The 71,427-nt window shown below is 39.7% G+C and overlaps 4 protein-coding genes and 2 long non-coding RNA genes across 18 annotated transcripts; 3 read left to right on the forward strand and 3 right to left on the reverse strand.

Annotated features, from left to right (window-relative positions):
* Nucleotides 1-7,664: 7,664 nt before the first annotated feature.
* Nucleotides 7,665-8,919, reverse strand: LOC147481752 (zinc finger BED domain-containing protein RICESLEEPER 1-like). The gene is made up of 2 exons (XM_086579029.1): nucleotides 8,226-8,919; nucleotides 7,665-7,753 (listed from the first exon to the last, which is right to left on the reverse strand). The coding sequence occupies exons 1-2, from the start codon at nucleotides 8,917-8,919 to the stop codon at nucleotides 7,665-7,667; spliced, it is 783 nt and encodes a 260-aa protein (XP_086435155.1).
* LOC147481753 (Pentatricopeptide repeat (PPR) superfamily protein) lies at nucleotides 7,800-22,102 on the reverse strand. Of its 10 annotated transcripts, none has more exons than XM_086577426.1 (9): nucleotides 18,815-22,102; nucleotides 18,218-18,672; nucleotides 16,533-16,765; nucleotides 16,239-16,443; nucleotides 16,072-16,163; nucleotides 15,878-15,982; nucleotides 15,383-15,780; nucleotides 13,008-13,077; nucleotides 7,800-10,251 (listed from the first exon to the last, which is right to left on the reverse strand). In XM_086577426.1, exon 1 carries the CDS (start codon nucleotides 21,701-21,703, stop codon nucleotides 19,694-19,696), a length of 2,010 nt encoding a protein of 669 aa, XP_086433552.1. In that variant the 5' UTR covers nucleotides 21,704-22,102; the 3' UTR covers nucleotides 7,800-10,251; nucleotides 13,008-13,077; nucleotides 15,383-15,780; nucleotides 15,878-15,982; nucleotides 16,072-16,163; nucleotides 16,239-16,443; nucleotides 16,533-16,765; nucleotides 18,218-18,672; nucleotides 18,815-19,693. The 10 variants fall into 10 exon arrangements, with proteins under 10 accessions (XP_086433552.1, XP_086433550.1, XP_086433545.1 ...); XM_086577424.1 differs by lacking the exon at nucleotides 13,008-13,077 and having other exon boundaries at nucleotides 7,800-8,144; nucleotides 8,226-8,348; nucleotides 8,448-10,251; nucleotides 18,218-22,102; XM_086577419.1 differs by lacking the exon at nucleotides 13,008-13,077 and having other exon boundaries at nucleotides 18,218-18,667.
* On the forward strand, nucleotides 14,107-14,550 carry LOC147481754 (uncharacterized). The gene has a single exon (XM_086579030.1). It carries the CDS (start codon nucleotides 14,107-14,109, stop codon nucleotides 14,548-14,550), a length of 444 nt encoding a protein of 147 aa, XP_086435156.1.
* Nucleotides 22,103-33,757: 11,655 nt separating the features above from the next.
* Nucleotides 33,758-37,692, reverse strand: LOC147481755 (uncharacterized). The gene is made up of 3 exons (XR_015205745.1): nucleotides 37,266-37,692; nucleotides 34,536-34,604; nucleotides 33,758-34,414 (listed from the first exon to the last, which is right to left on the reverse strand). It is a non-coding gene; the product is annotated as an uncharacterized LOC147481755 (long non-coding RNA).
* A 664-nt stretch (nucleotides 37,693-38,356) lies between these two features.
* Nucleotides 38,357-40,987, forward strand: LOC147481756 (putative protein phosphatase 2C 38). 3 transcript variants are annotated; one of them, XM_086577891.1, is made up of 5 exons: nucleotides 38,357-38,530; nucleotides 38,777-39,133; nucleotides 39,771-40,138; nucleotides 40,232-40,468; nucleotides 40,553-40,987. In XM_086577891.1, the coding sequence occupies exons 1-5, from the start codon at nucleotides 38,524-38,526 to the stop codon at nucleotides 40,781-40,783; spliced, it is 1,200 nt and encodes a 399-aa protein (XP_086434017.1). In that variant the 5' UTR covers nucleotides 38,357-38,523; the 3' UTR covers nucleotides 40,784-40,987. The 3 variants fall into 3 exon arrangements, with proteins under 3 accessions (XP_086434017.1, XP_086434016.1, XP_086434015.1); XM_086577890.1 differs by having other exon boundaries at nucleotides 38,387-38,530; nucleotides 40,560-40,987; XM_086577889.1 differs by having other exon boundaries at nucleotides 38,393-38,530; nucleotides 38,784-39,133.
* Nucleotides 40,988-42,104: 1,117 nt separating this feature from the next.
* Nucleotides 42,105-45,128, forward strand: LOC147481757 (uncharacterized). Of its 2 annotated transcripts, none has more exons than XR_015205178.1 (3): nucleotides 42,105-43,253; nucleotides 43,344-44,213; nucleotides 44,305-45,128. It is a non-coding gene; the product is annotated as an uncharacterized LOC147481757 (long non-coding RNA). The 2 variants fall into 2 exon arrangements; XR_015205179.1 differs by having other exon boundaries at nucleotides 42,105-42,487.
* Nucleotides 45,129-71,427: the final 26,299 nt, after the last annotated feature.

Genomic DNA, 71,427 nt, shown 5'->3' on the forward strand with positions numbered 1-71,427 from the left:
ACGGTCTAAAAAATACAACTTAAAACCTTTGCACTCGTCATATAAGGTAACAGAACCTCCTAACGGTGTCTCAACACACAAGGGCTTAGATAAAAGGGTAGTTTTAAAACTTTCTTTCTCAACATACTGACGAGATATAAAGGAATGTGAAGCATCCGAATCAAACAAAACTCTGAATGTAAACTGAGATGAACTAAAGGTACCTTCAACATTCCCAGGTCCTGGCATAGCTGCATAGGCCCTAGCACGAGTGACTGGTGCTGGTGCTCTGTTTTGCTGATTACCCGGCTTGGTAGGGCAATAACGAGATAAATGGCCCACCTGCTTACACTCCCAGCAAGCCCTTTCAACAGGAACTATGGCTCGAAGCGCTGGTGCTGGTGTAGGTAAAAGTAATGCTGCTGGTCGATATGGAAGGGCGGGAGCTTGACCTCAAACCGGGACCCCGCCTCGCATCGATTCCCCGAGGTCTATAGCCTCCGCCTCCCGTGGCCTATAACCACCCCGGCACGGCAAATCCTCCCCGGGGTCGGAATACACCCTCGCCGATGAAATCCTCCCCAAACCCCCCCGGGATGGTGGTCTCTCAAACGGAGCCTTCTCGAGGTATATCATAAGGCCTAAACCTATTCAGCGCTTCTCGCTCTCAAAGGCCTAGGACCAACAACTGGTATCTCACCAAACTTCCTCTTCCCTCTCGACTCTCTTAGGGCTGCATTCTGCTCCTCATATCTCAATGCCAAGTCCAACACACGATCAAAAGTGTCCCCATCAAAAGGAATCGACTTGCTGGACAAGTGACTCTCTAACCCACGTATGGACTTTTGGTTTTCCTTCTTGTCAGTATCCACAAGATAGGGAGCAAACCTCGATAACTCATTAAACTTGGTCACGTACCCAGTCACAGACTTCCCGTCTTGAGTAAACTCAGAGAACTGTTGAGCCAACTGCTCTTTTACTGCCTCCGGAATGAACTTACTCTCAAACTTAACCTTGCAGTCCTCCCAAGTCAAAGTTCTAGTGTCCAGACTAGGGGTGAGAGCTTGCCACCAAAACCTAGTAGCGTCATCAAGTTGGTGAGCTGCCAACTCCTGCTTCTGAACCTCAGTAAGCTACATACGCTCAAATACATTTTCACAACTTTGAATCCAAGACTCCGCTGCAATCGCATTCCCAACACCAGTAAATCGCTGCCCACCAAGAGTACCAAACTCCTTATTGCGCTTAGCAAAAGGATCTCCCTGAACAGGATGGTTATTCTGCATAGCCTGCAACAACTGATCCAACTGTCCTCCTGACATCTGTACTGGAGTGTTCACTGCAGGTCCAGTAGTATTACCATTACGTGTTTCAACCATGATCTACAGTTCAAACAAACTCCTATTAATATTCACATATATCCAAAACTCTCAACACTATAACCCATATTCCACATCCGAGGATAACTTAGACTTTCTCAATCTAAGCTAACCTAGGCTTTGATACCAAAATATCACAACCCGAATTTCGAAACAATTGCAAAGTGAATATTTGAAATATAAATATCTCAAACATCACTCAGTTCAATTATCTAAAAACGCAGGCTCTGACGGGGTGGATACAACACATGTCAAAACCTAAAATCCACGTCATACAAGAATCAACTTAAATTAAAATAATCCCATAACAATTTTCCACCATCACTTTATTAAGCTTCTCCCGTCCAAACAAAACATCAAACAGACTCTCTGAATAATAGTCTTCACTACCATGTTCTCATGTCATGCTGAAAATATAAACTACGTTATTACATCCTTTCAATAAGAATCAGACCTAATAAAAGAACTAATGGACTGCTCCAGGCAATAATCCAAATCACACGCCGTGGTTCCACTGCCTTCCACCTATGTTCCCAAGAACACACCCACGTTGCCAAAACAAAGCAAACATGGGTCAGCAAAATGGAATTTGTTGGTATGAGTAGACTAACCACATATAAACATTTCCAATCTTTACTTATCCAACTAACACCTTAAAAATATCATAATATAATCATTCTCAGTTTGGAAGACAGGTAATTCCGTCATTTCAACCGGCATAGTGTCTTCCCAATCAAGACTCCCATCTTATTAACTCGTTATAATAACTTGTTTTAATAACTAAGTAATTGAACTAAAACTTACCGATATCCACTACTGTATTAGGGTAGGACCGCGTCCCTGCACAAAATATTATTAAGTCTTACCCTCCTGCAAAAGAAAGTTAGAAATTTTATATAACATATGTAGATATCCTATAGGTATTCAAATGTAAGCCCAAACACACTCGCATAATCAAATCAATTTCTCTTATCAATTAATCAATTACTTTTCTTATACACCCACCCTTTAGTACCTACTCCACGATTTGCACTCCACACATTTGCCAAATCACACATTCCTGTGTGCCTCTCTCCCACCGAATACCACAATATCATAGCCACATCTGGGCTTTCATACACATATTTCACAGCCTCCTTGGGCACAAAACTCAGGTCATTCCCGCCACATTCAAGGAATACCTATCATATCACTAACGGGCCATTCATGGCACATTCAATGATGCCCTGGGTCATTCCCGCCACATTCAAGGAATACCTATCATATCACTAACGGGCCATTCATGGCACATTCAATGATGCCCTGGGTCATTCCCGCCACATTCAAGGAATACTCAAACCTACATTCATGTACACTCAAGGAATACAACTAACCCGCAAGGCGAATACCTTAGTTTCTCTTTAGGGCAGTCCAAACAATTTGGTCATTCATGGCACATTCAATGAATACCCGGGTCATTCATGGCATATTCAATGAATACCCATATATAACGCAAACAAGCCATTTATGACACATTCAATAAATGCCCACCTAACATATGACATCATCAGTCATAAAACCCAATTCCAAAACTTGAGGCGTGGAGAGTTCTAAAAGGGTGCGGTAAATTTGTTTACGCATTATTGAACTTTATTATATATATTATTTTAGAGAACTAAGGAGTATCTTGTTTCTTGTATTTTTGGTTTACGCGTTATTAATTTCATGGATGTATAAGTGTCATAACGTTGTGTATCATAAAAGACTGACATATCACAGAGTAGTAAATACACGTACACAAGTATATTTAGAAAGGTCTTAGCCTAAAGTCAAGCATGCTAATAATCCTAGACCTATCCTAATAGACCGAATCATAATCCGAGGTAAAAGTCAAATTTGGGTCAACTGGTCAAAGTCAACCCTGGTCAACAGTCAAAGTCAACCTACCAATAGTCAACAACAGTCAACCAGCCAGGTCAATAGCAGTCAACCAGACCTAAACTCCTCTAACCCAAAAGCCCAGAGACTAAGGCCCAAAGTTTAAACTTAAGTCCAAAAATGAAAATCTAAAGTTTAAAACATCTAAGCCCACATGCCATATTCCAGCCCAAGCCCAAGCCCAGCTAAAAAGAAAACAACAGCATGTTTTCTTCTCCTTCTTCCTCCTCCCTTCACCAGAGCCTCCACCACCTATGCAGCCACCACCGGCCATCTATATCCAATATGAACCCAGCGGTTTGGTTCCTGGAGAAAAACCCCATGTACCTATACCAACAATTCGTGATTCCCTTATACTGAAAAACTCGGGATCGACACCATTAATGGCTTCTCTGGAGCTTCAACAGCCCCACCCAATCTAGTATTTAACCCTTCCACTACAACCAATACTAAACCAAGAAATACAACTTAATAACACAAGAGTTCAAACAACAATCCAAACAGGCGACGCCATTAATGCTCCCTCCAAGCTTCGACAACCCACATCTCACGACACCAACAAATCACCGTCAATTCAACTCACTAAGATGCATAGATACTTACCTAGTTCACCTCGACATTTACAGTAATCATAATCAAATCAAATTAGGTACTCGTTTTGTTTCAATAGACCGGGCAAATTTTTTGGAGACACTTTCGAACTAGAGAAAACAGTAGTTAAACCATATAAATTTAAATGTAAAATTTATCATCTGAACACAATAGGTATTCTCCAATTCCTCCGCATACATACAGAGTGAGTAAACACGGAAGCTTAACATGAGTAGTAAAGCAGAAAACGTATATCATTATATATTTGTCGGTAAACCCAAAACATGCTGTAAGAATAATAAAAGTAAGAACTTTCATGTTCAATTGAATTGAGGTATTCTTTACTCACCCATATTACGCTCCAACTATCAGCTAGGTCTCAGAATAAAACTCTTCCTTTTCTTCTTTCAGTAAAACCCCTTTTTTTCTGTATAAAACTCTCCCTGTGTTTTTCCCCTAGAAACTCTACGTGAGAAAACACCTTTTTTTTTTTAGTTTTAAAGACCTCACCGAAAAACAAGGATAACACTTATCTACTTACTTACGGGACTTTTATCCCTAAGCTGATAGTTATCATATATCTGTTTTATCTATTATTATTATTATTATTATTATTATTATAGGAAAAAAAAAAGGCGGGTGTTATAGGGGCGGACACAGAAGGATTGGTACCCTATCCCAACATCCTTGGTACTTTTCTTTATTAAGTACTGGGAGACAATATCACGGCTTGTTAGATGGGGTTCGCCGGTCCTGTTGTAGTAGTTCGCGGCGCACATGACTCTCCAGAAATTGCTAATGCCTTGGCAGGGAGGGATGTTGAAATGGTTACACACCTCCACATCCAATACGGTGAGAGGGAGTCGCAGCCCTGTAATGATCTGCCCTACGGTCACTACTAAGGACCCGAGCCGCAGTGGGACTAAGTAGGGATAATGAGTAACTGAAGGCACGTGCTCTATCAGAATGTCTGTTGGAATTCCGTAGGCATCCCTAATTGCACTCAAATTAGGTCTACGATATCTAGAAGGCGGCAATAAGGGGGCAAGGAAGCAGCCGAAGGTGGATGGGGCCGCCACAGTGGCCACAGGAGGTGGAGAGGCCACCTCAGTAGATCTAGAAGACGAAGAGCCATCGGAGGGAGAGGAGGAGGGGTTCTCGGAGGCCGTCTCCGACATCGAGAAAAAGATGAACATACTCAAAAGGGGAAGAAGATACTAACAGTTGTAAGGTAATGAGGGAGAAGAGACAATACCAGCAATAAGATAAGAAGAACGAAGACTAAGAGAAACAAACCTGAACCTGAGCCCAACGATGACGAAATCTGACTGGAGCCAAGCCAAAGGGGAAGAAAGGGCAGTGAGGTTTGGGAGATGGAGAAAGGTGTAGAGAAATAGAAGCTAAATGAAGAAAATGGGGAGAGAATGGAAATGGGAGTTTAAATAGTGTGGGGGCAAAATGGTCATTACCCAAGTGCGGAAACCGAAGGGACGGCAGAGGAACCGACAGGAGATTGACACGTGGGGTACAAAACACAAGGAGACGCAGAAACGGCGCGCACAATGAGTGCCCTGCACGCACGCGAACACCGATGAAATACCAAAAGAGCCCAGATAAAGAGAAAGAAGAGAAGGTTCTCGACCCTGGGCCAGTGCACAAGGTCGCGGCATCGAGAAGGGGCATCTGTAGTGGTATGGTCTGTGACTACTGAGGTCAGAGGTCTAGGGACTGATGCAAGCCGCAGTATCGGGAGTCGGGGAATAGGGGATAGCTAGGAAGAGTGGGCCCAAAGCAAGTTAAGCCGAAGATTTGAGGGTACAGTATCGAACTGCGGAGTGCAAAGGTACAGTGGAACCCTACACGTGGAGGATCGAGAGGCGATAGATGGGGAATAGGTGGACTGCTGTGAGGAGAGGGAGGGGGTATAAAAAGAACAGTGAGAGGAAAAGATGAAGGAGGAGAAAAAGAAAGAGGGAGAGAGGGGACTGGATCTCAGTAAGCATACGCTCATACAAGCATAATACCCAATTGTTGCTCACTTGTAATGTATGTTTATTATTCTCAATTTAACTTCGGTATAAGGAAAAATTAAGTAGAAAGTCAAATGTATTTACACGTTACCTAATTTGATTAAATGTATTTACACATCAACGTATAAGTTAAAGATAAAAACGAATTAATTTTTGCAACCACTTACCTCGTTTCTCCCATTTTTTTTTATCTCTTTATTAAGCAACACAGAAATTTAACTTTCACCACAACTTCTCAACTATCACAATATTATTCATGGACTATTAGCAATCTCTTCTCTCAACACAATGTCTCTTATTTCTTTTTTAATTCTCTATTTTATGCAATTCTAGCAAAGTTGATAAAACTTTTGGGTGATGATACTAGAGGTTTAGGGTTCGAACCCCGCCAATATCAAAGAGTTACTGATCTCATTTAAAACAGGCTTGCCAATTCAAAAAAAAAAAAAAAAAAAAAAATCATGGTTATTAGGGCTGGCAATGGGTTGGATCGGTCTGGATATTTGAAAATCCAAAACTGTTATGCTTTTCAACAGTATAGATCCATAACCTTACCAGACCCAAATGAAAATTTGAAATTGAGAACCAGAACCGGACTGAAATTTTTTTCTTGATTCCGGACCCGATCCGTTCGGAACCAATAACCTTAATTTTGATGGGGTGGACCGGGTCTTTTGTAATTGAATCCCAATTTGTTTTTTCTAAGAGGTAATATAAATTCAACCATAACATATTAAGATGTTACAACTTACAAAACTCTAACAACCAAGTCCGCATACTAAAGGAAATAAAGTAGTAGTACAAGCTAAACCACTCGGGCACTCAGTGCAATTTATGATGTCCTGCCTAAAATCTAAAGCTGCCCCCAGACGCAGAAGAGACCAGAACTCACTTAATTTTCTTCTTGGGTCTCAAGTGATTGATATGACCAAGGGGTGACTTCGGATCGGATCGGATTAAGTTCATTCCGAATTTTTTTCGAATTTTTTCGGAACCTAATATATAGCCAAATCTGATCAAATTTTTGTTCGGATTCAAAATATATTTCCAATTTTGGAAATTTGGAATAATTCGGAAATTTTGGAATACATGGTAAATTTTCAATTTTTTTTACAGATCTCTTTACTTTCAATTATTTTTGGAAAAGAAAACTTGACATCACTAAATTTCAAAATATACAATAACACTAAAACACTTTGGAACTTCAAAAAAACAAGACTTTACATGTAAAGAACTAACAAAAGCCTAATACATGTAAGAGAGAGAGTCAAGTAGCGGCTAAGTTATGTTGTTTGTTTTGTTTTTGGAAGTACAAAAACTAGAAAATGAATGAACGGTCGAGATCTAACCAAATGGACAGTGGAGATTTATTAGTTTATAAGTACATATTTTTGGAATAAATTGGCAATAATATTGAAAATTTTAGATCGACTATATATATCGGAACTTTCAGATTGGATATCGGATCAGATTGGTTTTTAGTTATATCCGAATCTGATCCAATATTTTTTTGGAATTTTCAGAAATTGGAAAATTGGATATCGGCCCATGAAAATTACACCCGTACCAATTTTGGGTCGGATTTCGGCAAAATTGGAAATTCGGCAAAAAGAGACACCCCTAATATGACCACATTTCTTCTTCTTGCAATTTACTAACACTTCTTGCAAATCATCTTGTCTTGATTATACTTCCTAGCCAAAGCCATCAAAGAAGGTTCAATAATTCCACCTCTTAACCTCAACACCAAATGCAAAGTTGACTCTTTCTAAATGTTGTCAGCTAAAGTACGTCCATCTTCTAGTTGCTTTTCAGCAAAGATTAATCTCTGTTGATCAAGTGGAATACCTTCTTTGTCTAAATATAAACAATGCATAGAAATAAAAAAGGCAACACATAAATAAAAGAAGAAAATTTCCATTACTCAATGAAAAACCAATATAAGAGCTTACAATCTTGCTCTCTACGCCCACTCTTGTTTATTAAAAAAACACTCTTGTTTATTAAAAACATAAAATAAATAACGTGCTGCCCACTCTTGTTTATTGAAAAAATAATAATAAATAACGTGCTAGGAACTGCATACATCCCTTATTAACTTGTTCCTGCTTACAAAAAAAAACTTGATGTTCCTACAATCAACAACTTCCAAACCATCCTCTAGTCCAAGCCCCACCAACCTAGTTCATCAAAGCCACCGTTTCGTTGTCGACATCCATGTGTGTTATTTGAACAGTGAAAGAAGCTACTTTATCAAGTCAAAAACCAACTTGAGAAAACTAATATCATATATAATTTGACATAGTAAACTTTTAAAATTGATACATACCTCCAGTATCCGAATTCAACCAATTTTGTGCACAAATAAGAGCTTGCAATGTATCTGGAGTCAAACAAGAACGGTACTCGTTGAGCACCCTACCACTAGTGCTGAAAGCTGATTTAGATGGGACTGATGAAACAGGAATTGTAAGAACATCACGTGCTAGCTTAGACAAAATAGGATACTTTGGACTATTAACCTTCCACCAATTCAGTATCTTGAACTCACCATTAGCAGGAAATATGGGTTCGTCCAAATACTGCTCCAACTTAGGTTTTTGTGGTGCACCATCATAACCCTCCTTATTATGGCACAATGTTTCAAACCTTTTGAGCTTGTCCTTACTAATCCCTGTCATTGCTTCACTTGAAGAGCTGCCATGGAAAACTTGAGTAATAATGCTTGAGTTCAAAATGAACTCTGAAGCATACTCATTATATAAGTCAAACAAAGTACCTCGTATTTGACTAACATAAATCACATTGTCAGCTCCATATATGAGATTATAATAAAACTGAACAAACATCATTTTGAAGTAAGGATCCAAAACCACTGCCACAACTAAAAGCACACTACAAACATACCAATACTTCTTAAATTTTTCATACATTTTCTCCGCCATCAGAATCACCAATGCATCTTCATGATTTAGCCATTGAAACAAGTTCACATGAATTTTACACACTTCAACAAAATACATATTTGCGATGGGATAATTAGTACTTGTATATCAAATAATTCATTACTAACTTGAAAGTTGAAACAATCAAGAGATAAAACTAAAACAAGAAACATGTAAAGAAAAAAAAATAGTCTAATTAATAAGAATTAGTAGTTAGTGAACCATATACCTGAAAGAGTTTTTGTCGAATCATAGAACACCTTCAAACATCCAGAAATCACCTCGGCCATTTCCCAATCTTCTTTGCTCGAGTTCGTTAAAAAGTCGGACTCTCGCTGTTCCAATTGACAGAATGCATCTTGATACAGCAATGCACGTTTAAGCATTTTATAGGTCGACTTCCACTTGGTTGGAACATCTAGGCAAATCTGTTTTGTTGTTGCTACCTTCACTTGGTCGACTGCATATTTCCATTTGAGTTTTCTTTGTGGTGTTCCCTTCACAAACTCTCTAATCTTAGAGAGTGCAGATCCAATAACAAATAAACCATCTTTGACAATAAGATTAAGAATGTGAGTGGTACAACGTACATGTAAAAACTTTCCCCCAAGGACTAACAACTGATCACGATTAAGAATGGCTCTAATCTTGGTTAACATTGCATCATTATTAGATACATTATCAACAATAATAGTGTTAACCTTTTTATCCACAGTCCAATCTAGCAAGCATGCCATGAGAACCCTTGATATCTCATCAGATGTGTGAGACGCTTCCATAAACACAAAACTTAAACTCTTTTTTTGCAAGTTCCAATTGTTATCTATGAAATGGCCAGTCAAACAAAGATATGCATCTTGTGTTTCAAAAATCCATAAAACAGTAGTAAAACTGACTTTACCAGAAAAATCATCAAAAAAATTGTTAAGTTTTTCCTTCTCTTCTCTATTTATTGTCAAAATATCACTCTTGATTGTGTTTCTAAAGATTGTTTATGAAAATATAGAAAAATTCATGAACAAGAGTGATATTAATGCTTTGTTATCATTCGTGCTTAATCAAGTCGGCTTCGACTTTGATCAAACTTGGATGCTTTAATAGCACGAGTTCCATCATGGACATCCTTATTAGCAAAAATTAGTGGCTGAAGCATATCTTTGTTTTTCATTATAGGACAGGACTTCAAGTGTTTTGCTAGATGACTAAAACCATTTTCATTAGATGCAGTAAACTCCTTCCTACAATGCTTACAAGTAGCAATGTCTTTCCCTTCCGATGATTTTTTCTTGTCAAAATCATGCCACACTTTGACCTTGCTTCCTTTTCACTCCAGAAGGTGGAGATGGAGCTCAGGAGCTCAGCAGGGGTGGCATTCTCAACAATAGGAATAGGATTACTCATAACTTCACTCTGCACCAAACAAGTCAAAAGTAATATAAATTGGTATCTATCAATATGATCTAAAATAATAATTAAAAATAATGTATCTAAAATATATGAAATCTAAGAGGCTTACATTAAGAAAACGTTGGATTGTATGCTACTTTCTTGTGATGGTAGTAGTAAAAAATGAAGTATATATAGATGATTATAGAAAATTCACCTTGGCAAGATATCATACCCTTTTGATTTTTTTGGAATATGCACTAGATAGTTAGGAATTCAAATCTTAATTGCATGATTTGTGGTTTGAATGGGCGTGATGGATGATTTGAAATCTAAATTTGTAAGGGAAGATTTTTCAATAGATAGAAACAATCTTTTTTATTATGTTAAAAAGTAATACAAAATTGACGTTAAAGAAGGAAATGGGAATATCCGGCAAGAATAATTTGAACCTTATTTGAACCGGATCGGGTCCAAAATGGTTCGATCAAAACTTAATCCAAATCCAATCTAATAAAAGTCCGGTTTTGATTTTCAAGCTCGAAACCCGTCCAAAATGCTAATTACCTATCCCAGACCTGCTTTTATTGGTTCAAACTGGAGTGGATAACGGTTCTTACCCAACCCATTGTCAGCCCTTATTTATCCCTTACCCTTCGGGCACCACTACTAAAAATAAGATTTTTTGTCGCGGGCGGCCAGTTGTAGTGGCGAAAAGTCCAAAATTTGTGACAACATGTGTTTTGCCACGAAAAATCTTTTAGTCTCGCTCGAGGCAAAAAAATGTGTAGAAAGAAATTTGTTGCTATAACTTTTGCCACCGCTGCAAGAGAATGAACATTTAGCCGCGACCATGTGGTAGCAAGACGTTTTTTATTTGAATTAGTTTAATTTTTTCAAAATAAATTAATTTCTTTTTGTTGCGGGCACGACATCCAAAAGTATTTATTGCCACAGTCGTGGCAATATATGTTTCTCCAGACATTACTTTTAGTTCTTTTTTTACAGTAAATAGCCGCATCAAGATATTACTTTTGGTTTTTTTTTTTTTTAGCAAATGGCAGCGGACAAAAAGTGTATATATATATATATATACTAAACCACATAAAGCTATGAATGAGAATCTAAACTGAAATTTTATTTCACATGGAAGCTATATAAACCAATTCCAATCACTACCAAAATAAGATAAACAACAATTCATCTTTAGAGTATTTCGGTATCACACAAACAAAAGTACCAAAATATCTACACAAAAAATCCTTGTGATGAAAGTTCAAAATCTAGCAGTACGCATGCGTAATAGTACCATATTCCGCCTATCAGCGCCAAAACCATGAAGTTCGGAATCAATCATGCATGTACAAGAAGCCATCGATGTGCATGTATTTTTTGCGTAAACAAACAACAATTAACACAAATTTAGAATTTGCAAGAACTCATGTCATCTGAGTATCATGAAATGACTTTTAAAAGTTCATAACACACATTGGATTAAAAGTTAAAACAATACTTGCAATTTAAAGCCTAACAGGTGGTTAGGTTTAGTGGGACTTATGAAGATGAAAGAGAGTAACATAGGAACAGTAAACTAGATGTAAAGTTTGTTTAGATTCCCTAGTAATGTTTGTATGCAGAAGCCCGTTACACACACTACTCTCCTATACATGAGCTAGAAACACACATGCTTCATAAATATACACATATTAGTATATATATATATAGCTGGATTTAAAATGAGAGGATTGTTTTGCAGAGTGTAGACTACATTGACACAAATGACTGTTATATTCCATAGTCCGATCTAGTTATGGAAACTCATGAGAACTTAAGTGACTATCTGTAATAGATGGCAGCTATCAATAGTTTAAGAAATAAGAAGTACACAGAAAAGATCGACGAAGAAAAAAATATGACAGTGGGAAGTTAAATGAAGTTTGTGAAGAATTCAACAAACAAAAAGGATAAAAGCATACTTGACCTACGCAACAACTTGGAAACTAATGTATCACATATACCATTAGTTTGCATGATCTTCAATTAATTTCATGAACAAGATTTATTTTCTGATATCTATAATTCTATATATATAATTTTAACACATCAGCTAATTATTAAGCGTTCCCTTAAACGCATAGAGTCCAAAGATCCCTAAGGTAGAGACGCAGAGTTCAGGGGTAGTAACAAATATTACTCTGATCTTCATTTTCTGTAATCAACATGGATATTTCGGATTGAATTGTCATAACTGAATTGAATATTAGTGCTATCCCAGAATAAGAACATGGTAGGTCACCATCTTTGTGGAATAGAGACCTTTCGATAGAGGATCAACGTGTTTTGAAATCATTTAGACAGAGGAGAAAAGAAATAAGAACACCACCTGATGCAAAGGTTTTGTCCCAAGGAGAAGCAGATAATATGAGCTCAAGAGCAAGGCAGGAATAGAGGAACATCCACAAATCCCTCCGAGCGATTTTCATCCTTCCTCTCTATAGAAATAATCAACTTTGCTAACTTTACCTCAACTAAAACTTTGATACATTAGATCTCTCCTTGGAATTTTAAACTAAAGTTAAAGACAGAATTTGCTTTTAGTTAAACAGGTGATCCCACCCCCACCATAAAGAATATTTACAATGGATTGACACTGTCTTTATGATAAACCACCAGTCTTAGGTTTCCAACCAGCTGGGATCATAGAAATTTCCACAGTAAAGAATGCAGAGATGATTTAGAAGCTACATACACAGACAATGTAAAAAAATCATCTTACTTACCGAAGGCCGGTGGAAGTAACTTGATCCCCCCCACCAACACAATTGGAGCAGAGTACAGAAAGAATTTTCACTGTAACATAGGACCATGCATTAGTACAAAAAGGCAGATAATGGCTGCCATGGCTGTTGTCTTAACAAAAAAGGTGAGAAATTGGTTTTTCTCCAGTTTTCAGAGACTCGAGTAATGAAATCAAAGGTACTCTGATTGGGGGCTTGGGGCTCACTACATGCTATGTGACTGAAAGTCAGGCAATTGTGGAGAGTATCATGCAGGCGGTACAAATGGGTTGGACCAAGCTATGGGTTCAAACAGATTCAAGGGCAGCCGCACAAGATTTCCAAAGGAATCAAGTTCACTGGCAATGCAAAGCAACTTGGGATCAAATAAAAAACAAAGTGCAATGGATTACAATCTCTTCAACCTGGAGAAAAACCAATTTCTCACCTGACTAATGTGCTAGGAACACAAGGAAGAAAAGGGGACAACAAATGACCCAGAGAGCAGTACAGAGAGCGAGGAAGAGATGGCTAATGAAGTTCAGAAATGCTCCAATGAAAAACAGACTGTAACCTACAAGAGAATACAAGTACTGCAACAAGGAGACAACAGGTTCACGCACTTGCAATCTGAACTAGTTCAAAAATAACAGAAGAAGGATAAGCAGGTAGTAAAAAATCACCGCATGAAAGGAATGATAAGGTCAGGTCGAGCAACAAGGAAGAAGGGGGACTAAATCAAGTCTCTTTATTCACCCTCAACTACTTAAATGATACACCTCGCCTGCTGGAGTATGAGGGGCTTTAACAAAGCTTTTATGTTACTGCAAAAGTTGGGAATTAACAGAAGGATGGCAACTAATTGGCAAGGAGAGTTATTGTGGCTGGAGGTGGTTACCAAAGGGAAAGGATACCAGCAAGATGCAACACGACCGATGTGGAATGGGATTAACTACTGGAGCTGGAAAACACAAAATGAAAGAATATTTCAGAATAAGATAACTTATATTCCGAAATTGGTGAAATCAGTGATAGAGGATACGAGGATTAAGCTGATGGCATTTGACATCAAGATGGAGAGAGGACAGAAGCACAACAGTTCATGGATACTTGGAATGTTCATGATCAGTTCAAGAGGAAGCAGCAGAAATTATGCAGTTGGAACAAGGCAGAAGTGGGTGTAAATAATCTCAATACAGATGGTACTCTTCAAGGGATGTTGGGTGGATGGGCAGCAGTCATTCGCAATGAGGAAGAAGAAGTGGTTGCAGCAAGTCATGGAAAGGCCAGCAAGAAATCCATAGAGCTGATTGAGATGCAAGCAGTGGAGCAGGGACTCAGTAAGGCACTAAGGCACGGCATCAAAAAGATCAGGGTGCAGGTGCAAACTGATTCCAGGACCGTGGTTTTTTTCTTAACAAAGGGAAATCAGCACATGTGGCAAGCAGAAAAGTTGATAAGGAGTATTGAGCATATGAAGGAGTCCTTCGAATTTTTTGGTATTGAACATGCATTCCGGGAATCAAATAAACTAGCTGATGCTTAAGATAGTAATATTCCCACAGCTAGTTACATAGAGTTACTTCCCAGTTCTTTTACATGAGAGAGTGAGAATGTAACACACTATGATTTATTTTTTATTATTAATAAAAGGGTAGGGGACCTCTATAAAAACCTCGCTTACCGACCAAAAAAACAAAAAGTGCTAGGAACGGCGCAATGCTACCTAAAGGGTCCAAGCAATGGTGGAGTCATAGAGCTGCCTTCATAACCAAACTAGAAGACCCGAATCTTAACTACTATAGATTCACAACGTGAAATATACCGAGAATATTTGCACAATAGTGCCTCCATTCTCATGAGCTACTTCACATGTACTGTAACAACTTGTAACCCATTCTTTTGCTATTTATACAAATTACCCTTTAGAAAAAAAAATGTGGTTTTATTAGTATTCACATCGGGAATTTTATCTAGTTGGCATCACAATTGTCAAGTGGTCTGCCACTTTGACCTCTATTTGATATAAACAATTTGATCAATTTACTGAACTACAATCTTAGGGTACAAAAAGAGAAGTTTATTGAAACCAGTGTATATTGGGTTCTTGACTTGAATTCTAAGCAACTACTTAAATAGTATTTGGACTCAAAGTCACAAGTACTTGATCTTAAGCTCAAAACCACTTCTAGAACTAACCAAGTTGCTATGAAATCTACGCTAACTACTTAAACAAATATTTGGATTCAATGGCTTAACAATATGCATCCAGGAAGGTTTTTTAATAGGGCGAAGATAACTACAGACTCTAAGAGACCAACTCAGATTATAAAGAAAAAAGAATATCCATAGACAAGAAATTAAGCATGTTTACATACCTGCGTGATACCATCTAGGCAAAATTAGCCACCTTTTGCATAAGTCGTGCTTCCATGTCCGCATCTCGTGCATCCAACTGCCTCTTCATCTCATCTATTTCATGTTGCCTTTGCTTATCTTTCTCTTGTGCTTGCCTCTTAATCTCTTCAATCTCAAGTTGTCTTTCCTCCTCCTTCTCTTGCGCTACTCTTTGCATTTCAGCCACCTGGCTTTCCAGGTCATTCACACGATTGTCTGAAGATAATCGGGAGCCAAAGTAGCTAGTTGGTGTTACACCTCGTCCCTTCAACCTCACACGTCCATGCCGCTCTGGAGGCATCACTTCCCTATAAATCTCATCTGAGAGAGGTAGTTGTGTCCCATGTTCATCTATACCTGCTAGGTCTTTCATTTTGTCCTTCGTATTCCAAAAAAAAAAATACACACACGATATTAAATACAACCGAGTATGATATTTAAACTGAAGCTATTACTAAGATCAAATTGTTACATACAATGTATTCTCTTGATTGATCATCAAGAGCATCATGTGTTTGTGAACTTGTATGAGTCCTCACAAAAAGATCTCCTAGGGTAGGGGGTGCTCTAGCCTCCTGACTCTAACCAAACATAAAGAAATTTATTAATTGTTAATTACTAGTCAAATTCAATGCCGCAGTAGGAAAATAAAAATAATAAGCAAATGTACCATTATCTCTTCAAACTGGGAAAACTTATTTTTCCAGCAGCATGCTTCGCTATTTGCTTGGCACGGTTAGCCCAGTTACATTTAGAATTTGCCTACACAAAAAGATCTCCTAGTTAATATTGTACCCTGTAAAAAATACTTAAGTTAAACATTACACTTTTTCTTACTTGATGCTCCGGAGTATCCCAAAACTCCACAAGTTGAACCCACTCCTGTTGCGATAGTTGCTCTGGCCTATGGCTTATACACTCTTCATGTGGCATAGCGGGTATAAAAGTTCCTTTTCCATTTACTCTTTTTGTTTTTGAATTCATCCTCGGAAATCAGACCCAAAGTAGGCTCCTTCCGGGTCTCATCAAGTTCCCATTTATCCTAAAACAACAGACAAAAAGATCTACTAAGAAATGAAATAGACATTTTTTTAAATTAGCGCAAATGTGTGCAGATCCAAATGTTCATACCTTAATGTTATCCCATAACCACTCTTTGTCGCCTACATCTTGGAGCTCCTAATTTTTTGTCCAATCAAATCAACGTGACGTTGCCATTAATACTCCAAGAGATTCAGAGAACAAGCTTGGATGTTTCCGAAGTCCTACTGGTTGTCTGCCTTTCCATACCAATTCCAACTTTGAGCCATTTGGTTAGTCAAATACCTTAGGAAGGGTAGAAGTGCCCCTAACCCACTTTCCAGCTGTACACAAGCCCAAAGCTTCATTAATTAAACATCAGACAATAATGAACTAGAATGTTTAGTTAAATTCTCTGTTTTCTCCAATTCATAGTTATTCCTTATCCTTGGTACTGCTGCACAAATGAAAGTGATCTCAGTGATGAGGAAGAGCAAAAGGAGTGGGAGACATTCTCCCAGAAAGAAATATTCAGATGATGAAGAGTGGGGTGAATATGGCTTGTAGGACCCAAACTATGACGGGGATGAACCAATCAATGAGGATCAGCTTGACAATGACTATAATGATGATGATGATGATGATGATGATAGTTCAACTGGAAGTTCAAGTGGTGATATAATGATGATGAGGATGATGAAGATGATGGAGAAGATGAGGATGATGGAAAGACAACGAATAAGATTGAATCTAGTCTGATGGTGTTTAAGGTTTTCTGCTATTTTTGTTTTTTTGTTAGTTTGGTTATTCGTCTTTGTTGAATGTTAGTGTTAGATTTTGTGGAAGATAGTGGTGGTTTGTAGTATAGAAGATGTCAACTTCTTCATTTGATAAAAAAAAAATCGTCTAATAATTTGATTTCCTAATTATTTTTATTTTATGTTCCTAGTTAATTAAATAATTAATTAAAAAAAACAAATAAATCATGCCCGTTAATTTCCTCGATCACGAACTGGATGAATTGTATCTCATTTATGACGATCTCGATGCAATCAAATCAAAATCGAAAGCAAAACCCAATGTGGACTATCAATCTAAAATTCTAAACTTAATCTCGACATAGCACAAATCTCTTGAATTTTGGTGATTTGACAAATAAAAAAAAAATCAAATTTAAACCATTAAGTTAATCTTGTTCGCTCTTCTAATGTGTGTATGAAATTGTGTGATTGTAAACATCAAATCATGTGGGGACAAGAAATTTAGAGGAGAGAGAATCGGTGGTAGAGGAGAGAATATTTATTGTTTTAAAAGGAAGGGAAAAATGGTCAAAAAACTGTTGAAAAAGTCAAAATTGACAACTGTGGCATATTGGAGCACAATGTGAATTATTGGGGGCCGTTTAGGAAATTACCCAAGAATATATGGGTTTTACCAACTTGTAATTACTTTGGCTAGAGAAAACAGGTACATAGCTTCCTGCCTTTCTACTAAAAAAAATATGTACATATAAAAAAAATTACCTAGCTAGTATGGGTTGTCATCCCAAACTTTGGAATATCAACTCTGAAGTAATTTACCCAACTTTCCTTCCACTTCTTCAAAAACTCCGTAAAATACTCAAATGGGAGTTTGGGTGATCTAACCCAACATAAACACTACATGTCCGAATCTCGAATAAAATCCGGGGTCCATATTTAGATATTCAGACAGTAGCCAAAGATGGTCCAAGGACTCAAACACAAAACACAGTAAAATATTTTTGATAAGTAAATTTAAATGGTAAGTGTAGTTACCTGTATCAATGGCATGTACATCCTTTGGAGTTTGGACTCGATAAGAATTGCCCTCAAGTAGATTACTGATTGCATTCCAATTTTTTCCAATTCTGTTGGTTGTTTCCTCATTAATCTCCACTGGCATCCTGTCAAAGTATAGAGGCCCTCTTCAATTTCTTCTGCAGCTTCATTCAGACTTTCAGACACGATGCTTTTTCAGATAACATTTCCTTCTGATTGATTGACATCCCTTATCAGCTTTTCTACATGGTAATAGAACCTCTGTAGTCAGTTTGTTTTTCCATTCTATGTATCCCCATGCTAACATACAACATCTTCCATTTCATATCACCAAGGACCTCTAAGAGCAAAGTCCAATGCACCAGCTAAAACAGGTGCAAAATCGTTTTAGGCTAGTTGGCCCAAAATCAGAATCCAATCCGTTGCTATCCTCTTTGTCATTTTAGTCTGAGCTACATGCACAGGTAATTGTGGCAAGGTGTTAGAAGTCGTGCTATTTGCAATTTTCTGAGAACACTGCAAATGACTTGTTTTTCAGTGTGCACATGTGGCGAAACACAAAAATAATGCAACAGTGGAATCAACTTAACTGACCATTATAATCTGAGAGGGAACCAACCACGAATTGCACCATCAATTCCTAGAATCGTTTTTAGTAGCTCTAAAATTGTGGGATTCCAAATTCAGTGGCTAGAAGCCTAGAATGGTAATCAACCGCCTACCAGCTCAGGTTCTTCATCTGACACGACAAATAGAGCTGTGGTGGACATATATTCGTAATTCAAGCAGTAGCATCTTTGAAACACAAAATATTAAAATTCATCCAACATCTGTATTTGGTGGATGTGAGCTTGAAACTTCCCAACCAATACTTAGTGGAGGTCAATGAGAAAAACCCCAAGTCAAGAATGCCACGTCTAACTAAAACCGTGAGGGCGTCAAAAGGAGCAAAATATGCTTCAACCTGTGTTGCAGCATGGGTACGGGACGGAGTGTCTGGTTTGGACACGGGTACGACGATTTGGACACGGCGAGATCTGAGAATTAGGGTCTGTTTTGCTTGTGTCCGTACCAGTGTCCGCAGGACACGGGTACGCAATACAGAGGAAATTAGGGTGTACCCATGCAACAGAGGCTTCAACACACAGTTGAGATTTAATTCTGAATATGAAATACCCTTCTATATATAAAATTGCCAAAGAAATACTAAAGTGTACTTTCTCATTGTTTTTACTATGGAGCTCAGTGTCAAGCACCCCCACATTGCTCCCTCTGATCCACCAAAGTACTACGAACTTGGTGCTTATGGTAGTACAATTAGGCTGAATCTTGACGAAGGACACAAGCATTTGATAGTCAAATGCCAATTCTTGGTAGCCTCCCAAAACAGCAACAGAAAAGCTCTCAACTTTCTGCCTTAACGTATTTCCATCAAGTCCTAAAACAAAGTCATACCACCACCTTCATGCACACTTAGTTTGGAATGCAAACACTCTCCTCATCTAACTCAACTATCGCCACATAACTCTCTTTTCCCATCATCTGAACCAATATTTCCAACACAACAAAAATCTCTTCCATCATAGGGTTGGAACCATCGCCAGCAATGAAACTCACTACCCCACCACTAGTCTCAATCCAGCTACAGCCAGGAACTTTTTTCAACCCCATATTTTTCATCTTCTCCCTAACCTTTTCAGCTTCTTCCCATCTACCAGCTTGAGAATACAAATTTGCCATGATGATGTAATTCCATGAGTTTTCTGGTTCGAGTTCAAACAGTCGATCACAGACAAACTTCCCAAGTTCCACATCACCAGAAACTGAAACACCATTAAGCAGTGCACCCCAAACCTTGGCACTTGGTTCAAGAGGCATTTTTGAAATGAAATTCGCTGCTTCCTTAAGCATTCTGGCACGGCTAAGGACTCCAACCATGCAAGCATAGTGCTCGACAGCAGGATGGATTCCATATACTGGCAACATGCCGTCAAAAATTTGGCGAGCTTCATCTACAATCCCCACATGTACACAAGCTGCCAATACTGCTGTAAACGTGACAGGGTCAGGCTTGACTCCACATATACACATCTTAGAAAAAAGAGTTAAGGCTGTATCAGCATCACCATGGGCAGCAAATGCCGAAATTATAGCAGTCCAGGCAATCACACTCTTAGGGCTGCACTCTGTAAAAACCTGGAGTGCACCATGTAGAAAACCAGATTTCGCATACAAATCAACAATTGCAGTGGCTACATATATGTTTCTATCATAATTGCTCCTAATGGCATAACAATGTATCTGTTTCCCGCCTTTTAAATTTGAATAATACGAAAAACATGGAAGAACACTTGAAAGTGTTACAGAGTTTGGTCTACAACCTCTTCCTTGCATTTCTCGAAGGAATTCAATGACCCCCTCATGGCAGTTATTCTGAACAAGACCTGAAATTACAGCATTCCACGTACTCAATGCTGGGCTCTTAATTTCACGAAAGAGTTCCATTGCCTTATCAACAAACCCGAGATTCATGTAACCACAAACCATCGAACCATAAGTAACATCATCCTTCTCTTCCATCTCATCAAACAACTCCCTAGCATAATCCAAACTTCCACATTTTGCATAAAGTCCAATAATTGTATTACAAACTGCAGCATCCACTTCAATCCCATTATCAATAATAAAACGATGAACTTCCATACCAAAAATCAAATCATTAGACTGCGCACAAGCTTGAAGAACACTCACCATCGTAACACCATTCGGTCGTAAACCTTCACAGCCCACCATTTCTCTATACAAATTCAAACACTCTTCAAACAACCCACCTTGAGAATACCCAGCAATCATAGAATTCCAAGACACAACATCTCTTTCCTTTACAACATCAAACAACTTCCTCGCAAAACCCAACTGCCCACATTTCGCGTAAAACGTCACTAAAGCATTAACAACATAAACATCACACTCATACCCATGTCTCAAAACAAACCCATGTACCACTTTCCCCGAACTCTCCTCAGGAAACAAAGACGACAACGCTTTAAGTAGACAAGTAATAGAAAAATTATCTGGTTTGAGACAATGGTTCAAAGATGTAGATAACAACAAAGAAGAAAACAGTTTCAACGTGTGTGCATGTTGTTTATGTAAAGAGTAAGCAATAAACATAGCATTCCATGAGAATATATTCTTTTCAGGAATATCATCAAACACTTTACGTGATTCATAAAGGTGGCCAGTTTTTGAGTAAAAGGTGACGAGTTTTGAGGCGAGGAAATTGTCTGGTGTAAGTGGGTTGAGTATAATGTGTGCATGGATTTGTTTTCCTTGGTTAATCAGACGATGATTGGTGCAGTGTTGGAGAAGATGGCCGCATGCACGGCAATCGAGGAAAAGACCATTTCGTCCTTGTTGGTAAAGATTGGGGGTGAGGCGAAGTCGTTTTTGACCTGATGCTGCTACTACTGCTTTCTTCATCCAAAATTACCCTTGTCGAGATAATTAGTTATTAGCTTTCATTAGAAATATGTTATCTCGAATCTAATATACTAGTATACTGCATGGCAGTGGGGAGTGAGCGGAGCTGCGGGGAGAGAGAGAGAGTTGGGTGAAGGAGAAAGGGTATGGAGGGCAAGAAAAAATGAGAGAGAACTTGAGGACAGAGAGACAGAAACTAACCAACTTGGTTTTTGTCGCATACCCCCCTTCTGCCAAGATCGTTCGCTCCGCTCACTCAATTAGGAAATTTCAAAGATCTCGAAACGAACAAGGTGTTTTTTGTTTTTGAGAGAGAGGAAAATATGCGCTTGGGATTGCGTTTTGAGGTGTGACATGTGTACCCTCCGAATCATTTTGAACGAAAACCTAATGACATGAGGGGGTTCACTTGAATTAAATAGTTTCTTAATAAGAGCAATATTAGGAGAGACACTATCATAGCATCAAACACTAAATTTTTAATAATTTGGTGTTTTTTCATTTTCAAGAGAGACACCTTTTGATAAAAACATTAAAAAAACACCAAAGCAAACACCAAATTTTGAATCTCTCTCGCGGTTTTGGAAAAACCCCCTCCAAAACTACGCAGTGTTTCGAACACCGCATGGGCTTGGACTAAAGTGTGGGCTTCAATGACGCGGTTTTGCAAAAATCGCGCGGTGTTTACAAGTAAGATGAATAGCAATAACCAGGTAAGATGACACACAGCGCGGTTTCTAGAAAACTGCGTGGGCTTGGACTTCTGTGGTGGGTGTCTATATGGCGCGGTTTTGGGAAAGCAACATGGACTATATGACGCGGTTTATCCAAAACTGCAACATTTGTTATCAACTTTTTGATATCGCTCCTGAAGTTAGTTGGTGTAAGTTTGGTTTGGTATTTGGTTTGGTTAAAAAATTTGGTGTTTTTTTGGTATCGCTCATAAATATGTTCTAACATAAAATTTTATTATTAAATAGATCTTATATCGGCACATCTCAACATCAAAAGAGATGTTTTCTAAAAACCAATTAAATGATTTACTTCACAAATTAAATGCTCTATAAATAAATTACGTTTTGAAAATCCTTAAACTTCTACTATGAAGTACTAGTATATATTTAAAACATGTCCGTTATATGAACTCCACTTATACGAAGTCTAAAAAAATAGGAGAATTTTTACTTAACCCCCAAAAAATATGTAGCGTTTTGACTAAACCCCTCATTTTTAAAATCATTTGAGTTTGCCCCCCCTCCCTCCTCCCTCCGTCAATTTTGTGTGTAGCAGATGTTGGTATTTTATCTATTGACCATTTTACCCTTATGAAATAACCGTTGGTCCCCCGCATTAACACGTTAAATCTCTCTTTGTGAAAACCCCCCAAAAGTTTCCACTCTCTCTCTCTCTCTCTCTCTCTCTCTCTCTCATAAGCAGTTGGATTTTATATTTTTTCTTTCGCATAAATCTCATCTCCTCCTCGACATTTCGTCTAAAATCAACACAAATCTCATCTCATTTTTATGGGCGGTGGCACTTGTGAGGTTAGCAACACAAATAAACCATCTCAGATTCTATTCTTACGCTTAATCTTCTTCCCCGACCGCTTCTTCTTCGTTTCTTTATTAACTCAAAAATTGGGGGTTTATGCAAATAGCATATTGACGTTTGGGGGGTTTACACTAACTAATAGTAAGCCTCAAACTTAATTTGTTTTGTTCTTTTTTTATATTGGAATGTCATGATCGGAATCTATCAACTACGGGTATTGTTTTCTTTGTGGGGATACAGAGCCCACTGGAAAGTTGATTGTCGTTGGCTTGATTACCCCTGTGTTTTAGGATGTCCAGATACTATGAGGGTTTGCTGGAGTGGGCAGCGCAAGAAAACACTAAAGGATTGAGATTCCTCAGATGTAATATTGCACCAAGATGCAAGAGTTTCAAATGGATAGATATACCAACTAAAGCAAAAGGGAAGGTTGTGGAAGTGGAAAGGAATGAAGTGAAGAACAAAGAGAAGTCCAAAGAGGAGGGGAAACTTAAGTTGTGTATTGATGATGCTATTAAGATGCATATTGAAGGCAATGTGTCTGATGTAACTGAACTTGTGAGGAAATTAGCATTTTAATGTAATGGACATGTTCAAGTCTACATTTAATTCTGACATAGTGTTCAAGTCTACGTTTAAGTCTGACATGTTAATATGATAAAAAATGCATAACAGCAAACATGCCTTTAAATGATCAAAACACAACACTTAAGTAATTGAAGTCTTACAACAAATCCATAACACAACACTTAAGCATACATAACACTTAATAGAATAACAAATCAAGTACTTGAAACATAGCACTTGACTCAGGTCTGACACAACAAATCATTGAAGTCTTACACATAGCACTTAAGTCATTGAAGCTTTACAACAAATCCATAACATAACACTTAAGCATATATAGCACTTAATAGAATAACAAATCAAATACTTGAAAGATACAAAACAAAAGGGAAAGGACACACTGTCAGGTTATTTATTTTTCACATCAAAAAGTAAAACAACAAATATGTACATCAACTTACACTGCCCTAATTATGAATTAGGGGTATGTCCATTCTAGCTTCATCTTTATCGAAGTGCCATTCCTTGGCGTCACGCCAGTTTATCATGGTCTGCCAAACTTCGCTCCACTTTCTCTTTTTAGAAGTGTCCAAATGGGCTATCATGTCTTTGTCTTTGGGGAAGCAACGAACGTATCTCAGGTACCTTGAAGAGCGCCAACGTAGACCCGAAATCTCAAAGAATGAATTATCTTGTTCACCAGACACATAACATCTACTCGTACCCAGTCATGAAAAGTGGCCGAAAACTGTGGGAAGAATGCCCTCATTATCTAGCATGCAGTAACTGGCAAGGTGATATAATGGTGTCGAAAAAGACGAGCCCTCTTCAGGTTCTCAATTATGAGGTTCATGATGTCGAAGAAGGTATGTTGCTGAGCGAGAGCATGGAAAGTCTTGCAAGCTGATTTGGAAGTAGTAGAAAAATGCCAATCCCCCATGATGTTTAGAAGGATAAACAACATGGCAGTCCCGACATTCATTGTCATACTTGCCAGGGGAATTTTTTTGTCCGGCCATCGTCTAGGTTCCTCATGTTCAATGACTTGGGTGAGGCCATCGCCATAGAGTCCGGTGAAATCTTCCCAAAAGTAGTGATTAAAGGAGTTTTGTATGATGTATTGAATGGTGGGGGTTGGCTAGTGATAGGGAAGGTCCAAAGTCATAGCAACTGTAGGCTCATAAAAGAGATGTCTGGTGTTACCCATACGGATTGCGAATTCGTTCAAAAAGAAACCACGGGCATTATTAAATGTTGTTGTATCCTTCATATTATCATAAAAATAAGCCACTAAACCTAGAGAGTATGTTTGCTTAGGGTGCAAAATGAAGGAGGTCCAACGGACTTGTGTGATGAGGTCTCTGAAATGAAGTCCATATGCAGGAGAATCCAACAAAGCCTGGAAGGATTGTTCAGGGATGATCTTTGGCGGTGCCATTATTGGAGATGCAGAAGACGTGTGATGAAAGATACCACCTGTAGACAAAGATAAACCAAATATTAGAATACAATGGAAATGACTAAGTAAAAACAAATGACATTGATTACAACAGGTAAATTGCACTACACTTAATTAGGATTACTAAAAACTAAAAAAAAAAAAAAAATGACAAAGAATGGAAATTTTAACGGAAATTTGTGAAACTTAATTTGGGTCATGGCCCAGGTAACGGCGAGGATCCTTAGGTGGAAGAAATCCATTTATAAGATTCTCGATGAAGTCGATCCGTGCAACAGCCCATTCTGCGTGCAACGACCCATTATGTGCGTATGTCATCGACGAGCAAAAAGTACTGCGACCTTGTCCAATTCGAGAGGGGTGAGACTTTGTCCAAATGACGATTTGAACGTGGGGAAGAAGAGAGTAGAAAAGTGTGGAGAAAGAAGGAGGAGAGATTTTTGGAATTCATCGTTTACCAGCAGGAATGTTTGCTCGCATTTCAGAAGACATTTATACTCAGTTCTGAAGTAAAGTTTTTGTGGACTACGGCTCCAGCACTTGCAACCACACACTTCAAAGTGCTTTTGAGATCATAAAAATAGAAGATGGCCCGGCTACCAAAATGACATACCCTCTACAGAGAAATAAGATTGAGTACGTCAAACGAAACATCTAGTCTATGTAGACCGGATCCTGAAGAAGAGTTTGTTCAACAGTTGGGGAGCGTAACTCGTGGTAATGTTTGAGGTGTTGGCCATTTACTTCAAATTCAATGTTATCTTGTGGATTAAACAAAAAGATTTCCCTATAATGGGTCACAGCTGACACAATGAAAGGACCAGACCATCGTGTTTTCAATTTACCAGGAAAAATGTGTAATATGGAGTTGTAAAGTAAAACTTTTTGGCCAATTTTGAAATCTTTACGCAAAATGTGCTTGTCGTGCACTCTTTTCATATTATTTTTGTAGGATTTCGAGAGATCATATACATCACTCCGAATCTCCTCAAGCTCATTTAATTGCAGTTTTCACTTCTCGTCTGCCGCGTTGATATTGCAATTAAGGCTTTTGATGGCCTATAGGGCACGATGCTCAAGTTCAACTGGCAAATGACAAGGTTTTCCAAAAACGATGCGGTAAGGAGACATCCCAATAGGTGTCTTAAATGCCGTTCGGTATGCCCACAAGGCATTCGATAAGCGGAGAGACCAATCTTTCCTTGAGGGATTGACAGTTTTATCCAGAATGGACTTTATCTCTCTGTTGGAGACTTCCACTTGGCCACTCGTCTGTGGGTGATATGGAGTAACAGTTTTGTGAGTAACTCCATATTTCTTCATTAAAAACTCAAAATTTTTATTACAAAAATGTGTACTCCCATCACTGATGATAGCTTTGGAACACCAAAGCGAGAGAAAATGTTTTCTTTTACAAATTTCATGACAATCTTATAGTTATTTGAGCGACATGCGAGTGCCTCAATCTATTTGGGCACATAGTCCACAACGACTAGAATGTAGAGAAAACCTTGAGAAATAGGAAAGGGTCCCATAAAATCAATGCCCCAAACATAAAAAAATTCCACAATTAAAATGGGATTTAGGGGCATCATATTGCGTTGGGTGCACCCCAGGTGCTGACAACGAATGCAAGCTTTGCAATGTTTGTGTACATCGCGAAAAAGGGTAGGCCAATAAAAACTACATTGTAAAACCTTGGTCGCAGTTTTCTTCCCACTGAAATGACCACCGCAAGATTGTTCATTGCAAAAAGATAACACGTCGGTGTGTTCCCAATTGGGAATGTAGCGACCAATGAGTTGGTCGAAACAATACTGAAAGAGGTAGAGGTCATCCCAGAAATAATATTTTACAGTGGATAAGAACTTTTTACGATCAGGGCGTGACCACGAGGAAGGAACTTTCTCAGTAACTAGGTAGTTAACGATATCTACGTACCATTCTGGGAAGGAATCACAGATGGCGTCAAAATCACTATCAATGTCACTAACTAGCCTGGATAAATGGTCAACCACCACATTTTTGGTTCCTTTCTTGTCTTTGATTTCCAAGGTGAATTCTTGCAAGAGAAGGATCCAGCAGAACAATCTCTGTTTCGCATCCTTTTTCGTGAGTAGGTATCGAAGTGCTGCATGGTCAGTATATACGATGGTGGATGATTAGACCAGGTAAGGGAGAAACTTATCCAAAGCATAGACAACAACTAGGAACTCTTTCTCAGTTGTTGTGTAATTACGTTGATCGTCATTAAGAGTTTTACTAGTATAGCAAATGACAACAGGTTTGTCATCACGTCGTTGGCCTAGTATAGCGCCAATAGCAAAGTCGCTAGCATCACACATCAGTTTGAATGGTTGAGACCAATCAGGGGGTTGAATGATAGGAGCGGTAGTCAGGGCGATTTTTAGAGTTTCAAAAGCTTGTTCGCAATTGACATTGAAGTCAAAGACTGCATCTTTAAGCAAGAGATTGGTTAAGGGTCGAGCAACTTTAGAAAAATCGTGAATGAATTGCCTGGAAAACCCAGTGTGGCCTAAAAAGGCACGGATATCCCGATCTATTTGGGGGATAGGTAGAGAAGCAATTTTAACAATTTTAGGTTTATCAATCTCTATCCCATCTTTCAAAATAACATGACCTAGAACAATTCCTTTGGTAACCATGAAATGACACTTCTCCCAATTAAATACCAGATTTTTATCTTCGCAACGCTTTAACACTTTAGAAAGTTTGGATAGGCAGTCGTCAAAGGAGTTTCCATAAATAGAAAAGTCGTCAATGAAGACTTCTATATAACGTTCCACCATATCACTAAAAATGTGAAGCATGAAGCGTTGGAAAGTACTAAGGGCATTGCAAAGACCAAAATACATTCGTTTGTATGTAAAGGTGCCAAAGGGACATACAAAAGTTGTTTTTTCTTGATTAGTTGGATCGATGACAATTTGAAAATAGCCGGAATAACCGTCAAGAAAACAGTAGTAAGCATGACCGGCTAAACATTCTAGCATCTGGTCAACAAATGGAAAAGGGAAGTGATCTTTACGTATTATGGCATTAAGTTCGTGATAGTCAATGTAAATTCTCCATTTTGCCAGAATGCGAGTGGAGATACATTCATCCTTATCATTGCGCACAACTGTAATGCCAGACTTTTTAGGAACAATGTGGACAGGACTAACCCAAACACAATCAGAGATAGGGTATATGATACATGCATCAAGTAAACGTAAAACTTCTTCCCTCACCACCTCTTTCATGGCGGGGTTAAGGTGATGTTGCGGTTTCTGCGATGTCTTCGTGCTGTCATCTAGATGTATGCGATGCGTGTATACACTAGGGTGTATTCCTTTGATATCATCTAAGGACCAACCGATAGCGGAGCGGTGTTCACGAATGACATGAATCAGATGCGCTTATTTGTTAGTAGTCAAGTGGGAAGAAATTATTATAGGGTGACTACCATCGGGATCGAGAAGCACGTACTTCAAATAAGAGGGTAGATGTTTTAAATATGAAGTTAGAGGATTGGGGATCAAGGATTCGTGAGGGACCGCCTCTTCAATGGAAAATAGTGAGGCAGGTTCTTGTGAATTGGTTGGTAATGTAGCAGTAGGGTCAAATAGTGGTCTGACTCTAATAATAAGTGGACATCCTTAATGTATAAGTCATCGTCAAACTTAGGAGTATCAAAAGAAAGAAATTGGTGTACCTCATCTGTGGGAAAAGAGTTTATGAAATAATCATGTGCCAGACTATCAACCATGCTAATCTCACCCTCCATGTCAGTATCGGGAAGTTGTTTCATTAAGTTGAACACATTGACTTCTACATAAAGGTTCTCGAAAGACATTGTCATTGAACCATCGCGACAATTGATGAGAGCATTAGTTGTTGCAAGAAATGGATGTCCTAAAATGATAGGAATGGAGTCACAGGCAACTTCAGTATTTAGAATGACAAAATCAACTAGATAGTAAAAATCTTGGACCTTGACTAGGACGTTTTCTACTATGCCCTCTGGGTACTTGATGGAACGATCTGCGAGTTCCAGGGTCATGCATGTTGGTAGGTTTTAATTCATGAAGACCTAACTGCTTAAATAAGTAGTAGGGAAGTAAGTTAACACTTGCGCCTAGGTCTAAAAGGGCGGTAGTGGTATACTTGTCGTCCAACGTGCATGGTACAGTTGGTCGACCTGGGTATTTGTATTTAACCACACCATTGGTAGCAGTAATGGAGGGAAACTGCTCAGTGAGGAACGCTTGTTGAGAAACATTCGTTCATCGTTTGGTGGTGCACATGTCCTTCAAAAACTTGGCATGCTTGGGAAAATGCTTAAGTGCATCGAGAAAAGGTAGGTTTATGGTCAAATTTTTGAAGGTTTCTCGGATCTCATCGAAATACTCGCCAGGTTTGTTCTTTACCAAACGGGCAGGGAACGGAGCTTTTGGGCAGAATCACGCATATGGATCCGTGGCGTCTTTCCCCAGGGACGTGGTTGCCAATTCGGAAGGAACAACTTTGTCTGCTATAGGTTGCGAGGTAGGAGTTGGAAGGACGTCAGCCACGACTTTCGTCGGTTGAATGTTTGGCATACGTATGTGATTGTCGACGGTTCGACCAAAACGAAGGGTGGTGATGGCATTCACCTCACCCTAGCTGGGATTAGTAGATCGTGGTGCATTGGTGAGTTCAAAGGTAGTGTTTGTGGGTTAGGGTTGGGAACTGCTTGCGCAGGAAACACGCCTTTTTAACTTTTATCTTGTGTTAACAGCTGAAGAGACTGTTGGATAGATGCTAGGATTTGAGACTGTTGATTTATGTAAGTCAGTAAAGTTTCAGTTGTTTTATTGGCAGAGGATTGTACCAGTGGGGGCAGCAGGAACAAGTTCACGATTATTGTTTATGGGTTGATTTTGGTAATCATAACCTGGATTAGCGAGAACAAGACTGTGGTTATTTTGGTACCCTATATTGGCGGTGTTGGGAAACTGACTTTGCCCTTGCGGAAATTGTGGAGGATTTCCTTGATGATAGGAATTGTAGTTCGTGGATGGCCGTACAGGAGGGTTGTTGAAACCCAGAGGAGTTGGCTGTTGGGTAGGTGTGCGCCAAGCCAAATTCAGATGTTGTCGCCAAGGTGCCTTAGGGATGTTGAAAGCACAAGCCTCTTCAGATGGTTGGGGAGGACACTCGTATGCCAGAGGACAATAAGAATCGGAATGCTCAAGACTTAAGCAAAGAAGACATGGGGAAGCATTGGCGGCCATGACTTGTTTGGGCTTTTGATCATTCACTTGAATAGAAAGAGCATCGACTTTTTTGGTTAGTGATTCGATCAGAGTTTTTAATTTTGGATAGGGTTTGACCTCGAACATAGAGGTAACTTTGGTAGGAGTGTCTTTAGAAGATCTGGAAGAATCAGTGTTACCCCAATGGTTGTTTCGTGAAACCTATTTCTCGAGAAAAGTGTATGCTTCAATAGCGCATTTGTCCATAAAACAACCGCTGTTCATGATATCTAATGTTTCCTTTTGATGGTCAGAGAGACCATTAAAGAATGACCAGACTAAGACAGCGGTGTCGAGTTGATGATGGGGACATTCGAGAAGCAGATCAGTAAATCTGCTCTATGCTTCCGTAAAGGATTCCTGGGATGCTGGCGAAAGAATTGAATCTTTTGAAGCATCTCAGTAGTTTTCTTTTGAGTATAAAACTTTATCATGAATGCTTGTACGAGCTTGGCCCATGTGTCAAGGGATTGCGATGCTTCGCCCGTGAGCCAAACTGAAGCTTTATCAGCTATGGTGAAGGGAAACAACCTAAGCAAGACTTGTTCGTTGGTAACGGTTGGATGGTGGAAATTGGTGGCCACTTGTTGAATCCGACGAAGGTGATTGTACGGTTTTTCATGGTTTAGACCATAGTAAACAGGTAACAAACAGAAAACGTTTGGTGGAATGCGAAAATCACCTGCAATCTCATCTAGTTTAATGCAGGAAGCGGGTCCTTCCTATAAGGCAGTATAGAAGTCCGAAAAGAGTTTCTCGACTGTGGGATTTTCCTGGGGCATAACTATGGGAGGTAATGGCAACTAAGATATTTGAAGAGGTTGGTTTCCGGAGAAAGAACTATGTCTAGTGGATAACTTATGCAGTTGTTTATCTTATTTTTGGCGATGATAGGTATGTTCTGATTCCTTATTAGTACCAGACCGTAGTCTCATGCAAACACAAATTTTAATTTTAGGCTCATAAGAAACGAATTATGACATGAGGATTAGGAATTACGGAAGGAGAGAGGTAAACCACGTCCTCCTGAGCTGTTGATAACGTGAGCAGGTAAGCTAGAATAATGTGGGAATATTCCAGCAGCCAGGTCAAGTGAGAGAATTGAGAGAGGTTGTGGTGCTAGTACGTTAGTTCCTTAATTAGGTAACCTCATTCTTTCAAGTTTGCTAGACACTGATGGAATAGGATGATGATTGATGATGGTATATTATGCGATTATTATTAATATGATTATTAGGATATATATATATATATATACATTTTTTTTTGGGTTTTTTTTGTTTACGTAATTAATGTATTATGGAGAAGTTGGGAAAACACAGGTAATATATTCGCACAACCGTATATGTAGCCTAAACATGTGATTACGAAACATGCAAATAAAGACTAGAGATGCCAAAATAGATGACTAATCATGCAATTAACATATGTTAGTTTTACACAGGAAGTCTACACATGCAACTCCATATTACTTATACGTGAATAGAAACATGTCCTACGCATGCAATAATATATAGCTATGCATACATAAAATAAAACCTACACGTGCAACTATATGCGAGCTAGAGGAATATCGACAACAAACTCATGCAAAGTAATGCCGTGTACGTGAATGGATGTAACATACACATACAAAAATAATCTAAGCAGGTGGTTTGAAATCACGCCTACATCAAAATATATTCGAATCATATTAATCGTGTTAACGTCAAATGACGAACCACACATACTTAGGAAAATTTCTATCCATACAAAGAATTCTCATGCCAACATACAATTATTCGATGTAAAAATAGGTTATAGCAATCAACCAAATAAATTCCTCAACAAAGTTTGAGGAGTTTAAGAATGCGAAACATGGTGTCCCGCAACTTCACCTATTAGAATTAAACGACCGAATTAACTCCTGAGCTCGTGAACGTATTAGAAGTTAGTTGAACAGGTCCAGAGAGTCCAAAATAGCACTGAGAAGGGAAGTGACTTGGGACTGAAAACTGGAGTGCTGATACTCCAGGTTAGTCTTGCGCGCTACCTTGAAAAGTCTCGTCTGAGACTAGTTGATCAGAGCAGTACTTCAACTTCCTACAAAATTCTTAGAATGTGTTAATGATGATAATCCCGATCTGTTTCACAGATACCTGTAAGCAAAAAAATAAAAGTTGGTACAGGCAGGTAAAAGAAATGTTAGTATCGCAAAATAAATGAAAATTGAAAAGATGAGGGGGTAGGAGAGGGGGGGGTTGTCCAAAGATGTATTTCAATTGTTATGTTAATTGTCCGGAGTCCTTAGGCGTGTAGCGGCGCAATTTGATAAACAGTCCTTTTGGGTTTTATTGTCTTTTGAAGTCCGTAGTCCAAAGTCTAAAGTCCAAAGTCTGTAAGCGTTTGATTAGTCAAGTTACCTTACTCACGTGGGCTGGTAGCATAGGTCGAGTAAGGGTTCATCCATATCTTAGGACTAGGCAAGGTTCACAACTGGATTTACAACCTTTAGTGAGTAGGATTTTATTTTGTTGCTTAATTAAAACTTAGAATGCAAGTAACGTAAAATAACAACGATTGATTTCTACGTAAACTAAAGAGAGATATACATGAAAAAGGGTTAATCATAATCATACAAGGTCAGTTTCAACAGTTAGAGTACCATATTACTACAACTCTAATCCATCTCGAGTTCATAGACAAACCCGAGACGGCGTTGAGTATCGATCCCTAGTGAGATGCACTCATCTCTGAGTTCATCTCACTAGCATAAGGAGTTGAACTAACATTCCATCTCTAGAATATCATTTCAGCTCCTGGTTTGATTTTACATCAGCTGGACAAACCAGAGGGCTAACGACCACCATAGGGTCTCGCACGAGACTGGACTTAGTGTAAACTGGGTCTCTCGTGAGACTGTTCTGGAGTATCAGCACTCCAAACTTGGCCAGACTCAATCATTTTGGGACCGGATGTATAATCTAAACCTATTTTCTAAGTAGTGATTTTGGAACATTAAAATGTGACCTGATCCTCACATGAGCATCATTAACCCTCCCTTTGGGAGGATTTTAGCTCATGGTCCTTGGATGGATTGATTGTTTTTGTTGTATGCAATGTATAAGTAAAAAGAAGTTAATGAAGAACAAGAATTTAACTTGAAGAAAATAGATTTTATTGAAGTGACTACTTACTGTACCAACCTAATACAAGTTTTAAAATAAAGGAAACTACTACTGTATGAAATGTAAGTACTGGAATGGAAATTGCAAGAATTGAAGTCTCCCCCTCTTTCTCCAACATCAAACTATATACCCCTTTTGAATCTCACGTGAAGCCTTCCATTTATAAGTTTTGTCCTTTCCTATTTCTAAAAATCCAAACTTTGTATTAACAAAGTTTGTCTTTTCTTCTTTCCAAACATCAAATCATGTATTAATTTCTTGTTTTGTCTTTTCTTTATTTGCAAGGTGGTACACAAGCGTCTTGCCACTTGTTTATGCATGATGACTCATCATTTCTTGTGGCCCTGCAGAGTGGGTCCACGTATTGTGTCCCATGGCGGCTCGGATTTTGGTGTTTTTACAACCTTCTGTCTTTGCGTAGAGCTCGTCGCCCTGGTTGTTCTTCCAGTTCACTTGCCGAAATCGGCGTCCAGGTTTGAAATATGTGAGCTTCAGAAGTTTGCTGCTTCTTTACACGTGGACCTATTCTGCACTGGTTTCTTTGGAATATTCGGCTCTAGTCAGGCTCTGTTAGGCTTCACTGGGGCTGAGTGGGAAGACTTCGAGTATGCACAGTATTCCCGTACTTTGATGCAAGTTTTATCATCATATTCACGTTAACTACGAAAACCTGTAAAAGTACGAAAATATAATTGTTTTATGATTATTAAACACATAATTAACCAAAATGTTATGTCTCTATGGGGTTTAGTATTACAGTTTTGGGTGCTTATCAATGGACTTGGGAGTACCATATAAGAAATAAGCACTTCTGGACTATGAAGGTTCCTCTTGATTGTTCTTGGGTCCAGCAGTGTGTCCTGAAACACATAAAAATAGCCCGGAGATATATCAAATGCTTGGTAGCAAATGGGGAAGGAACAAGTTTATGGCATGACCCTTGGATATCCTAAAGGCTACTACTTCACAATGCCCAAGCTAGAAATCTTCTACATGTCCCAGATGATGCCAAAGTCAGTGTTCTTATCACAAATGGGTCATGGAATGAACTTGTTCATAATTTACTAGATGGTGAGTTAAAGATGAACATCCTGCAAACTTCCATTAATGTTAATCTGTCTCAGGATATGGTAGTATGGACAGTTATAAGCTCAGGTCTTTTTTCCACAAAGTCAACATACATGGCGATCAAAAGAATGAGAGAAAAGGTCAGTTGGTACAAAATGGTGTGGGGTAAGTACAATGTCCCAAAACATTCCTTTATTACCTGGCAACTGTTTGCTGGTTGCCTTGATACACAAGATTGCTTTATTCATAGAAAGGTCCTTACTCATTCAAAATGTTGTTTTTGTGATGCTCATCCAGAAAACTCAAAACACCTTTTTTTCAATTGTGATTTCTCTAAGAAGGTGTGGGAAACTGTCAAAGATAGATTGGGAATGGGAACTTCAGTGCGTGAATCCTCGTTAGAGTGGCAGTCACTCCTGAGATTCACTAAAAGCAGCTCGATTTCTAGTGAGATTGCTAGAAACATGATATGTGCAGCAGTGTATGTGATATGGAATGAACGAAATAGCAGGAGGTTAATTTAGAAATAAATCCCACACTGCTGAGTCGATAAGTAGGCATATCATAGATAAGATGAGAACCTACCTCCAACGAGTAATTAAGGAAACTGATGATTCTTCCCATGCAACCAGAAGAATGACAACTAGGCTTGGCATCGAGATCAAGTATAAGCAGAAAGTTGTAGAATTAGTCCAGTGGACTAAGCCACCAATAGGCTATGTTAAAATCAATGCTGATGGATCGGTCAATGATGACAGTGCTGGATATGGAGGCCTTTTGAGGAATCATGAGGGTATACCCATACTCTTATATTTGGGAAATGCAAACCTTCGATCTGTGATAATCTAAGAATTAAAAGGTATTGAGGCGGGCCTTTTAGCAGCACTTAGTGTGAATTGCTTAAAGATCTTGGTCGAGTCTGACTCCATGAGAGCTATTCAAGTTATTAACAAAATGGAGGTAAGTCGTTGGTACTGTATTGACCTTGTTGAAGCCATTTGGGAACTCATGAACAAGTTTGAATCGGTTAAGATTTCCCATGTGTATACGGAAACGAATATAGTTGCTGATATATTTGCTATGACTAGTACTACTCTGGATATAATTATAAATCCAGGAGAGACCTTTTATGGCTTCCCTCCTCTCATGTATGATCTAAATGTAATAGTGGAGGAAGATGTTATAGGTAAGATGTACCAAAGAGTTTAATTAATACAGGTTGGGTCCGCCTAAACTCCCATAATCGTTTAAAAAAAAACTGTGATCGAGCGTTATTTGCCGTTACGAGTATGTGCGGATTTATCAGTTCGAGGACCAAAACCTAAAAGACCTTAAATTTGGGACAATTCTCTTTATGCAGAAACAATTATTACAAGGACTCACAGGTGATGTTGCAGGTATTTTGTGAAGGCTGGTTATGCAGTTATATATTTCTACATCGACGGTGAATATTATTTCTTACAAGTTTTTGAGTGTGGGTTGAAAAATTTCTGTGTTATTGTTTTCTTAAATCTAATCATATTTCATGATTTTTTTACACAGTGGAACCTAGCATATTGTATAGATTAACTTGATATAAAACATTGTTATACAGACATGTGTATTATCACAATCTTAAAAATACGGTAGGAAAAAAGTGGGAAACTAAACTAAACTCTTCCATTTTCTTTCGGGTTTTTTTAGGTTTTGGTCATCCTAAATAATCAATATTTGGGGTTTGGTCCGCATCATTTATCGATTTTGACACATGTTTATTTTTCTTTTGGGTCTTTTAGGTTTTGATCCTCCTAAATAATTGGTATTTGGGATTTGGTCCGCACTAATCGCCTTATTAGGCTTTGGTGCTCCTAACTAACAGTCAACCAAGTTGACACGTGCCTCACACACATAAGGGTATGATGGGTATTTATAAAATACCAACAGCCAACAAACAATAAACTTGGTTGACTATTAGTAAGGAGGACCAAAGCCTAATAAGGTGATTAGTGCGAACCAAACCCCAAATACCAATTATTTAGGAAGACCAAAAGCAAAAAGACCCATCCTATTTATTCATGTATTTCCTTAATTAGCCAATTATATTTAGAAAGCGAATTTGTGGACAGACTTGTCCACAAACAACACTTCTCATTGGTCCAAACACTTTGTGGGCCAGATAAATAATTTTTTCGGGCAGGTAAATAGTTTTTCTGGGGCAGCCTCTCCACCAATCACCACATGAGGTCTTGTGGACAACAAATAGTTGTATGTCCACAAAATTATTCTCTTATATTTACTGTTAGAGGCCAGATCTTCTCTGCCCGGGTGGAAAACTCAAGCTTTAACACCTTACAAAAATAAATCGACACATGTCCACTCATTTAACACCCAAACTGAAGGTAGTAACGGTGTTAAACAATCAAAAAACAAATCACTAAAAATAAGGAAAGAGTATGAGAATAAGAACAGTTTACCAAAACTTCCAAATAAGTTTGAAGGTCTTGTCTAACTCACGAGCGTATCCACAATACCACATCTCTGTGAATCTTCCTGTAGTCCATCAAGAAATAATAGTTGATGAAGGCCACACTGTCAAAAGAAGCGAGGTAACGTAAAAAAGGCGATTGCAGCTAGACACGACTCTAGTAACTGTACCAACTTGTTCAATGAAACAGGATCTTCAGCAGTAGCAGTGGTCAGAACTCAGAAAGAACCAACTATGGGAATATAACAACTGTGAGGGTAACAAACATCAAGTATGACACAAACTTATCTATGCAAGTTTGACTCGAGTGGTGAAGCGCACACCACTTAAGACATTTTGAGAAGTTTTGTAGTTAATATTTTGGTTGAGGAATCCAAGCTGCTTTCAGGCGTCAATGTCATTTTACTTTTATCTACCCACGTAAGGAATCTTCCTAATTTGTAGGCGTTTTTTTTTCCGTCTAATTCTGTTTGTTGCATTAATTTTGGGGTTAAATGAGTGGACAGGTGTCAATATATTTTTGTGAGGTGTAAAACCTTAAGTATTCCACCCGGGCGGAGAAGATCTCGCCTCTTACTCTTAAGGTACATTACTCTGCTTAGTGCTTAGTGCTTACTATATTGCGAAACTGCAAAATCAAAATGGTGAGTTAATGGAAAGAACTATATATATTCAATATTCTGGTTGTTATTGGTAGAGAGGCATAATATGCAAATACATGGAGGCAAAATTCCATTGTATTTTTGCTTCATTCCAAAAAGAAAATGAATGCAATGGACAAGAATTGGGAAAGAAGAGTGAGTCATGGAAACGAGCAAAAAGTGCCAAAAATATTGGAGTCAAAGTCATAGCCCAACCAACGTATTAACAAGAAAAACACGCTCTAACAAGCTCTCTTAAGCATTTATGTTTTTTATAGTAATCTTTGCCAGGAAAAAAAAGACTTGATGAACAGGAACAAAAAAAGTAATAATGTCTCATGAAAAAACAAAGCAGGATCCATCCATTTTTTCAACCAGAACATCTCTCTGACTCACTCCATTATTTTTACAATAATAAAAGATATTCCATATTAAAAAGAAACTCCAAAACCAAACCAAAACGTACAAATCTCTTGTTCTTATCCATTCCAGAATCTCTCTTTGATCTGTAGTTGGGGATCAGAAGTTGTCTCTCTACATGATCAATGCCATAGATATGGGGGTCTGTCAAAAACCCAACATATAGATTCAGATTCAAGGTATTGCATGCAAGGTGAACATCCCTTCTAAATTCTCTGAACACTATTAAACGCTCTGTTGCTTTGTTGTCTCACAGTCTTCGTATACTCAAGTTTTAGCCCATGCCCATTTTGTTTTATATTCAAGATTATCTCCACATATTGGTGTCTGGGATATATAGTGTTGGTTTCTGGTACATAATTTAAGGAACTTGTATATTGGTTGGGCTTAGATTTTAGCAGAGGTTGGATCAATACTATATAAGCATATCAATACCCAGTTTGCAGGATGAAAGAGGCGCGAACTTTGGTATCGTCTGGGGTCAAGAAAATGGTTATACCATGTTGGAAGCCTTCGGTGGAGGGTGAACAAGGAAGTTATGGTAGAAGCAAAGGAGACAGTGGTCGAGTTGACGGGTTGTTGTGGTATAAGGATTTGGGACGTCATGTTAATGGAGACTTCTCCATGGCAGTTATTCAAGCCAATAACTTGTTAGAGGATCAATGCCAAGTCGAGTCAGGACCTTTGAGTTCAATGAATTCGGGTCCTCGAGGAACATTTGTTGGGATCTATGATGGACATGGAGGACCGGAGACTGCCCGCTTTGTGAACGAACACTTGTTTAAAAATGTCAAGAGTATGTTCTTTCTCCAATTACTATTTGTATTTTGTACTTTGCGATGCTAAAATTTGTATATTACACTTGGTCTAATATTATTTTTACAAACTAACTGATATGAAACAATTTGAACTACTCTAAGAAAACACTTGTTAGTGTTCATTACATCAGGTTATACCAAGTGTGACTAGTTCTGGTCAGGCAATGGTAACCCTTCCATAGCGTTTGCTGTAGAATGTGACTGCGCTTCCAGAACAATGAACCTTTTTCTCTGTGATCATCTCATTTATTGCGTTTAGGATATGGATTCCTACTCTTGCTACTCTCTTTCATCCTGAACCGTTTTTAGTTGGGCAATTATCCTTGTATACGCCAGTACATATACATGTCATTTTCAGTCTCACCCATTCCTTTTCAGTACTTTTTTATTGTAATTCACTAGGCGGTCCATCTTCTTGTCCAAGAGATATAAAGCTTTTATTTTTCTTTTGTTAATTAAAAAGATGGAATAAAGAACACAAAAGAACAGGAATTACTACTGATGGGAAATGTGCAAGAAGAGAGTTCAAAAAACTGAGTCTTAGTGTATGTCTTCTCGTTGATTATTTTCCTTTCTTTTCCAGTATAAATTGTTAATAGCTATGGTGTTGTGCAGAATTCACATCTGAGCATCAGGATATGTCGGCTGGCGTTATTCGTAAAGCATATTCTGCAACAGAAGAAGATTTCCTCTGTCTTGTACGGAAACAGTGGCTTAACAAGCCACAACTTGCTTCGGTGGGATCATGCTGTTTGGTAGGAATCATATGTGAAGGAACATTATATATTGCTAATGCCGGAGATTCCCGAGTGGTTTTAGGGAGATCTGAAAAGGCAAGCAGGGATGTCAGTGCTATTCAGTTCTCGACGGAGCATAATGCAAGTAATGAATCTGTAAGAGAGGAGCTGCGGTTGCTGCATCCTGATGATTCACAGATTGTGGTTTTAAAACACAAAGTTTGGCGTGTAAAGGGTCTTATACAGGTGATGTTCTTTTACGATTACTCAGATTTCTCTTTGATAATTCTCTCTATCTTATGTCCATACTTAGGCCATCTGAATTTGTGGTTCTTGCAGATTTCAAGATCCATTGGTGATGCTTATCTGAAGAAGACAGAGTTCAACAGAGAGCCTTTGTTAGCGAAGTTTAGATTGCCTGAACCTTTCCATAAACCAATCCTTAGTTCTGAACCATCAATATTAGTTCAGAAACTCCAACCCCAGGATCAATTTCTTATATTTGCATCTGATGGTCTATGGGAGCACCTTAGCAATGAAGAGGCAGTCGACATTGTCCACATTAATCCGCGTAATGTAATAACTCCATCTTTCTTTCTTTTTTCTTGTTTTATATGTGTGATAGACTTGATTAATGTTATTGAAATTCATATTGCCTAGGGTATAGCAAGGAGACTTGTTAAGGCGGCACTGCGAGAGGCAGCAAAGAAAAGAGAGATGAGGTACTCAGACATGAAAAAGATCGACCGTGGGGTTAGAAGACATTTCCATGACGATATCACGGTTATAGTTTTGTTTCTGGATTCTGTGCCATTGAGTAACAGTTCTTTCCATAGTTCCACCATTTCAGTTAGAGGAGGTGGAGGGCTCCCCCCGATTTCAAAGTCGTAACTCCGGAGACTCTGAATGACTGGATCTCACTTGGTTATTCTATTCCGCATTGTATTTGAGGAGTAAAAAAATAGAAAGAAAGAAAAATTTTTCATATATAGAATTTTGTCCTCCCAGTATGAATTTTGATGAGGCTCTTTAACACTAGAGAGTAGAGATTTTAGAGCTTAAGGATATGCTAAGATACGCGTTATTCTTCCTAAAGCTCGCCTAACTGCAGCGGATATACTGAAAATAGCTCTCGGAACCATTTTCATTCTGACATAATGCTTAGTGAACAAGACGTTGTTGGATAACTGACTCAGTTCAGAGATGGTTTAATTGCGTGATGTAGGTTGAGCTATTGCAGAACGTACAAGGTGTAACTTCTTATAGAACCATAACCCGAACTTTTAGTGGATGAAGAACATCGCACTCGTAGGAAATACAACCAAGAATTTGTTATTTTTTTGAATTATAACACTTGCCAGGTCCTTACCGGCTTAACCCAATGATCAAAGGCATTTCATAGGGTCAATTTAATTCTGAAGCATTTCTAATGTCAAATTGTCTTTCCTTATCAACGGAAGACCATAAGGTCTATGTGCCTCCGACTTGTGGACTAGACAGGGGGAGCCATTATACCCGATATTGTTCATCATTACTGTTGTATCCTCTTTTCTCTCTATTCCTCCTCTCTCTAGGTATTTTTTTCTCCTCTCCTTTTTTCTTTCTCCACACTTTCTTTTTATACCTCTCCGATTCCCTCTTTCCTAGGCCGTCCATCTGTCTCTTCATCTCATGCTTCTCCTCACTTCTATGTTTATGGTTCTCCACCAAGTATTTTAGGGTACCGCGGTCATGATCCATTGCCCCGCGGTTCATTTAGTTGTCTGACAACGGAGTCATCCCTTCATTGATATTATCTACATAGAATGTGTAAAGGTTATATTTCGTCTAACCTTACTGGAGAAGGTAACTTGGGGGAGATGGATTAGTTGACTGGGTTTGACCGAGTTTGTATGGATGAACTGCCTACATATCAGGTTCTTTCTCTGGGGGGAACTTGAATTAGGTTAGACATAGTTCCTCCTCTTCTTTATATAGGCAAAGATGCCCGCACTTCCTTCTTTCTTGTGTCAGGTCAAGTTCTGGACTTGATGACATTTAATGAGCTATGAAGGCGTCTTGTGGTGGAGTAATGGTGTGTATATCTGAAGCTCCGGTCTTTAAGGTGACAGCCAGGCCATACGTTACTAGCCGTTGTGGTGCTGGCTGATGTGAGCATTCCGGGCGCGCTATCGCTCGATATTGTCGCTTAAGGGCAGAGCGTTAAGTGTTGATGAGGTCGCTTGACTTGTATGAGCTGATCATAAGCGAGTTGGACGTATGGATGAGTGTGGTCGTCTTGTTGTGTTGGACACGTGCTTAATATACATTGGTTGTGTATTACTCCCTCACACAGCCCCCTCTCAGTAGGTCGTTTGTTGTTGTTTTTTTTTTGTAGCTATTTGGTGAAAGATTTAAGTTTGCACGTGGAAGGCACGTGGGACGGCTGATTTGAAAGGTTGTTACTGAACCGCCTCATTTTGTGGGGATACGTGGCACACTAGGGCTAAATAAAATGATTACACTTCTTCGGGAAACGAACCGGTGGCTTTCGATATATGCCTGGAGAACTGAGGGTTTCATCACTTTGCACCTGACTGAGAACGAGAGCGTAAGGTTAGTTTCTTTTCTGTCATCTTTGTTTTGCGATTTCTTTCTGCCATTTTGCTTTTTCTGTTAGGTTGTGAGGTCGTTTGTAGTTGTTTGGTTGTTGTTGATAACTTGTTAAAGAAGAGGAAGTATGTCTGATTCAGATGATACTCGATCTGAAGAGATTCGAGAGGTTTCATTGAGTGAGGAGATAGAGGAGGTTAGTTCTGAATCTGTGGTTGCAGTGGCGAGCAGTTCTGGTGCATCATCCTCTAGTGGGTTGCCTCCTAGGGTAGTAGATAAGCGAGCTCTGAAAAGCTTTGGTGAATTGAGGCGTGCTTATGATATTCGTGTAAGCGATCTGGAGATTCACGAACTGGGTGAGGACGCTGACGTTTTTAGTAACGTGTTCGTCCCCCGTGATTATGGTGTGGTTATTTGTGAGGGGCAACTTAGAGCGGGGTTGAGATTACCGTTTTCTAGGTTGACATGTGAGTTTTTAAATTTTTTTGAGAAAGCGCCCTGCCAGTTTGTTGGGAACACATGACATTTGGTTAGGGTATTCGATCTTTTGAATGAGAGTGGAGAATAAAACATTGGTGTTGTGGATATTGCTGAGCACTTTGTTGTGAAACGATCTAGAGCTAACAATTTTAGCTTACAGACTTTAACTGGAAAGTCTAGCGTTCTGGATGGGGGAACGCTAGACTGAAGTGGAGACTAGGATTTTTGATAGTTGGGAATTATTGCATCTCTGGGTTTAGTGTGGAGACTAGGATTTGTAATTTTACCGGTACGTACTAGGTTGTTTGGTTTATACATGTCTCTGTTTTGTATGTTGATATGCTATAATGAACTGACCTTTGACCTTCTTATGCTACAGAGGTCGCTATTGCCAGAAAGAAAGGATGTGGTGTGATAGAGAAGTTTGCTCGTTTGACTTGTGTTGAGAAGCGAGAGAAGTTGCCTGAAGTGGCCAGTTACTTTGTTGAAAGGGGAGGACGCGGGATCAGGGCAAAGAGGAAGCAGCAGAAGAAGAGGTCCAGAGGTCAGAGTGTGATTCCTTCATCAAGTGGTTCAACCATGGAGCGTGAAGATGGTGGTATAATCAGCAGGGAGGCTAGGAAGAAGAGCCAGTCTACTCAGGAGCGGCCTGGCAGTGGGGATGGTGTTAATAGGTCGGTGAGGCGACCTGATGGTGATAGGTCTGAGGTCGCTACAAGGGGGGAGGGCCTGAGGATGCCCCCTTCGACCTGGATGACATCGCCGCCAGCCTTCGTGAGCGGAAGAATATGCTGAAGAGGAAGGCTGAGGAGTCTGAAGGGCGAGCTTTGAAGGTTGCTAAAGGGTCTGGGCACGGTGTTGGGAGCAACTCGGGTGCCGGTAGTGTGGAGCGAGCTGGGGGGAAGATAACTCTTGTCCTGAGGTCGATTTTAGTGTCCTGGGTTCTGGGGGCACTGAGGCTGGGCCATTTGCCGCTGTGGGGGACTCTGCTAGTGTTTAGGGGAAGGAGAAATTTGCTGTTGGTAAGGGTCATTCTGTTAAAGGGAAAGACGACCTAGAACGCAACTTGGTGTATGTAGATGAAGGCACAGGGAAGAAGCGGCTTGTTAAGAGATCAGACTGTAGCTATAAGTCTGCACCCATAGCGTCCTGCTTGCTGGAGGGGATGACTCTGGACAGGGACATGAGGGACCTGGATTCTAAAGACCTAGAAGAGAATCTGATGACAATGGACCTGGCCCACTGTTTGGTAAGTATCAAGTTTTTTTTTGCTGTTTGACTGATTTCGTTACCCGTACATGCTGTGTGTTGGGATTGTAACCTTGTGTGATTTGGTGCAGCTTATAGCTGACTACCAAAAGCTGAAGACTGTGTGGCCCAGATCGCGGAGATAGAGAAAGGCGAGCTCGAAAGGGTGAAAGACGAACTGGAAACAGTTCGGGTGGTGCAAGTCTGAGCAGAAGGAGCTGGCCAATCTGAAAGCGAAGCTCGTTTCCGTGACCTTGGAGAGAACGGTTGCGGTTAACGAGATGAGTGATTTGAAGGGGAAGATGGACACAGTTAATGATTTCGCTGAGAAGTGCAAAGTGGTGACTCTACAGGCCAAGGAGGTGAATGATTTGATGTGCAGCAAAGAACCGAGCGGAAGTATGAGCGGCTCAAGGAGGAGCATGCTCTTCTGGTTGCCGGTGGGAGGGAGGCTCCCTCGCCTGTAGATGCCAGTGCTACTCTTGTCATGGTGCATGCTATTACCGCTCCTTCTGTTGCTGACCCTTCTGTTAATGACGTCTTGGTAACGAATCTCGAAGTCACGCTTGCGATGACCTTAACCGAACCTTTTTCCGCTGTTGAGCTGGATCCGCTTCAGGTTGAATCTTTTCAGCATATTGTTTAAAAACTTTGTACGAGTAACCTTCCTGTGATTGGCCTTGAGCCTGAAACATTAGAGCTGGTTACCTGGGGAAACCTGGGCAGTTCGCCTTTATTTATCGTCGCATGGCCTATGGCCCGATACATTAAGAGCTGATAACCTGGGCTTGCCTTTGCAGTTTGCCTTTATTATCTACTTTATTTTGGGTTCGAAACGAACTGGTCTCCACCTTAGTGGCAGTTCGGTAGTTATAAAGAATTGGTTTCCTGAGCTTGTTCAGGCAGTTCGTTCTTTTACATTATGAAATGCATGTTTACTCTCCTTGCCCTTTTTCTTGATGTCTTGAATGCAATTTGCCTGATGTTGTTGCACTTGTCTAGCGTCGTAGGTTCCAAAAAAATGTCTAGGCCGTGTAGCCTTTGAGCTCGAGTGAGCGTCTTGCGCTTGTAGAGCATTCTTCACTGAGTCGCGTCTAGCGTTAGTTGCATGCTTCAACTAGTGAGAAATGCTAAGGTTATGTATCCTGTGGGCTCGAGTGAGCATCCTGCTCTTGTAGAGCGGTCTTCATTGAGTCACGTCTAGCGTTGTATGCTTCAACTAGTGAGAAGTGCTAAGGCTATGTAGCCTATGGGCTCGAGTGAGCGTCTTGCTTGTAGAGAGCGTTCTCCTGAAAGAGGACTTTAGCACGTGTTTGGCACGTGCTAGGAGGCGAAACATTTGGTAGCAAAAATAGTAATTGCCTTGTGTTGTGGAATTTGAAAAGATGGCGGGTCATGCGGCACACTGGTTAGGGCTTCGATGTATTAATGGTATGTCTTGGGAGGAAGTGAAACGATTTATCCTAAATTTTTTTTCGTGAGAGGTTTAGGGGTATTGGTTCGTTATCTCCTTCAAGCTATTTTTCCAATTTCTTGCTAAAGTTCTAGAGCGCTTCAGGTTAGTTTCCAACTTATTTTCCTTTCTTTTCTTTTGTTGAAAGTTGCGTTGTCATTAGAGTGTAGAATGGCTAGGCTAACTGGTGAGGACGATGGAATTTTGTGATAGGGATATATACTAAAAGCATTACTTTTGTATTAACTCTAATTCTTTATATTTTGAATGAGAATCATATGGGCAAATGTTATGCATATTATATATGTTATTAGTTATATGCATGTGTCTAATATTTTATGTTGTAGATGATATGGTGTGGACACACAGAAGATCATATCATCAGTACCTTATAAAGTATAAGTAATCGTTCACAACCTAGATGGATTTGGATAAACCATTGGTACGGTTGTAGTATAATCTGGTATTAGTCTATCTTGACTATAGGATTACACTAGTATACTTTGTGTGTATTGAACAAGACCAAGTGAGGTTGTTTCTCTTTATACTGACTATATAAGAGAACAAACGCCTCTGTTATTATGGATGCTTGTCTTCCTAATCCGGATATAATAACGGGCACTTACATGCATTGTACATTGCTTTAAATCATCAATGAGTGAGATTCATTTGTGAATCAACAAACTCGATGGATTGTGTAATGACATTATATGTAAGGTGTGCTGTTGATTATAGAAGGAATCCGTGTCTCGCAAGAAGTCGGGTTGATGATGTCCCCTTGAGGAGCTCAAAAAGATTGTCATGTAAACCCTGCAGGTGGATTTATTCTGACATGACAATGAGGTTGAGTGGTACTACTCAAGGACATAAGAAGTTGATTAATGTAGTTGTCAGTAACTTGACTTAATCAACGAATATTCGATATCTTAAACACGGGGAGATCAGCGAGCATATAATATGGAGCCCATAAACGCTGACACGTAATTTGGGATTAGGGTGGTAGTGCAACAATGGCCTTTAGTGGAATAAGCCATTTGTTGACGAACTTGGGCCGTGTGTTCTGGGCGAATATGGGAAGCCCAAGCCCGTCAGGAGGCCCAACCCTAATTTCTCCTCATGGTCCCTATTGTAGCCTATAAATAGAATACTTTCTCTCTGGCCGAAATTCACTATTCACTGGTTCTGGAAAAGAGGCAAGAAAAGTAGATCTGAATTCGTTTATGATCTTGAGAGAAAGAAGGGGATTGGTAGATCGCTGTCCACACAACGTCCAATCTATTATAAAGGAATACAGCAGAAGATCAAGAGGTTGATTGTTGATTTCGGATTTGATAAAGCTTGGATTCTCAGAGTTATCTAAATCGGATTCAAAGGTATATTTTCTATTCAAAATCGTGAGAACCCATTAATTCCGCTGCGCGTGGTTCTCGCGGTTTATAGAAATATTTGCATTCTGAATAACGGTTCCTATATTTTGGTCTCTCCAACAGGTAGGGTGAGGGAGGGCTCTCCCTTTGTTTTGGATGAGATCGATTTCTTGCCGCGTCGTAGGGCTGATCTGGGTAAGCAGAAGGCTATCGCTGATGACTCGAGGGCTCCTAAGTGGGAAAAAACTGTAGGTCACTCTAGTTTTGGTTTACGCAGGCGCACTGGAAGTGTGGTGTTCTGGTGCCCGAGTTCTAAGAGTGGGGTTGACCTGAGCGCTCACAACCATGGTGTGGCGAGCAAGGGAAAAGCTGTTGCTGGAGAAAGTTTTAAAACTGGCTCGTTTGGGAGGCGGGGTGGCGACCTGGGAGGTGACTTCGTCTATACCGGGAAGTCGGGGAAGAAGTGTGCAGTGAAACGTTCTGACTGCAGCTTTGGGTCAGTACCCATAACGAATTATCTTTTGGAAGGGATTGTCTAGGATGGTGATAAGGAAGAGCTAGAAGGCCAATATTTGGACAAGACTTTGGAGACCATGGATATGGCTTGCTATTTGGTAAGCTTTTAATCTTCTCTGGTCCCTTTGTGTCTTGTTGGCGAGAGTAACATTGATGTTTCCTTTTGTAGTTCCTTGTTGGGTATCAGAAATTGAAGCAAATGGCCCAGTTTATGGAATCTGAGGAAGGCGATGTGGGCAAGATAAAGACTGAATTGTTGAGCTTGCAGCTCGCTCGAGAGGCTGACAAGAAGGAACTAGAGGATTTGAGGAAAATGCATCAGGACGCTGTATCTGGGAGGTCGTCGATGGTCAGTTCAATATGTGACTTGTAGGAAAGATTGGGTGCAGTAACTGAGTGCGCCAAGCACTACAAGTCGGTTGCACGAAAGGCTCAGCAGGCATATGACCGGGTGTGCCAAGATTATGCGTTGCTGGATGATACGTACTTTGAATTGAAAGAAGAGCATGAACGTGGGGCTCTAGGTATGAGTGTGGTTGTTATACCTGGAGATGCTAGTAACGCTCCGTCTACTAGTACTGTTCCTGCTGGGCAAGCTGACATGCCTACTGATGATAAACATGTTACTCCTGGTGCCTAACCATTGCTTCTGGATTTCTTGTTCCTTTATGTAAGTTGTGAGGTTTGGAATACTTCTCTCTAATTTAAGATTGTAAGAGGTTGTAAAACAATAGAACAGGTTTCCTGGGCTTGCCTGGGCAGTTCGCTTTTAAAGTGGTTGGGGCGTGGCCTAGATACATTAAGAGCTGATACCCTGGGCAGTTCGTGTAATTGATAACGTAGCAAATTGGTGCCCACATAAGCGGCTGTTCGGTTATTTTGAAGAACTGGTTTCCTGAGTGTGTTTAGGCAGTTTGTATTTGCACTATGGAATGCATGTTTGCTTTAAAGTATTAGCTTACTTTTGTCTAAATGCTTGTTGCATATTGTTTTGACATTTTTGTAGGAATTTGACCTAGAAATATATATCCCGTTGTCTAGGAAGACATAGGATGCTATGAAGCATTTGAGCTCGATTGAGTGTATGTATTGCTCAAGAGAGCAGTTTGACTATTCCAGAGAACGTTCTGCACTAAGTTGATCCTAGAGTTCGATGTATTCAACTAGTGGGAAGTGTTGGAACTATAAAGCCCTTGAGCTCGAGTGATTGTTGTAGCTTAAGTAAGCATGTTGCTCAAGTGTAAGAGTAACACGCTTAGAGAGCATTCTATACTTAGTTAATATCAGAAATGTAGGTTCTGCCCTGTGAGAGGTGCGTGAGCTATGTAGCCTTGAGCTCGAGTAAACGTTTAGTCATTAAGAATGTTTGAGCTTTGGCGATCGTTTAAGTTTGTTTGAATGTTTTGCTCTAAGAGAGCGTTCTGCACTTAGTTGACCCTAGAAATATAGGTCTCTAACTAACGAGCAGTGTTAAGGCTAAGTAGCCTGTGAGCTATGTAGCCTTGAGCTCGAGTGAACGTTTTAATATGGAGAACGTTTAAACTTTGTAGAACGTTTTAGTTCGAGTGAGCGTTCCTTTCTTAGAGAGCGAGCTGTGTGTTGACTTGGCAATATTGAGAGATTGCAGTGCTTGATGCAAAATAACAATAATGTGTATAAATGCTAAGAGTATGACTCATGGAAACGGAATTTTTTATTGATAAAATTTCTTTAATAAGAAAGTATTCTAAGGACGTGGAAGTGGCTGTCCATCTTGGGTTTTGATCCAATATGCTCCATTGCCCACGACTCGTTTTACTATGTAAGGGCCTTTCCATGTTGGTGTCAGTTTCGAGTTATCCTTAGTCTTTTCAAGACTAGGTTGCTTGGTTGGAAACTGTGAGGGTTAACTTGCTTGTTGTATGTCTTCCTCAGAGTTTGTTGGTAGGATGCCACTCGAATGGCTGCTAGGTCGCGTCGTTCTTCAAGTAAGTCGATCTCACAAGCAAGAATGGAGTCGTTCTGTCCAGATTCGACGATCTCAGATCGAGTTATTGTAATTGTCAGCTCAGTAGGGATGACGACCTCAGTACCATAGCATAGTGAGAATGGTGACTCGCCTGTACTAGAATGAGCTGTTGTTCTATGAGCCCATAGGATGTTTTCTAGCTGCATTGGCCACTGACTTTTGTTCTTTTCGATCTTCTTTTTCAAGTTTTCCAGAATTGCTTTGTTACTTGCTTCTGCTTGACCGTTGCTCTGAGCATACTGGGGAGTGGAGAATGTGTGAATGATCTTCCACTTGGCTAAAAATTCTTTGACTATTTTCCCTTGAATTGAGAGCCATTGTCCATCACCAATGTATGGGGGAGGCCAAATCTGGTAATGATGTTGGTCCAAATGAAGTTTATGGCATTAGACTTTTTGACATGAACCAAGGGAATTGCCTCTACCCATTTGGTGAAGCAGTCTGTTGCAGCTAGGACGAACCAAAAGCCTATGCTTTTCTATGGAATAAATGGACCCATGATGTCCAAGCCCCACATGTGAAATGGCCAAGGGCTGGCAATGTTGATTAGTTCACAAGCTGGCTGAATAATATTGTGGCCAAATGTTTGGCACTTAATGCATTTGAGTACATATTTCTTGGCTTCGATCTGCATTCATGGCCATAAGTATCCTTGTGAAATCGCTTTGTGAGCCACATAGCGACCTCCTGTGTGGTTTCCGTATTCTCCCTCGTGGATTTCTGCGAAAATCGTCTGACCCTATCTGGGCTTATGTACCTCAGATGGGGTCCTCCGGCAGATTTTCTGAAAAGTTTGCCGCTTACTAGGTAGTAGCGACTTGACTGATATTGAACCTGTCTGGCTTTTGTATGGTCTGTTGGTGCTTTGCCGAGCTGGATATAATCTATGATAGGTTGCATCCATGTTTAACTCATCTGAGTGTCAGAGAGTGAGCATAGGTCGGTAACTTCTAGGATGTGCTCATTTTTGTATGCAAGTCGGTCGATTACTTCGATGAGTAGTTCGGTGTTTGGGTTGCTAGGTACGCCAAGCTCTCAGGGTGGCAATTTTCTTCCCGTAGGAAATGTTGTATGGAGATCTTCTTGAAAGAAGGCAGTAATTGATCTACAACTTGAAGGTACTTAGAAAGGTTACCTTCACTGGTGGTATACTCATGGGCGACTTGGCGAACGACCAATTGTGAATCACTGAAAACCTTGAGCTCCTAAACATTGAGTTGTAGTGCCATGCAAAATCCCATGATCAGGGCTTCATACTCTGCTTCATTATTGGAGGTCGTAAAATCGATGCAAACTGACTTTTCCACCCTAGAACCATCTGGTGACACTAGGTCTACTTCGACTCCATTGCTCCCTGGATTGCTAGCTCAATCCATGAAGAGTGACCATTCGGCGAATTAGGTCGTTGTTGTTTAGAGGTCGGGTGTTGTCCTCGGTTCCCGTTCCCGCCAGTCCCCACTAGGAAATCTGCTAAGAAATCAGCAACGACTTGACCCTTCTGAGATGTTCTTGGGGTGAACTCAATGTGGTGTTCACTGAGTTCTTCTGCCCATACTGCCATGCGAGTTGTCTTGTTGGCTTTAAGAAGGATCTTATTAAGTGGCAGGTCGGTGAGCACTTTGATTGAATGTGCTTGGAAGTAGGGCCTGAACTTTCTTGCTGAATTAAATAGTGCCAGCATTGCCTTTTCAATGTGTGAGTAGTTCTTTTCAGCTGGCAACAAAGTCTTGCTTGTGAAGTAGATCAGTTTCTCTGCGTTATGTTCCTCTTTGAAGAGAACTAAATTGATGGTGAAGTCAGACACGGCTAAGTACATCCCCAACATTTCACCATCAATCGGTTTTACCAACAAAGGTGGTGTTGTCAAATAGTCTTTGAGAGTGGAGAACGCATGGTGGCATTGTTTGTTCCAGGAGAATTGTTCACCTTTTTTGAGAATTTGTAGGAAGGGTCAGCATTTGTCAGATGCTCTCGATATGAATCAGTTTAGAGCTGCCACCATCCCAGATAATTTATGTATCCGTTGCTTTGTTTTGGATCTGGCATATCTAAGAACGCTTAAATCTGATTTTGGTTTGCTTCTATCCCTCGTTAAGATACCTGATATCCAAGAAATTTCCAGGAAGATGCTCCGAAGAGGCATTTCTAGGGGTAGCTTTATTTGAGTTCGCCTCAGTCTGGAGAATGCTTGTTCAAGATGACCCAAGTGATCTCCATCTTTCTTGCCTTTTACCACCATGTCGTCTATGTAGACCTCCATGGTATCTCCTAACATATCTTGGAACATATTGGTGACCAATCGTTGGTAGGTCGCTCCAGCGTTCTTTAGGCCGAATGGGAGGACGTTGTAACAGTAGATGCCTTGCTCTGTTACGAATGAGGTTTTTACTTGGTCTTCTTCTGCCAATGGGATCTGGTTGTAGCCACTGTAGGCATCCATGAATGACAGGAGTTCGTGTCTAGTGGTTTGGTCCCCGAGTTAGTCGATTCTTGGTAAAGGGAAGCCATCCTTAGGTGTTTCTTGGTTGACATTGGTGAAGTCGACACATAGACGAACTGTGTCGTTCTTTTTTGGGACTGCTACAATGTTAGCAATCCACTCGGGGTATTCCACTTTTCTAATGAAGTATACTTTTTTTAGATTGTCGATCTCGTCGTTTATTGCTTTTTTAAACCTAAGAGATAGTTTCCTAGGTTGTTAGCAAACTGGTTTAGCATTTGGATTAACATTTAACTTATGGCATGCAATTTTGGGGTTAATTCCAGGCACATCGATATACGACCAAGCAAAAACATCTTTATTTAATGATAAAAAGCTTACAAGTCGTGCCTTGAGAGTAGGATCAAGGTTAGCTCCTACATAAACGAACTTAGGGTCATCCTTAGTTCCTAGGTTGACCTTTTCCTTCAGCTCGGTCTGAGCAGTCACCTCAGTGGGCTGAGTGACCTTGCCTCTTTTTGTGTATGTAGATGGTGTATGGCCATTGAACAAAATAGAAGCGTATCAAAACCTAATTATCCCTCAATAAGTAAATGATGAGTAGGGTATCGTTCCACTTTTAAGTGTATGTTATGTGAATGACAGGATTGTAAAGGGGGTTTAAGGGATTAAAAACTATGATTGTAGAGATTTTAGATTCTAATGCTAAACTAAACTAAATTAACTAAACTATTGAGAAATTATAAGAGAGGGAATTCAAGAGATTAGAATCCATCAATACTTTTAATCTATGACCTTCTGCTTCATGGTTGTTCTTACAAGTAGACTACAATTAGGCAATCGAAATGAAAGTCTGGATGACCTCTTGAATGACGAAACATCGTTAACAATTAACTCTACTTAAGGTTGTTCCTATGTTTATGCTATTAATATCTTTTTTCCTTTTATGTAAGCTCGGGCAGCCATTCAATGTATTACCAAGAGCAACATCAAGGAGTACTTCCTAATAGGGCAGCCATTCAATGAATCACCACTTAAGGCAAACACAAAGAATACTTCCCCTAGGCAGCCACTCCCTGAGCTACCCCTTCTAAGGCAACACAAAGAATACTTCCCTAACTCTAAAGAACTATACTACTAGAAGAAAAGTAAAGAACACTAGCATGATATTAATATTGCAAAACATAAATCTTATTCTATACTTCCATCCCCTGGTGTGGGCAATGGAACTAATAACTAAAAACATAAAGAACTAACCTGATTGAAGAACACCATGAACCAGAAGAATCATTAAACCTTAAGCACTCGCTTCATCTCTTCCCTTGAAGGAGAAGATTAGCTTTCCATAAAGAAAGAAGAACACAAAGAACGAGAAGAAGAAGAGTCGAAGAACATAAGACTAGAAAGACTAATTTATTAAGACTCAGCTAGTTAAAACCGATCTTTTGTTATTAATCTCTCTCTGCCTCAAGTTCTGGAGACAAGAGTATAAGTGAATTGGCAAATTACATGAGGCACTTAGGTCCTCTATTTATAGAGGTTACAATGAGCTCTAGAAGCATTCCAAACCATCATTTGTTTCCTAATACAAATAGACATTGATAAAAACGCTCTTTACACACGTTTGTTTATTGGTTTTCAGTTACTTATTTTCTTAAGTCCGAGGTCCACAGTCCAAAGTCCGAAGTCCACAGTCCAAAGTCCAAAGTCCAAATTCCAACGTCCGTATAGTCGTACGTTTTAGTCAAGTTACCTTACTCACGTGGGTTTGGTAGGATAGGTCGAGTAAGGGATTGTCCAAACCTTAGGGCTCGGATAGGTTCACAACTGGAAATTACAACTTTAAGTGAGTAGGATTTTTAGGTTTCTTTTTAGTTGGTTTTTAATTAAAATAACGGTAATGCAAATAAAATAAATTACTACGGCGATTATATATAGGTAAACAAAATGTAGAGAAACAGGGAGAGAGTTAATCATGCTCATGCAAGAATCATTTTTCAACAGTTTTTATTACTAAATCACTACATCTCTAATTCGTCTCGTTTCGGAGACGACGTCGAGTATTGATCCCTAGTGCATGCCCACATCACTAGGTCTCATTTCACTAGCATAAGGAGTTTCGATAATACCTCATCTCTGGTATATTATTTCAGCTCTTGGCACAAGTTCACATCAATTTGGCGAATTGGAGAGTCATCGACACCAAAAAGAGTCGCACAGACATTTTTTGATTCGCGACGACTGCGGACATCGGCCTCCAACTTTGTACAGTCTCGATCATTTTTTGGACGGATGTTAATTCTATGCCTAATTCCTAAGTAGTGATTCTAGAATATTAACGAAGTCAATCCAGATTTTCACCGCGAGCGGCATAACCCTCCCCCCGAGGGGGTTAAGCTCATCATCATAGAAGGAATAATAAAACTTCTTTGTATATACATTAAGTAAATAAATGCGGGACAGAAATTAAACAAGAAAAGAAATCACTGTTATTAAGGGTAAAATAACTTATCGTATTAAGGCTGAAAATAAAAATGGCGGAAGGTAAGTCTTGAAGAAAGAAAAAACTAAACGTAGCTAAAGCATTAATATCTTTGAAGGGCTCATAATAAAGGCGACCCTTCATATTTTATAGGCATCATAGGATGACCATCCGTGAATGATTTTAATTTGCTTTTGGCGGTAGCGATTTATTTGTTCAAAACTTTGAGAATCAAAGTTTTGTTTCGATATGTTTATCTTTTAGCTTTTAGTTGTTTTAAGTTTAGTTTGTTAGCTAATTTCAATTCAAACCACCTGGTTTGAATTAGTGCGTCTTCTTTCTTTCTTGCCGGTGGTATCAATTTGAAACCATCATTTGCCACCTGCCTATCTTGACTTATCATGCCTTCGGGCCCAGGGGTGTGTCCACTTAGTGTGTCCAGTGGCGCTACCGATTTTGGCGTTTTACGACTTTTGTCCTTATGCGCAGAGTTAAATTAGCCGAGTCGCTATGGCAGGCTTCACTAGCCAACGTCGGCACCTAGATTTATCCGATTTGAGCTTCGAAGTTTCACTCGCCTCTTTATATGTGGGCCCGGATCGCGACCGGTTACGTTCTTTTGGGAACTTCGCTCTAGTCGGGCTTTGTTGGGCTTCACGGGGATTGAGTGGGAATTCCAAATATTCCCCAGATTCCTGTATTCTTGGCGGCTTCACTAGCCAACGTCGGCATCTAGATTTATCCGATTTGAGCTTCGAAATTTGTCGCTTCTTCATATGTGGGCCCGCTCCGCGACCGTTTCTCGTTTTTTGGAAACTTCCGGCTTCACGGGGTCGAGTGGGAAACTCCAAATATTCCGTATTCACGTATTTCCGATGCATGTTTTATCACTATATTCATTTTAATTGCGGAAACCCGCAAAAGCGAAAATATAATTATTACATGATTATTAAACACATAATCGACCAAAATGCTATGTCTCTGGGTTTAATATTACAGTTTTGGGTGCTTATCACACCACCCCAAACAGCATTTTGCTTGTCCTCGAAGCAAAGAAGAGACATTAAAAGCGATAAGTGATCAAAAATGTGTTGTCCTAAGCTAAATCTCATTTCAGAGAGTCGCGGTTGCATTGACCGTATGCAACAAGGCCTTGAACCACTAGGAATTCCCTAGTGGACGAAGTTATAGCCCTCGTGAGAGTTTTCCGGAGAAGATACTCACAAACTTCATTTATACTACAACGACTTCGAACAAAGGCTTGTTTCCTTAATTAATCTCGGTATCTAGACATCTCACTAGCAAGGGAAACAATGATTTTGTTCTTTCAAAGTTCAAGTTAATATACATACAATAATCGAAACATTTTTCGTATGAGCATGCATGCGATGATCTAATAATGAAATGTCTGGCGGGGCGGCCGTTTCGGATCCTTTGGATAAGCGTCCTTAAGTAGGTTCTCACAAGTATGTGTCGAAACACAATTTCTCTCTTATTTTTCCCACTCAAGCTTTGCTACCTCCAAGTGTCGCGGTGGGCACCGCGTTTCCTCACATACTCAATGACAAATGAGGAGGAGGGAGGGTAGAAGTCACAACTACTACTTATTATCACACTATCCTATCCCTAATTGAGCTAGAGGTCTTTATTTGGTGTTATGGGGTTTAGGTGGTAGTGTAGAAGAAAATGGAATGGAAAATTCAAAAAATGCTAAGTATGAGAGAATAAGGTCTTCGAGATATTTATACTAGAGAAATCCTTTTTTCTTTCCTGCTTCTAGCATGGTTTCCATACTTGGATTTTTCAAGCTTTTGTATTCCCTTTTGATTTGATCTTTGGGGGGAATTCTACCTTGATATTTCTTTTGATTTTTGGAAACATATTTCTATTTTCTTTTTCTTTTCTTCTGAAACAGGTAACTGATTTTGATTTGTGACAAGGTTTTTCTCTTCATTTTTCTGCACTTCATCCTATTTCTCATACTCATCATCTAGGTAGGATTATTTATTTGTGGTTACTAGATGGGTAATGATTTTTATTGGTGAAGTAGAAAGGACTAATGAAAGGTTCAGTAGGCGACTAGCGGTAAATTTTTTTTTTTACAGGTGTGAATTTTTTTTGGCTATATCGATCCAAAGAAGGCCTAAATTCTCGCCTAGGATTTGGGTAGTGATCAAGTAAGTAGACGTGTGAACTTCTCTATTCGGAAGAACTACTCCTCTGTGTCATTACTCATATATCACACATTTTGAGGCTTTTGGTTAGATTCTTACAGGATATGGAAACTAAGTTATCTAACCGTGGGTCCCAGAAACTTACTGCTGTGTACATTTTAATGATAGTCAGTGCATGAATGCTTATGAAAAGATGTAAAAACTATTGCATCATTATTAAATTAAGTTTCTAAGAACAAGTCCTAATTCGATGCTAGGGTGAGATTTCTAAATATTTTTCATCATAGAAAGAGAAACAAGAATTTGTCACTAAATACGTTTATTTAGACATTAAGTAAACTATATACAACTATGCATGCCTAATTTTTGCAAAAGGTTCTCACCACCCCAAACAGATCGGGACCTTTGTGTCCTCAAAGTGTTAAGAGGAAGAAAGAGTATACCTGAGAGGCTTTGAGCAAAAATAAAGCTGACATCTTCCACAGAAATTTATTGTAACACACTATATATTATACATCATAAAAGTAGAAACACACTGTTAGAGTAGCACACTGTTAGGTTATTTATTTATTTCATATCAAAACATAAAACAAATATGTACATGCATCAACTCACATTGCCCCATCCTTGAACTGGTTGATAGTGCCTCCTTGCCTCGTCCCTGTAGAAATGCCATTAAAGATGGAGTGGTGAAAAAAGATTATTTTGGAAGAAGGGAAGTTAAATTTTTGAGGTGTCTATCCTTGTTATAAATAGGCATTCATCCGAAAATGTAAAAGATACGTTTCGAGGTGTCACAGGGTAATTAGACAATGTGTATCTTGTAAGATATGCGCAAAAGTGGATATAGTGTGGATGAGAAGGATGGGGCATGTGACAAGGAGTGCCCTTTTTTTTTTTTTTTTTTTTTTTTTTTTTTTTTTTTTTTTTTTTTTAAAAAGCGTAAGTAGAAGGACAAGGAAAATGTAGGTATACGATTACAATAAGATGTAAGAACGTACAATGGTAGGGAAACACAACACAATGATACGATGACTTAAATACAAACCTAAATGTTAGATAGAACTATATGCCACATTAACAACATAACTATAATAAAACAACCGAGCATGAAGACTTGAGTAGCATATTCAATCTGCTGCTGCTCAAACTTTTCTAGTGCATCCATGAATCTTGAGCTTGGAGTGATCCAAAAACGGTTTTTAGAATAAGAAGTGTAGAGGGAAGAATATGAAATGAGTGAATATGGAGGAAGAGTTGAACTTATTTATAGAAAGAAAATTGCCGTTTTCTGACCGTTTTCTAGATGTGGTCATGACCGTTTTCTGACCGTTTTCTAGGTGTGGTCATGACCGTTTTCTGACCGTTTTTTAGATGTGGTTCACGACCATTTTTTTTTATGCATTTTCATTATCGGTTTCTGAACGTGTTAGTTACGTTAAAATTTGTTGTTTAAGTATGACATGTGAAATATATTTATATATATGTATATAATTTATTATTACCAATATATGTTCCTACCTATATACTATAATATTAGATATAGCTAATATATCAAGATAGAAATATTTAGGAACCATCTACTATTAAGCTAGAAAATGCAAACACGTAAATAAAATATCTGATATAAATATTATACAAGACCGGAAAAAAAATAAATCTAGCTATTGATGATCCTCACAGTGCTGTCAGAGAGAAATCCTCGGGCCGAGGAAGAAGAACCGGGGAGTCCTGCGACGTCGTCACGATCTGAGCTCCGTGGAGGCTAACTGCTCCCCGATATCACCAAGAGTATCCATCACGAGCACGAAATCTAATCTTTGGCTCGCCATGAACATTCGGCTGGTTCCGGGCGAAAAGTAAGCATCTTGTCTGAAATGCGATCATGGAGGCTCTCATTTCTGCTTGGAATTCACCCCATGCCGTCATCATCGACTTCGTGGCGAAGTGGTCATATCTGTCCTTAACTTCGCCCAAAGGTACGTCTCATCGATACCGGCGAGTGTACATGTCTCTCGGACCAATCGCTCACCGCGACGCGGGCCTCTATGGGTTGGGTGATCTTACTCATGGCAGTCTCATCAAAGTATGGTGGGTGAGAGGATCCTACGCTAGCGTGCTCGGCAGCCCTAGGTGCTGTGGGTTCCCAAGGGTCTTGTATGCATTTCTTAAAGACCAACATATTCTCATATTGTGGTTTAGGGAGTAAAGGGGTGGCAGACAGAAATCCCAGATTAATCATGACTTGCGTTACTAGAACGGCAAGGGGGGCTGACCTAAGAGTGGCATGTGTGATAATATCAAAAATAAAGGTAACGATGCAGAAGTTACCTTTTCGCTCTTGGAGGATCCAGAGAAGGTGGAGGAAGGTCTTGTTGATGTCGAAAGGCTTCGAGGTGCCAATGACGTTCAGTAACAGCCATTGAGTCACTGCTAGCTGGTTCCGTCGCACCGAGCGCTGATACGCGCATTTCTTGTCGATGTTGTACTCTCCCTCGATAAGCGTGTCGAGCATTAGGTTGTAAGTCCGTGGGTACCGAAGCTGCTGCCGAAGTCGATCGATGGGTCGACCGATTGGAATGCCCGCGTGATCCCGAGAGCAACACCGTGTGACTTCGTGTCGCACACCCTCGACGGTGACCCAAAAATGGTCGCCATTAAAGCTTCCATTGTCTTAGAATTTCATCACCAAATCCTTAGAATAAAGCTCTCCATTGGCATATAACAAACTCTCCCATCCTCTAGACTGAATTTCGTGATCAAAGAATGGAGCAAACATCCCGTTTTCAAACAAATTCCCAAAATTTTTTTCCACACAAATCCGTCTGTTTCCAGCCATTGCTGATCTAAGAGGGAGGATGGCTATAGATTATTGATGAGGGGGAGAATTGGGATGATCTGACGGAAGAAAATTTTGATCGGAGCTGTGAGGGTCTCGCGCGAGACCTGGTTTTAGTGTGGGCCTGTCTCGTGCGAGACTGATTCGAGAGGGGGCAAGATCCGGTCTTTTAGGAAGACGAATCATGGAATAGTGACGCATGTTATCGGGTTGTTTGGGTTTAAATGGGCCGAGAAATCAATATTTGGGTTGGGCCAAAAATTTTCTCGAAGCCCAAATCAAGCCTAAAGCTTGATTTAAATCTAAATGCGTACCCATGACTCGTTTGGACTCCGAATTGGACGAATGAGATATCGAAACGATCGGCACGAAAAATTCTATCCAATTGTATGAGTCATTCTTGATAGTCACAATTTTTTTTTTTTTTTTTTTTTTTTTTTTTTTAAGGGTTTTATTTACATACAAGGGAGATATACGTGAAAAACACTGGATGTCCAGGGGAGTCACCATTTTAAATCATAGACAACTGTCATGTCGGCTCTGGAAGAACCCAATCCAAATAGACTGTGGCTTTACCTCTATGTATTATGGGGTTAGGGGGGTAGGGCCGGTACCATCCCCGGACCGTCGCTATTCTGGTCTAATAAAATTGCCCTTTTACATCGGCTATCCTCAAACCGCCCCCAAGGGACTCAAAGTAACCAATTATAGGGTTGGTCCGGGTGGAATCCATTGCCCGTTTGTGTTCCAAGTATGCAACATTTGAGGTTTGACCACGAATCCCTTGTGCAAAACTTAATGCAAAGGGAAAAGGTAACAAAATAAACATATTTACAAGGTGAGTCTTTTAACGTCGGATCCTCAAGATGAATCGAAGTCTTTTAACGCCGATTCTCAAGGCGAATCCCATCCCAGGGGAGAAACGGCGGCAACGAAGATTATCCTGCTTGCGGTGGTGTTAGACAAAAAAGTATACCTTAAAGCGGCTAGTATCGGATAGGAAGTCCGGCCTAGACGAAGGGTGTTTGGCAATGCATACACCAGCCCATCCTTCACGCCGCGTCGTTCGAGCAAAAAGAACTACGACCATTTCCTATTAAGTGATGAGTGAGACTTACACCAAATGATTAGCTGAAGTTCGCGAGGTAGAGAGTAGAAAAAGGAAGAGAAGGAAGGAGGTGAAATTTTAGGTACCCATCGTTTACCGAGAAGCACGTTTGCTCGTGTTACAGAATACATTTATACTCCGTTCTGTAAAAGAGTTTTCGTGGACTAAGGTTCCGGCGCTTGCAACCACACACTTCAAATAACTTTGGAGATCATAAGATAGAAGATGGCCCGGCTACCAAAATGGCATACCCTCTATAGAAACAGGATCGAAAGTGCGCCAAACGAAACATCTAGTCGGGTGTATCTTTGGATTAAGAAGAAGAGTGCATTCAACATCCGTGAGCATAATTAAGTGGTAATGTTTTAGGCGTTGTCCATTGACTTGAAATTATTTGTTATCTTTTGGATTAAGCAAAGAGATTGCCCCATAATGTTTCACGGTGACACAATGAAAGGACCGGACCATCGTGTTTTCAATTTACCGGAAAGATGTGTAATCTAGAGTTGTGCAAAGAAAACTTTTTGGCCAATTTTGAAATCCTTACGCCAAAATGTGCTTGTCGTGCACTCTTTTCATATTAGCTTTGTAGGATTTCGAGATCATAAGCATCACTCTGAATCTCCTCCACTCATTTAATTGCGGTTTTAAACTTCTCCGCTTTCGATGATATTGTAATTGAGGCTTTTGATGGCCCAAAAGCCACGATGCTCAAGTTCAACCGGCGGATGACAAGGTTTTCCAAAAACAATGCGGTAAGGAGACATCCCTATAGGTGTCTTAAATCTTTGCTCGGTATGCCCACAAGGCATTCGATAAAGCGGAGAGACCGATCCTTTCTTGATGGGTTGGCAGGTTTTCTCGAATAGACTTTATCTCTCTGTTGGAGACTTCCACTTGGCCACTCGTTTGTGGGTGGTATGGAGTAGGAACCTTGTGAGTAACTCCATATTTCTTCATTAAAAACCCAAAAATTTTGTTACAAAAATGTGTACCCCCATCACTGATGATAGCTTTGGGAACACCAAAACGAGAGAAAATGTTTTCTTTTACAAATCTTACGACAGTCTTATGGTCATTTGAGCGACATGCGAGTGCCTCAATCCATTTGGACACATAGTCTACAGCAACTAAAATGTATAGAAAACCTTGAGAAATAGGGAAGGGTCCCATAAAATCAATGCCCCAAACATCAAAAATTTCCACAATCAATATAGGATGTAGGGGCATCATATTTCGTTTGGTAATTCGACCTAGGTGTTGACAACGAATGCAAGCTACGCAATGTTCGTGTGCATCGCGAAAAAGGGTAGGCCAGTAAAAACCACATTGTAACACCTTGGCGCAGTTTTCTTTCCCACTGAAATGACCTCCGCAAGATTGTTCATGGCAAAAGGATAATACGTCGGTGTGTTCCCGGTCGGAATGCAGCGTCGAATGAGTTAGTCGGAACAATACTTAAAGAGGTAGGGTTCATCCCGAAATAAAATTTTACACATGGATAAGAACTTTTATGATCGGGCGTGACCAAAAGGAGGGGACTTCCTCGGTAACTAGGTAGTTAACGATATCCGCTGTACCATGGAGATGAGAAAATAGAGTACAAGTATTAGTGCGGGAAGGAATCACCGATAAACCCGGAATCACTATCGATGTCACCAACCAGCCTCGATAAATGGTCGGCTACTCGACATTTTGGTTCCTTTCTTGTCTTTGATTTCCGGGGTGAATTCTTGTAAGAGAAGGATCCAATTGGAACAATCGTTGTTTTGCGTCCTTTTCGCGAGTAAGTACCGAATTGCGGCATGGTCATTATATATACTATGGTCGATGTTCCAACTAGGTAGGGCTTAAACTTATCCAAAGCATAGACAACAGCTAGGAACTCTTTCTCCGGTTGTGGTATAATTACGTTGAAGCGTCGTTAAGAGTTTTACTAAGCGTAGTAAATGACAACGGGTTTGTCGTCACGTCGTTGGCCTAGCACGGCACCAATAGCAAAAGTCGCTAAGCGTCACACATCGATTTCGAATGGTTGAGACCAATCGGGGTTGAATAATAGGAGCGGTAGTCAGAGCGGTTTTTAGAGTATCAAAAGCTTGTTTGCAATTGAAATTAAAGTCGAATACTGCATCCTTAAGCAGGAGATTGGTTAAGGGTCGAGCAACTTTAGAAAAATCCTGAATGAATCTCCTGTAAAACCCAGCGTGGCCTAAAAAGGCACGGATATCCCGAACTGTGCGTGGGAAGGGTAGCGAAGAAATTTTAACAATTTTAGCCTTATCAACCTCTATCCCGTCTTTTGAAACAATATGACCTAGAACAAGTCCTTTGGTAACCATGAAATGACACTTCTCCCAATTGAGTACCAGATTTTTCTCCTCGCAACGCGTTAAAACTTTGGAAAGGTTGGATAAACAGTCGTTAAAGGAATTTCCGTAAATGGAAAAGTCGTCCATGAAGACTTCCATATAACGTTCCACCATATCACTAAAAATGTGAAGCATGCAGCGTTGGAAAGTGCCTGGGGCATTACAAAGACCAAAAGGCATTAGATGCGTATGCAAAGGTTCCAAAGGGACACGCGTGAAAGTTGTCTTTTCTTGATCGGGGGATCAATGACAATTTGGAAGTATCCGGAATAGCCATCAAGAAAACAGTAGTAAGCATGACCGCTAAACGCGTTCTAGCATCCGGGTCAATGAATGGGAGAGGGAAGTGATCTTTACGGGTTACGGCATTAAGTTTCGCGATAGTCAATGCAAATTCTCCATTTCACAGGAATGCGAGTGGAGATGCACTCACCACTTTCATTTTGCACAACTTGAATGCCGGACTTTTTGGGAACAACGTGGACAGGACTAACCCAGTCACTATCTGAGATAGGGTATATGATACCCGCATCAAGTAAACGTAGAACTTCCTCTTGCACTACTTCCTTCATTCTGGGATTAAGGCGGCGTTGTGGTTCTCGTGATGTCTTTGTGCCGTCATCAAGATGTATACGATGCGTGCATATGCTAGGGTCTATTCCCTTGATATCATCTAAAGACCATCCGATAGCGGAGCGGTGTTCACGAATGACATGAATCAAACGTGCCTCCTCGTATGTAGTCAAGTGAGCAAAAATTATTATAAGGTGACTACCATCGAGATCGAGATGCACGTACTTCAAATCAGGGGGTAGAGGTTTTAAATCCGGAGTTGGAGGATTGGGGATCAAGGATTCGTGAGGGATCATCTCTTCAATGGAAAAGAGCAAAATCCGGTTCTTCCGAATTAGTTTGTTTGTACGAAGCATTAGGGTCAAATAGTGGTGCCGACTCTAATAATGCATGGACATCCCTTATGTATGAGTCATCGTCAAACTCCGGATTATCAAAAGAAAGAAATTGGTGTATCTCGTGCGGGGAAAAGAGTTTGTGAAATAATCATGTTCCGGACTATCAAACAAGCTAATCTAAGCCCTCCATTATAGGATCGGAAACTGTTTCATTAATTTGAACACGTTGAGTTCGGCGAAAGGTTCCCGAAAAGACAATGTCATTGAACCGTCCCGACAATTTATGAGAGCGTTGGCAGTTGCAAGGAAAGGACGTCCCAAGATGATAGGGATGGAGTCACAGGCTACTTCAGTATCTAGAATGACAAAATCAACTGGATAGTAAAAATCTTGGACTTTTACTATAACGTTCTCTATTATGCCTTTTGGGTACTTGATGGAGCGATCCGCGAGTTAGCAGAGTCATATTGGTAGGTTTCAATTCATGAGGACCTAACTGCTTAAATAAGTAGTAGGGAAGTAGGTTAACACTGGCACCTAGGTCTAAAAGTGCAGTAGCGGTATACTTGTCGCCTAACGTGCATGGTATACGGTTAGTCGACACAGGTCCTGTACTTTTTACCACACCATTGGTAGTGGTAATCGAGGGAAACTGCTCAGTGAGGAACGCTTGTTGAGGTACATTCGTACGTCGTTTGGTGGTGCACATGTCTTTCAAAAACTTGGCATGCTTGGGCAAATGCTTTAGCGCATCTAGGAAAGGTAAGTTTATGGTCAAATTTTTGAAGGTTTCACGGATCTCATCAAAATGTTTGTCATGTTTGTTCTTTACCAAATGGGCAGGGAACGGAGCTTTTGGACGGAATTGCGTACAAGGATCAATAGTATCTTTTCCTAGGGACGTAGGTGTAGATTTTGATGGTACAACTTCGTCCGTTATAGGTTGCGAGGTAGGAGTTGGAAGGACGTTAGTCGTGGCTTCCGTCGATTCCTCGTCTGGCATACGTATATTATTGTCGATGGTTCGGCCAGAACGAAGAGTGGTAATGGCATTTACCTCACCCTGGCTTGGATTACTAGGTCCTGGTGCATTGTTGAGTTCAAAGGCAGTGTTTGTAGGCTTAGGGTTTGGAATTGCTTGGCCAGGGAACACGTCCTTTTGACTTCTATCCTGAGCTAACAGCTGAAGAGACTGTTGGATAGAAGCTAGGATTTGATTCTGTTGATTCATGTATGTCAGGAAAGTTTTAGCCGTTTTATCTGCTGTGGATTGTACCAAGGGAGCAGCAGGAACTAGTTCACGGTTATTATTCACGGGTTGATTTTGGTAGCCATATCCTTGGTTAGCGGGAACAAGGTTGCGGTTGTTTTGGTATCCCATATTTGCGTTGTTGGGAAAATTACTTTGCCCTTGCTGAAATTGTGGAGGATTTCCTTGACGATAGGAATTGTAGTTCGGGGGTGGTCGAAACAAACGCGCGTGTTGCCACCGAAGGAGCTTGTTGTTGGGCGGGGGTGCCCAAGCTAAATTCGGATGTTGTCGCCAAGGTGCATTAGGGGCGTTGAAAGCACAAGACTCTTCAGAAGGTTGGGGGAGGACACTTTCGTATACCAAAGGACAATAAGAATCGGGCGCTTTCGGGACTTAAACAAAGAGGGCATGGGGAAGCGTTGGCAGCCATGACCTGTTTGGGTTTTTGTTCATTTACTTGTACCGAAAAGAGCATCAACCTTTTGTTTAGGGACTCGATTAAAGTTTTAATTCGGATCGGGTTTAACCTCAAACATAGAGCGTAACTTTGGTAGGAGTATCTTTAGAAGATCTAGAAGAATCGTGTTTCCCCAATGGGTGCCGTTGAGGCCCGTTTCTCAAGAAAAGTGTATGCTTCAAGATGGCGCCCTTGTCCATGAAACAACCGCCGTTCATGATATCTAATGTTTCCTTTTGATGGTTAGAGACCATTAAAGAATGAACGGACTAATACAGCGGTGTCGAGTTGATGATGGGGACATTTGAGAAGTAGATCGATAAATCTGCTCCCACGCCCGAAAAGGATTCACGGGGTCTTTGGCGAAAAGAATTGAATCTTTTGAAGCATTTCTGTAGTTTTCTTCGAGTATAGAACTTTATCATGAATGCTTGAACAAGTTTGGCCCATGTGTCAATGGATTGCGGCGCTTTGTCCGGGCGAGCCAAACGGAAGCTTTATCGCCTAAGGTGAAGGGAAACAACCTAAGCAAGACTTGTTCGTTGGTAACGGGTCGGATGGCGGAAAGTGGTGACTACTTGTTGCATCCGGCGAAAATGATTGTATCGGTTTTTCATGGTTTAAAACCATGGTAAACAGGTAACAAACCGAAAATGTTTGGTGGAATCTGAAAATCACCTACAATCGCGATCGAGTTTTAATGCGTGAAGCGTCCTTCCCCGTAGGCGATATAGAAATCCGAAGGGGTTTCTCGACCGTGAGATTTTCTTCACCATAATTAAAGGAGATAATGGAAGCGGAGATGTTTGACGAGGTTGATTTACTGGAGGAGGAACTATGCCTAGGAGATAACATAAACAGTTTGTTTCTTGTATTTTCGAGGATGATATGTAAGTTCTAATTCCTTATGTTTACGGACCGTAGTCTCATACAAATATGAATTTTAATTTAGTGCTCATAAGGAACGAATAATGACCGGAGGTTTTAGAAGTTAGGAAGGAGGAGTTGAAACACGCCTTCCCGAGAAATGTTGCTAACTTCGAAAGGGAAGCTAAGATAGCGCGTGTGAATATTCCAGCAAAGAGCGTGTCACCCGAGAGAATTGAGGGAGGTTGTTCGTGCTAGCACGTTCCTTAATTAGGGCAACCTCAATTTTTTTTCAAGTTTCCTAGGCACTGATGGAATAGGATGATTTATGATGGTGTATTATGCGGGGTGTTATTAAGATGATTTAGATGAAATTTTTAATTACTATGATTTTTTAATTTTTAATTTTTTAATTTTAATTTACGTAATTAGTATATTATGGAGACGTGATTACGAAATATGCAATTAAAAACGATAGATGCTAAAATAGAAACTAACTAACATATACTAGTTACGCAGAAAGTCTACCCATGCAAATCTATATTACCTATACGTGCAACTATGTGTAAGTTATACGTGAGCTAGGGGGATGTCAAGAATGAACTCATGAAATTGAATACCGTGTACGTGAATTGATGTAACATACACATACAAAAATATTCTAAGCAGGTGGTTTGACGCTACGCACATATCAAAATATATTCGAATCATATTAATTGTGTTACATGAATATGTAATGACGAACCATCTTTACATGCACTGAGTTCTCATGCCAACATATACATATACGAGGTAAAACAGGTTATAGCAAATAATATCCTCGACAAAGTTTGAGGAGTTTAAGAGTTTGAAACCTGGCGTCCCGCGATTCCTCGTATAGCGATCGACTACTCCCAAGCTTATGCTTACTAGAAAAACAGGACCAAAGAGCCCAAAAGAGTACTGAAAAGGAAAGTGGCCTGTACCTGAAAATCGGAGTGTTGATACTCCAGGTTAGTTTCGCGTGCTTACTAATTCAGTCTCGTCCGAGACTCTTTTGTCTGTTTAGTACTTCAAATTCCTATGGAGTACTTAGACTGTGCTAATGAAAATAAACAAAACTTGGATCACAGATATTTGTTAGTAGAAAAAATTACGGTAAAGAGTTAGTATTGTAACAGAAATGAAAATTAAAAAGATGAGGAGGTAGGGGAGGGGGTTTTATGGATGTATTCCAGTTATTACGTTAAGTCCAGAGTCCTTCGGCGTACGCCATTTGATAAAAACGCTCTTTACACACGTTTGTTTATTGGTTTTCAGTTACTTATTTTCTTAAGTCCGAGGTCCACAGTCCAAAGTCCGAAGTCCACAGTCCAAAGTCCAAAGTCCAAATTCCAACGTCCGTATAGTCGTACGTTTTAGTCAAGTTACCTTACTCACGTGGGTTTGGTAGGATAGGTCGAGTAAGGGATCGTCCAAACCTTTAGGGCTCGGATAGGTTCACAACCGAAATTACAACTTTAAGTGAGTAGGATTTTTAGGTTTCTTTTTAGTTGGTTTTTAATTAAAATAACGGTAATGCAAATAAAATAAATTACTACGGCGATTATATATAGGTAAACAAAATGTAGAGAAACAGGGAGAGAGTTAATCATGCTCATGCAAGAATCATTTTTCAACAGTTTTTATTACTAAATCACTACATCTCTAATTCGTCTCGTTTCGGAGACGACGTCGAGTATTGATCCCTAGTGCATGCCCACATCTCTAGGTCGCATTTCACTAGCATAAGGAGTTTCGATAATACCTCATCTCTGGTATATTATTTCAGCTCCTGGCACAAGTTCACATCAGCTGGACGAATTGGAGAGCTGTCTGACACCAAAGAGTCGCGCGCGAGACTGTTCTGGAGCATCAGCACTCCAACTTTGTACAGTCTCAGTCATTTTGGGACCGGATGTTAATTCTATGCCTAATTCCTAAGTAGTGATTCTAGAATATTAACGAAGGTCAATCCAGATTTTCACACGAAGCGAAGATAACCCTCCCCACGAGGGGCTCATCATCATCATAGAAGGAATAATAAAACTTGTTTGTATACATTAAGTAAATAAATGCGGGACAAATTAAACAAGAAAAGAAATTATCGTTATTAAGGGTAAAATAACTTCTTGTATTAAGTCAATGAAATAAAAAATGGCGGAAGGTAAGTAATGAAGAAAGAAAACTAAACGTAGCTAAAGCATTAATATCTTTGAAGGGGCTCATAATGAAGGCGACCCCTTCATATTTATAGGCATCATAGGATGACCATCCGTGAATGATTTTAATTTGCTTTTGGCCTGGTAGCGATTTATTTGTTCAAAACTTTGAGAATCAAAGTTTTGTTTTGATATGTTTATCTTTTTAGATCTTTTAGCCGTTTTAAGTTTAGTTTGTTAGCTAATTTCAATTCAAACCACCGGTTTGAATTAGTGCGATATCTTCTTTCTTGCCGGTGGTACCAATTTGAAACCATCATTTGCCACCCTTTATCTTTGACTCATCATGCCTTCGGGGTCTCGCAGGGTGTGTCCACTTAGTGTGTCCAATTAAGGCGCCCGATTTTGGCGCTTTTCACGACTTTTGTCCTTGCAGTTAAATTAAGCCGTCGCTATGGCAGCTTCACTAGCCAGCGTCGGCACCTAGATTTATCCGATTTGAGCTTCTAAGTTTCCTCCCTCTTTATATGTGGGCCGCTTACGACCGGTTACTCGTTTTTTGGGAACTTCGCTCTAGTCGGGCTTTGTTGGGCTTCACGGGGATTGAGTGGGAATTCCAAATATTCCCAGTATTCATGTAACTTGGCGACTTCACTAGCCAACGTCGGCATCTAGATTTATCCGATTTGAGCTTCGGAAATTTGCTGCTTCTTCATATGTGGGCCCGTTCCGCACTGGTTCTGTTCTTTTGGAAACTTTGGCTTCACGGGGTCGAGTGGGAAACTCCAAATATTCCCATATTCCTGTATTTCGATGCATGTTTTATCACTATATTCATTTTAATTGCGGAAACCTGCAAAAGTACGAAAATATAATTATTACATGATTATTAAACACATAATCGACCAAAATGCTATGTCTCTCGGGGTTTAATATTACAGTTTTGGGTGCTTATCACACCACCCCCAAACAGCACTTTGCTTGTCCTCAAGCAAAGAATAGACATTAAAACGATAAGTGATCAAAAATGTGTTGTCCTAAGCTAAATCTCATTTCACGAGTCGCGGTTGCATTGACCGTATGCAACAAGGCCTTGAACCACTAGGAATTCCCTAGTGGACGAAGTTATAACCTCGTGAGAGTTTTCCGAGAAGATACTCACAAACTTCATTTATACTTCAACGACTTCAAAGAACAAAGGCTTGTTTCCTTAATTAATCTCGGGTATCTAGACATCTCACTAGCAAGGGAAACAATGATTTTGTTCTTTCAAAGTTCAAGTTAATATACATACAATAATCAAAACATTTACGCATGAGCATGCATGCGATGATCTAATAATGAAATGTCTGGCGGGGCCGTTTCGGATCCTTTGGATAAGCGTCCCTAAGTAGGTTCTCACGGTGTGTGTCAAAAACACAATTTCTCTCTTATTTTTCCACTCAAGCTTTGCTACCTCCAAGATGCAGTGGGCACACGTTTCCTCACATACTCAATGACAGTCAGAGGAGCCGAGGTCGAGAAGTCACAACTACTACTTATTATCACACTATCCTATCCCTAATTGAGCTAGAGGTCTTTATTAGGTGTTATGGGGCTTAGGTGGTAGTGTAGAAGAAAATGGAATGGAAAATTCAAAAAATGCTAAGTATGAGAGAATAAGGTCTTCGAGATATTTATACTAGAGAAATCCTTTTTTCTTTCCTGCTTCTAGCATGGTTTCCATACTTGGATTTTTCAAGCTTTTGTATTCCCTTTTGATTTGATCTTTGGGGGGAATTCTACCTTGATATTTCTTTTGATTTTTGGAAACATATTTTTTTTTTATTTCTTTTTTTTTTTCTTAAAACAATAACCGATTTTGATTTGTGACAAGGTTTTTCTCTTCATTTTTCTCAACTTCATCCTATTTCTCATACTCATCATCTAGGTAGGATTATTTATTTGTGGTTACTAGATGGGTAATGATTTTTATTGGTGAAGTAGAAAGGACTAATGAAAGGTTCAAGAGGGCGACTAGTGGTAAAAAAATTTTTTACAGGTGTGAATTTTTTTTTGGCTATATCGATCCAAAGAAGGCCTAAATTCTCGCCTAGGATTTGGGTAGTGATCAAGTAAGTAGGCGTGTGAACTTCTCTATTCGGAAGAACTACTCCTCTGTGTCATTACTCATATATCACACATTTTGAGGCTTTTGGTTAGATTCTTACAGGATATGGAAACTAAGTTATCTAACCGTGGGTCCCGAAACTTACTTCTTGTGTACATTTTTAATGATAGTCAGTGCATGAATGCTTATGAAAAGATGTAAAAACTATTGCATACGTATTAAATTAAGTTTCTAAGAACAAGTCCTAATTCTGATGCTAGGGTGAGATTTCTAAATATTTTTCATCATAGAAAGAGAAACAAGAATTTGTCACTAAATACGTTTATTTAGACATTAAGTAAACTATATACAACTATGCATGCCTAATTTTTGCAAAAGGTTCTCACCACCCCCAAACAGTCGGACACTGTGTCCTCAAAGTGTTAAGAGGAAGAAAGAGTATACCTGAGAGGCTTTGAGCAAAAATAAAGCTGACATCTTCCACAGAAATTTATTGTAACACACTATATATTATACATCATAAAAGTAGAAACACACTGTTAGAGTAGCACACTGTTAGGTTATTTATTTATTTCATATCAAAACAGAAAACAAATATGTACATGCATCAACTCACATTGCCCCATCCTTGAACTGGTTGATAGTCCCTCCTTGCCTCGTCCCTGTAGAAATGCCATTA

Source organism: Coptis chinensis, chromosome 8 (genome assembly GCF_015680905.1).
Source record: "Coptis chinensis isolate HL-2020 chromosome 8, ASM1568090v1, whole genome shotgun sequence".
Taxonomy (NCBI): Eukaryota; Viridiplantae; Streptophyta; class Magnoliopsida; order Ranunculales; family Ranunculaceae; genus Coptis; species Coptis chinensis.

Excerpts from the sequence above, each read along its gene's own strand:
- LOC147481754 (XM_086579030.1), top strand. The coding sequence starts at position 14,107 with ATGGATACTTGGAATGTTCATGATCAGTTCAAGAGGAAGCAGCAGAAA.
- LOC147481756 (XM_086577891.1), top strand. Across the intron at positions 39,134-39,770 it reads CTTGTTTAAAAATGTCAAGA|AATTCACATCTGAGCATCAG; the intron begins GTATGTTCTTTC and ends GGTGTTGTGCAG. Across the intron at positions 40,139-40,231 it reads GTGTAAAGGGTCTTATACAG|ATTTCAAGATCCATTGGTGA; the intron begins GTGATGTTCTTT and ends TGGTTCTTGCAG.
- LOC147481753 (XM_086577419.1), bottom strand. The coding sequence starts at position 21,703 with ATGAAGAAAGCAGTAGTAGCAGCATCAGGTCAAAAACGACTTCGCCTC.
- LOC147481752 (XM_086579029.1), bottom strand. The coding sequence starts at position 8,919 with ATGTATTTTGTTGAAGTGTGTAAAATTCATGTGAACTTGTTTCAATGG. Across the intron at positions 7,754-8,225 it reads GTTGAATTCGGATACTGGAG|ACAAAGAAGGTATTCCACTT; the intron begins GTATGTATCAAT and ends GTTTATATTTAG.